The sequence below is a fragment of the Dipodomys ordii genome, unplaced genomic scaffold (genome assembly GCF_000151885.1).
Source record: "Dipodomys ordii isolate 6190 unplaced genomic scaffold, Dord_2.0 Scaffold45, whole genome shotgun sequence".
NCBI classification, from domain to species: Eukaryota; Metazoa; Chordata; class Mammalia; order Rodentia; family Heteromyidae; genus Dipodomys; species Dipodomys ordii.
The window spans coordinates 11,095,696-11,166,907 of NW_012267261.1; the positions used below are offsets into that span (position 1 = coordinate 11,095,696).

Consider the following 71,212-nt stretch of genomic DNA (forward strand, 5'->3'; position numbering starts at 1 on the left):
AAGGCTAAGGACTGGGAGAGGAGAAGGGATCTGGGTTGTATCCTTGATTCAGGCCCCTGGGGATCAGGATCTGGCCACACAAAGGGCAGAGCCGCCAGGCCTGAGTCCTTGAGGGTGGCAGTCCTACCTGGATGAGTTGGCAGGAAGGCTGGGGAGGGGCCACATTGGAAGGAAGGGCATTGTCATGCCCAGGGGCTGATGAAGAGAGCCTAGCAGGATGTTTGCATGTGTGTTCAGTCTCCCTAATTAGGTGTTCTTTCAGTCAAGAGTCCCCTTAGGAAACAGACGACACTCTCAAATTGGGAAATGTAAGGGCAACTTAATAAAGGAAGTGTATGCAGTGTTGTGGGAAGGGGTTGGGAGCCAGGTGAGGTCATGAGCAGCACGTTGGGGCTGGTACCACCCTGGGTTCAAAGGCAAGACTGGGGAGCAATTTTAGAAGCAGGAACAGGACATGTTCCCACTGATTTCTTCTTTCCTTCCATTGGCCAGACTCAGAGGAAGGAAGGGAAGCCCTGCACCCAGTCTAGTGGATCTACCTGGCAGAAACAGAGCCAGAGAGTGGAGGGAGGTACCCATGGAAGGCCTAGGGTCAAAGGGCAAAGGATACCACAGTGCCACCCCAGAAGGCACTGTTTTAAAGGAACTAACTTCTAACTGCCAATGATATTGATGTTAGGGAAATCAAGGCAGGGAGAAATTGTTTTTCCTACAGTGTCACAGCTAATAATTAGAGATCAGTTTGACCTCGTGTTGTCTGGCTCCAGAGGCTGGGCCAGCTCCTTAATGCCCCTCTCCCACCCCCCCATGACCTTGTTTGAGGAGGGTCACAGACATGTGCCAGGAAAGGGGTCTAGTGAGCACCAAGGATGGGACATTACAGCCAAGCCCGCCTGCAACAGAAACGCCAGACCTAGCATGGAGGGAAACTCCAGAGGCAGTGTGAGAAAAGTTTGGGTCCATCCGCCTCCTAGAGGGTCTCTGCCGAAGAGGTATGTCCAGGCTCTTCTAGAAGGGCTGAGTATGTACACACTTAACCTGTGCCAGAGGACAAGGGAATCAAAAATGGAAATCAACAAATTCCCTGTGGGGAGAGGGGGTGTAGGCTGGCTGTGTCTGCTGTTGTCTGTGTATCAGTTCCTTGAAGCCAGGCAGCAGTTTAGTGAAGGGATATCATCCCATTCACACCCGAGAGGAAACAGGCAGGAAGGAAATCATCACAATGGAGGAAAGAGGGAAGAAGACGACTCAGGAACAAAGGTCTCAGAGGGAGGAGAAGCCCCATGCTTACCCTCTGGCTCTCACTTGTCCAGAATCTTTGAAACCCCTTCACCTGCTCCAGGGAATGATGGAAGTCCCTGATTTAGCACTACCTTTCACTTCATAGAAGAAAATAGCATTATTTTCACAGCTGCATAGTATTCCATTACAGAGATAAACACCCTGACTTTTGTAAGCAGCCTCCTATTTCTGGATGTTTGGTTTGTTTTTCTCCTTCTGTTATTTCAAAGAATGTCATGGTGAAAACCTCATATGTGAGTCATTTTGTGCCATGCAGGTGCCTCCGCAGTCTATTTTTGCTTCTCAACTGTCTGTAGTGGAGGAACAGGTTTGATGTTTCAATTTACAGTCGGTTGCAGATGGATACTTACACAAAATTCAATAAAAGTAAATTACTAGAGAAATGAATCGAAAAACAACACGTAAAACACAAGTCTAAATATGTTGTGCTCTCTCTTTTTCTCTTCCTCCCTCCCTCTCTTTTCTCTTTGTGGCTAGAACCCTGCGGCTTGCACATATGAAGCAAAAGCTGTACTGCTGAGCTACCCACCCCAGAACCCCAAAACTTCATTATTAAATTCAATGTACATAACAATTACTCTGTTATAGACACTCAAATTGTGCATTATCTTATAACACAGTTGTATAGCTTATAAACTGATGCTGGTGTACAAGCATCAATCAGGCTACTGGGTCAAAGGGTAATAACTGCGTAGGTAGTTTTGCTAGGTACTCCCAGCTTCACACAGCGTGTGCCCATTTTGCAAATTTTAGTAGTATGTGACAGGACCCTTCTCCACACAGCCTCACCAAAAGTGTGTTGTTTTGTGTGGGTGCTAGTGGCTCATGCCAGTAAGCCTAGATCTTCAGGAGGCTGAGACCTGGAGGATCGCAGTTTGAAGTCAGCTTGAGCAGAAAAGTCTGGGAGAGTTCACCTCCAATTAACCAGCAAAATACTGGACTGGTGGTGGGGCACAAGTGGTAGAGCACCAGCTGTGAGCAAGGAGCTGAGGGAAAATATGAGGCTGTGGGTTCAAGCCCCAGTGTTCATGCTGTCTACCTTGAATTTTTGCTAACTTGATAGATGATAAGTAGGATCCCATTCTAAGTGTAAATATGCATTGCTCTTGGTGGGGGGTGAGAATATCAAAATATTTAAATCCCTGTTTTTTTCTCTGTTCTTTATCCATTTCTACTGGATTGCTGGTCTTCTGCTTTTCTTTCTCCCTTCCTCCCTCCCTTCCTTCCTTCCTTCCTTCCTTCCTTTCTTCCTTCCTTTTTTCTTTCTTTCTCCTTCCTTCCTTCCTTTTGGTGGTATTTTTTTGTGGAATTGAACTCATGTTTCATGCTTGCTGGGCAAGCCCATTACCACTTGAGCTGCAACCCCAAGTCCTTTTGTTTTGTTCAGATAGGGTTTAGTTTGTTTTTCAGATAGAGTTTTCAATTTTACCCTGTCGGTGTTCCTACCTCTACCTCCTGAGTGCCTAGGGTTATAGATATTTACTACTACATCTAGCTTGTTTGTGAAATAGGGTTTCACTATTATCTCAGCTGGCCTCAGACCAACTCCTAATAGTGCTTATGTGTTTATGAATAAAAGTCCCTTAATGTGATATGAATTGCAAATATTTGTTTCAAGTTTGTATTTGACTTTTGATTCTTTAAAAAATTAATATATATTTTTATTGTAAAAATACTGTACATAGGGGTTACAGTTACATGAGTAAGGAAATGAGAACATTTCCTATGGAGCATTGTTACCCCTTCCTTTGTTTTCCCCCTACAATCCCTTCCTTCCCCACCTCCCCAACTCCTCCCTCCCCACCCCCAAGTTGTAAAGTTTGTTTTCAACATAGTGTCTTGATCATCTCATTGGGTGAGGAGGGCATGTAGAAGTTTGTACTTTAAATATAGTCAAATTTATCAGTCTTTGATGACTTCTGGGTTTTGAGTCATAGTATTCCACTCCATGATATGAAGGATTCTGTCTAAATTTTCTTATTTTGTTTATTATTTTATCTTTAATATTTACATCTTTCATCCAATTGGAATTCTTCCTTGTAAGGTGTAAGTTAGACTTGGGTCCGAGTTTTTCTTTCTGCAAATGATTCCCCATTGCCCCAGCTCCAGTTATTAAATGGATATACCACCTTTATCATTAAAACGAATTTGAAAGCATTTGGGATCATAATAGAAAAGGCTCTGTAATTTGTCAGTTTTGTCCAGAACACCATTACAAGGGAAATTAGCTTTCAAGATATGATCTATAACTTTGCATTACCAGGGCAGAGTAAACTCTGAGTAACATAGATGCAATATAAATGTATCTTTTAAAACCCCAAGGGACCACTGACAGTCATGAGGAAACTGAGATATGAGCCATGATGGAGGGAATGCTTAGTGAGATTGAGTTTTGCATTGCAGGTCTTCTTCCCAGCTTGCCTCCAGGAGCTAGGACTGCAGAGGGGCCAATCATGGTGGGCCCAGGACCCCTGGCTATCTCACTGTTCCTGCCTAGCCTCACCCTGCTGGTGTCCCACCTCTGCAGCTCTCAGGATATCTCCAGTGAGCCCAACAGTGAGCTGCTGTGCACCCGGAGGGAGCACCCCATCGTGGCCTTCGAAGGTGAGAGCATCCCACTTGGTTGTCCTGAAAGACCTAGATCAGACCTGAGTAGGGTCTTCTTAGGTGTTAGAAGCCCTTGGATTGTTCACTCCTTGTAGGTTCTGAGACTTCTTCCTGTAAGGATAGATATTTTAAGAACAGGTAATAGTGGGCTGGATCTAATTTTTGTCTCTGAATCATTTATTCACGTCCGTCCTTCATACGTATGGGGAGAAATGGTCATCCATCTTGCCTGAGAGTGGTCAGGATTTGGTTGGTGGCCTCAGTTCTATCTGTTCTGTAAGGCTAGGCTCCATTTCTTAGCTTCTTTTAAGGAAGGAGCAAGGAGCCTCTTGCATTAGGAAGTCCCTGGCGATCTCTAGAAGGCTTCCTTCTTAGTCTAAATCTGCTGCAGGAATGCCCGTCTTTAGAGTCCTGGGAGCCCTCAGTTGAAAGGGGCCCTGGTTGACTCATTATTCCTCTTTGTGTCAACAGAGAGCCTGGGAGTGTTGTATTAAAGTGTTTCCCAAACTGGAATTTGTGAATCTCTGGACATATTCCAAAGGGTCCATAAATTCTCCACGATGTCTAAAATTAGTATATACATTTGACGATAATCCAAAAATATGAAATAAAATGCGAATTCTAGAGAGGCCCAAAAGTTCTCCCATGGCCTGTTAACCAGTTTGAGGGTCTTTGCGTGACTCACAATCACATTCACGTTTCACATGCCACCACAGATGCTGTGGTGTCATCTCCAGAATCCTTGGTCCTTGAGTCCAATTAACACTGGGCTACTCCTTCCTCAGAAACACCTGGTTGGGGAAGGCGGGCAGGGACATGAGATTGCCTCCTCCTTTTACAAATAGGAAAAACAAGCCTTGGATGTTGGGGAGACTTCAAAATCACACCTCAAGGTCAGTCTCCTAATACTGTTGCTTGTTCACTGCAGAGCAATCACATAGTCTCTGCCCCACTGGGCCCTAGATAGGAAAACACAAAGCCCTGTCCTCTGGGTGGCCACATGGCCAGCAGGGTCAGAAAAGATGGAAACCAGAGCAGAAAATCAATCATCAATTCCAAGGCTGGCATGGGGACTTAAGGAGCCACATGAATGAGAGGTGTGGGAGCTGCTGGAATGGGAGGCTAAGGGCATGCTGGGAGTGTGGGTTCCTATCTCCAGGAGGAAGATTCCCAGCTATCTTCTTGCTGTTGCCTTATTTGAGCTGGGATCCCCTAGCTTTGGTGGTTGTCTCTGTAGGGAAAGACCAAATGGGGAAACAGAGGAGCAGAATTCCTAGGGTGGGTTGAGATTGCAGGACTCTGTGACAGCTCCTCATAGACATTTCCTCTTGGAGGGTTTGGGGTATGATTGGCCCTACTGATTCAGAGGAATCCTTTTTTACCTTCCCCTTCTTGTAGTTGGTCTGTATGGAGGCACACTGGGGTGGGAAAAGGATAAGCAAGGAGAGAGATGGGAGGGTCCTTAGTGTCTGGGTCTCCTAAGACCATCTGTGATCTTCAGCATAAGTTAAATGAACATGATGTCCCACCCACCTGCTTACAAAATGAAGGAATGAAGGAACCTGCCACCCTCTCTTCATCCCTTACAGCTTTGAGTTTTCCTATTTACCAATGTGTGTGTGTGTTTGTGTGTGTGTATGTGTATGTGTATGTGTGAGGCATACTGAGATCAATAACTTCTTCTGCTTCTCTCTCTCTCTCTGTCCTTCTCTCTTTCTTGCTTTTTTTGGTGGCAGTACTAAGGCATGAAATCGGGGCCTGGATGCTGTCCCTTAAGTTTTTCACTCAAGGCTTGCACACTACCACTTGAGCCCATAGCTCCAGTATTGGCTTTTTGTTGTTGTTGGTTCATTGGAGATGAATTTCACAGGGTTTCCTGCCCAGGCTGGTTTTGATCCATGATCTTCAGATCTCGGCTTCTTGAGGAGCTAGGATTACAGGTATGAGGCACCATGTCGAGCAATCACCAACTTTCTATAAGCCCTGTTGGTGCCAGCACGGAGAAGGTGCAATTGTGCGCCGGAGGTAAACAAACATTTCTTATTTATTTATTGTCGGTCGTGAGGCCTGAACTCTGGGCTTGAGCCCTGTCCTTGCGCTCTTCAGCTCAAGGCAAGTGCTCTACCACTTGAGCCACAGCACCACTTCCGGTTTTCTGGTGGTTTACTGGAGATAAGAGTCTCACGGACTTTCCTGCCCCGGCTGGCTTTGAACTTCGATGTTCAGATCTCAGCCTCCTGAGTAGCTAGGATTACAGGTGTGAGCCACCGGGGCCTGGCAACAAACATTTCTTTTGGGTGCTCAGACATCTTATATTTATTTCTCAAAGGCCACTGCCTTTCATTCCTGGTCCAGCTAGTCACAACCTGAACTGTTTCCCTGGTCTCCCTACATTAATGGTACAGCTGAACACGCAGTAGCAACTTGGTTTCCCTTGGGCAAGGGACTATGCTCTGGCTGATGACATGTTTTAGAGAAACTGCCTTATTCTAGCACATCCAACTCCCTGGCTTCCAAGACCCCCTCAGACAGCATGCTGCATTTCTGGCTAATGTGCAGGCCTCCCACCTTGTAGCTGTAGCTCCCCTCTCTTCTGCCACCTGACAGATCTGTGAACAACCCCTAAATATCCTAGAGCAGCTGCCAGTTGCAAAAGCTGATGGGAGGTTTTATGTTTTGTAAGGTTCAATCTTCTCCTGGGGTTTCTTTGAAGGGGGCCACCTGGGTTTCTTCTCAGCCTTCACATTGTTGTTGGCCACAGCATGCCCTTTCTCGACAGTGGGGAGAAACCAGCCTGGAGTTAACACCAGCAGTGGTTAATCCACAAAGTGGGTAATTGAATTGGCTATAATTAAAATCACAGGCGCGTCATGGAGAATGTCATTTTTCTCTTAAAGTCCCTGTCCAAAGCCTTTGCTGCACACAGATCTCAGAACGTGCTTGGTGTTTTAAAGACAGCCTTCCCTCTGGTCCCCTTTGCCTGTTTAATAAGAGGAAGTTGGCTCCCTTCCCAAGGCTCCCCAGCACCAAGGCACCGTGCCCAGCCACCTCTCTCCTTGCCCTTCGCCACTTACCCATGTAGGCTCCTTTGGGGCTGGAAGAGAGGAGCAGAAGCTGCAAGGACCTCCCACCCTCAGCTGCCATTGTCATCCTTCCTGAGATAAAGGCCTTGAATGGAGATGGAATGAAGTCCCTGCATGGACCAGTCAGGCCACATGCATTGCTCTCCCGTTCAGCTGCCCACATGTGGAATGCCCCTGTCTGCAGGAAAGGAGGGACTGCAGTACAGCCTGTTTGCTGCTGTTAGAAAGCATCTGGTCTGAAGAGGACCACACACACAGGGAAAAGGCTGAGCACATTCTGAGTGCCAGTGACAGACAATGTGAACAGAACAGAAAGCTAAAGAGAATGTGCAGAGGTTAGCATCCAGGTCTTTCCTGGAGAGGAGAGCCCTTGGTTTAGTCTCTAAGGTTGTCCAACATCCTACCAAGATTTTCAAGAGTGGGGCTGAGGTCAGCAAAAAACCAAAACAAAACAAAACAAAAAACAGCTCACTGGGGTTTAGATCCATTGATTATACCTATATGTCCAAATACCATTAAGGTACTGTGACAATTTTTGCCAGCAACTTGTCACCTGCTGGGGGCAGGGGTGGGCCCAAGGAGTCTGTTCCATTTTGCTGCAGAATTTCTTTTTTTAATCATGCATATCACAATTTTCTGAAAAACATCCAACTTAAAAAAAAAAAAAAAACCTCCAGTTCTCCAGGGAGCGATTAAGTGTTTGCCTGTCGTGCAGAAATGAAGGGCTGCTTTTACTCTGTAGTGGAGGGATAATGAGCAATGATTTATTTCCCTTGCATTACACACACACACACATATATACACACACACACTTCTGGGACTTATGGGAGCCAGTCACTAATGTACTGAAGAGAGAGAGCACAGGGCCTCCCATTCACCTTCTTTATCCCATCAGTGTAAAAGTTCTTCTGTCTACAGCTCCATCCTTACTGGTGTTAGTTCCCTCCCTGCTGGGAGGCATGGATGGAGTGAGATCTGTTAAGGAGCTATGGGCCACGATAGGAACAGTGGGTCTCCCGTGGAAAAGAACAAGAGAAAGTCAGCCAGCACAGTCCCAGACCATTCCCCATTTATCCAGACGGCTGCATGGTACCCTTTCTGCCCACTCAGTCCTTCTGAATGGCTTTGTCTGGAAGAACCTTCTTAAAGATAGGGGTGGACTCTGACTTCCCAGACTCTGTCCCTTCCACCTCTATGGAATCTTATCTAAGACCTGATTCTCCTGGTTGAATTCATGCAATATTTATAGTTGCCCAGGATCCAAGAAAGATCTTTCTGCCAAGAACCAGTAGCACATGCCTACAATCCTAGCTACTCAGGAAGCTGAGATCTGAGGATTGTGATTCGAAGCCAGCCTGAGCAGAAAAGTCTATGAGACTCTTATCTCCAGTGAACCACCAGAAAACTGGAAGTGGAGCTGTGGACCAAAGTGGTAAAGTGCTAGCCTTGAGAGGTAAAAGCTCAGGGGCAGCACCCAGGTCTTGAGTTCAAGCCCTACAACTGACAAAACAGAGATGGGGGGTGGGAAGGAAGGAAGGAAGGAAGGAAGGAAGGAAGGAAGGAAGGAAGGAAGGAAGGAAGGAAGGAAGGAAAAAAGGAAAAGATTGATTGTTCTTGGTCTTCAAGATAAACCATTGGCCAGAAGCATATTGTGGTAGAACTCCGATGTCAGTAAAGCAGAAGGCTATGGGAGCTCTAAATCCTGTTTGTGGGGGTCAGGGAATTGGGGGTGACAGGGACTGTGCCATTGTGCAGAGGCACAGAGGTTTTCAGGCTCTATGAGTTTGAGAAGTACGTTTTAGTTTAGTGTGGCGGGGGCAGAGGGTTGGAGGGAATGTAAGGATGAAGCACCATTCTTTCATTTAGTCAAATGATTGCCAGGCAGATAGCTTGGGAGAACAGTGAGGCCAGAAACCCAGAGGTGATAGGACTTGAAACTTTCCCTGGGGAGCTGGGAAGAGTTCTAAAGCTTCAGAGTGACATAGCCACATTTGTATTCTAGAAAAATGGCTTTGGTGGCCTTGTGAAAATGGACTGGAGAGGGCAGGAGTGGATCAGGCAGGTTGGGAGGCTGTTGGCACCAATCCAGGACAAGAGATGAGGGTGCATGATAGGGGATGAGAATGGAGTGAAAGATGTGTGTGTGTGTGTGTGTGTGTGGATTGAGAAACCGTTTGGAGATAAAAACAGGATGTGTACTGATATAGCTGCTGGAGATCTGGAGGAAAGTCAGGGATGATTCAAAGTTCCCCTGTGTACAGGGTAAAATCTTCTTCCAATTGCAGAAACAGCACTCTCTGATCTTCCCCAAGGCCACACAGCTGGCTGCTCCAAGGTGGGCAAGCGCAGCTGGGAACTCTGGTTGAACAGTAACCACAGGGTTGCCTTTTCTCCTACCAGATCTGAAGCCATGGGTATCTAACTTCACCTACCCTGGAGCCCGAGATTTCTCCCAGCTCGCTCTGGATCCCTCCAGGAACCAGCTTATCGTGGGAGCCAGGTAATGAGATGCAGGAGAGACTTGGATGGAAGTTGAAGGGGGCTGGAATTGGACGGAGGGAATATTGTTTTGGATGAAGGCACTGTGGACAAACCCCTATCCTGAGTCCTGGTCTCTTCTGCCAGACTCTTGTATTTAACTGTCTATCCTCATGGAAGGTAGCAGATAGAGGCTGGAGGCAGGGAGATGGCCCCCTAACAGTTCCTGATCTCAGCCAGGGTGTTTTTCAGGGGTTGGCAGAGATGTCTGCTGGTTACCTTCTGCCCCAGTCCCTCCCTGATGCCAGGACCTGCCCAGTTGGCAAATTCTCTCAGAGCTCTCAAAGAAAAGGTGCCCAGGAGCCCCCTGCTGGCCAGCTGGCAGCCTGCACCTGGGGTGCTGGCACAGGCCACGTGCCTTCTTTTATGAAGGGCCTCCCTTCCCTGTGGCCTGTTCCCCTGAGCCCCATTGCTCACATCTGGTATTCAAGAGATAAAGCTCCCTAGGGAGGCTCATGAGACTTTCTGGGGTGGAGTAGGAGGAACTAATTTCTCACCAATTGTTCAACTGCTGGCCCTGGTAAGGAAGGAGCTTAGAGATGGCCTATCACATAGGTTTCAGGCTGTTCCTGGGCCAGCAACTCCTGCAGCACCTAGGAGCTGGTTGCAAGTGGAAATTCCCCAGGCTCAAAAGCAGCTTTCTGACTCTAGAGTCAGAAACTCTGGGGGTAGACCCCTCCAACTTGGAGAATGGCTAGTCTGATCCAAAGCCCTCATTTTAAACATGAGGAAGTAGAGGGCTTGAGAGGGAAAATAGACCTTCCCAAGATGGCAAAGGCATGGGGTTAAGTCTAGATCTCCTAACCGCAGGGCTATTTTTTGTTTGTTTGTTTGTTTCTGCTGGTAGGTCTGTGTTACATGCACTGAATTTTTCACTCTTGGTGCCAGATGTTCTGTGTGGTTTAGCAGGTCTAGAGGCAGGAGGGATGGACAGAGGTAGCCAGTGGGTTGGTCACTTCTGGGCTACTCTGGCTGGTCATACTTGACTCCTGGTCTTCTGTGTCTTTGCCTCATTTTCTGTATGAAAAGGAAGCAAGTCATGAGTAAACTCTGGACTAGGATCAAACAAGCTGCATTCTTATCCTAGGGAGAACTTGAACTTTGAGTCTCAATTTCTTCATCTATGAAGTCTGAGTTACAGTCTTAGTGGAGCCAACTATACAGGACTAGTGAAAAGTTGGGGTTGAATGTATTTTCTTTTCATTTAAACAAAGCTCTAAAATTATTTTGCACCAGCATTATGTGTTATGGTATTAACATGCAAGAGTTACAAAAGGATACAAAAGGCTGGGTGCTGGTGGGTCATGCTTGTAATCCTAGCTACTCAGGATGCTGAGATCCGAGGGTCTTATTTTGAAGCCAGCCTAAGCAGGAAAACCCAGGAGACTTTTATTTCCAATTAGCCACCAAAACGGGGCAAGGAGAGGGGAAGGCTCTGAGGAGCTGAAAGTGGAGCTATGGCTCGTGTTAGAGCAGTAGCCTAAAAAAAAAAAAAGCTCAAGGTCAACACCAGGCCCTGAGTTCAAGCTCCAGGACTAGCACAAAAAGAAAAAGAAAGAATGAGAAAAAGAATATTCAGTGAAAAGCAAGGTTCACACCCCTCCACACCAGTAAGATCCCTCCTGGGGGTGTAACCTAGCTCCACCTAGGTGGACCTTCTTAATAGCACACAGAAACACAGATTGGAGAGGCCTTCCCTCATAGTTTCTACAGATGTAGGCACACAAGGTACTGGACCTTAATTTCTGACAGAGAAATAATCATTTTTCTTTTGTACTTTAACATGAGTTTACATTCAGTTATAAGAAATAATAGAGAGATATCCCATGTACCCTTTGTCCAGGGTCCCCCAATGGTATCATCTTATATAACTGTAGTGCCACATTATAATTCAGAAGCTGACATTCATGTCATCCTTCTGCCCAGCTGGGATTTCACGTTTGCATATGCACTTTTCAAACCCAAAGAGTAGCATCTAGAGACTCCTCTCTGAACCTTGTGGAAGCATTTTGAAAGCTATCTTTCATTCTGCACCTGCCATGTGCCCAGCAATATTATTATTTTATGTACTTTTATGTGGTAAATCAGCTAATACACGTCGCAGAGCATACGTGCAGCAAGTAATCCAGTACGTGTCGTAAACCGTGCATGCAGAAAATCATCCAGTCTTTACCATTGTCTTAGAAAGTGAATTCTGTGAGGCCCCTATTTTAGGAACCAGCACTTATCAGAGGTTAAGAGTCCTGCCTGTAGTCACACTGCAGGCACACCCTGTAAATGGTGTTTTTTTTTTATGGGTAGATATGTTTGAAAGCTTCCCTTCCACAGCTGGAAAGCATACTTTGTCCTGGGTCTTTGAGCCTAGACAGAGAAAAAGTCCACTCTGGGCTGGTGTCTTATGATTTGTTATGGATCCTTGTAGATTTTTCCTCTTGTTTTCCTTCTTCTCTACCTGACTTTTTTTTCTCCTTCTTCCCAAACCTCATGAAACTCAAGAATTCAGGTTAGGGATTTCTTTTTTTTTAATTAAAAAAATCAGTTTATAATCCTGCTTTGTTCCCTACAGAACGGAGGATGAGATGGGCTGGAGAGATTTCTTTGCTCTCAGAAGCGCCGGCTGGGATGTTGTGATGAATGATTTTTGATGGGATAAAGATGAACCAAGTGATGGAATGTTTCCCCTAATTTGTTAAAGCTGTGAGCAGATGCCAGTGTTACCTGAGCGCACAGCTGGGGCAGAGCCATAAGCTGGAGCCCATCTGTCCCCAGTCCAGGAGTGTGGCACAGGGAAGCCCTGCCAAGGAGCTGGAGAGGGGATTCGGGGGGAGCAGCTGAGGCCTGCAGCCAAGGTCATCCGTGAGGCTGCCCAGCCCCAGGACAGCAGAGAAGCTGAATGGGACCTGGGCCAACAACCAGAACTAGGAGAGGATCTCCCTATCGGAGGTGTCCAATTGCAGCCCTGGCTTCCTTCAGCAGGGCCCCTCCTTCCCATTTTGGCCCACTTCACAACTTTCTCCTCATTTCTCAGCACAGCTAAGGTGAGCCAGAACTTTCTAAAGTAATTATTCCTAAAAAGTTCTGGAACCCAAAGAAGAATGGCTTAGAAGAGAAAAAAAAAAAAAAAGAAGAGGAACAAAGTCTTTGGAGGGGAACCAAGATTTTTAATTCTGTTTGTTATTAACACTTTTTTTTCTTTTTTCTTTTCCTTTATTTATTTATTTTTTTGTGCTGATACTGGGGCTTGAAACTCAGAACCTTGTGCTCTTATTTAGTTTTTTACTAAAGGTTAGCTCTCTACCACTTGAGCCATACTACCACTTCTAGCTTTTTGATGATTAATAGGAGATAAGAGTCTCTTATTTTTTCTGCCCAGATTGATTTTGAACTGTAATCCTCAAATCTCAACCACCTGAATAGTTAGGCTTACAGGTGTGAGCCATTGGTACCTGACAATAAAGACTTTTAATGAGTCTTCATCAGCCTCTGAAATAAGAAAGCCAGGCATTGACTGCTTCTCCATTTTTCAGATGTGGGCACTGAGATCCATAGACAGCCCTAGCAAGTGGGCTCAGCTGGAATTCTGCCTGTCTGTCATAGGGTCTGAACCTTGAGTTTAAAAATCACTTCTCTGTGGCACTTTGACCCAATGGGTATGTCACCCTTATGACTCCTTGAGTTCTGAGTCCCTACAGATAGCCCTCTGGCTCTTAAGTCCACACAAAGTGGTTTGAGCAATGCCTGATCCTTATGAATTCTCAGTGTCTGAATTTTTTTTTCCTGTTGGTCCTGGGATTTGAACTCAGGGCCTGGGTACTGTCCTTTTGCTTTTTCGCTCAAGGCTAGCACTCTACTACTTGATCCACAGCTCCACTTCTAGCTACTTATATTTTTTTGTAGTTAATTGGAGATAATCTCACGGACTTTCCTGAACCATGATCCTCAGATCTCAGCCTCTTGAGTGGCTAGGATTATAGGCATGAACCACTGGCTCCCACTATTAACACTATTAAATATTTAATATTTAAATAACTGTTGCTATTTAAAGCATGTGAGCAGCCAGCTGCTGGATAAAAAGTGTTTGAGGAAGATGTTGCTGGCAGTGCTGTAGAGGCTGGAGGTGTAAGGAGGAACACAGGTGAGGCAGAGGATGGGGTAACTGGATTTTAGGAGACAAGGTAGGTGGTCCAGGAAGAAGGCCATGGAGAAGTCAGATCTAGAGGAGTCACAGGCAATAAGAAAGCAAACGGGATTCTGGGGGCCTGTATAGTGAGGCATAGTGCTCAGGATGGTGGCCAGCAAGGAGGAAGCTGGTTTGAGTCCCTTCAAGAAAGAGCTCCTGGGGTTACATGTGAACAGAAACAGGCTCCAAGGTTGGAAAAGATGAAGTCAGAAGAAAGTTACAAGTTTAGTTTTTTGATATTAACTGGAATTATGCAACACTTTATTCTATAAAACAAAATAAGTGTTTGGGATTAGGTACCCATGGCTCATGCCTGTCATCCTAGATCTCAGGAGGCTGAGATCCGAGGATCAAAGTTCCAAGCCAGGAAAGTCTATGAGAACCTTACTTCCACTTGAACTACACCAGAAGTGGAGATGTAGCAGTAGAGTGTCAGCCTTGAGGGGAAAAGCTAAAGGACAGTGCCCAATTCTTGAGTTTAAGCCCCAGTACTCTCTCTGTCTGTCTCTCTGTCTCTTTGTCTCTCTTACTCTCTGTCACACACACACACACACACACACACACACACACACACACACAAAGGTTCTGATGGGGCTGAGCCAAAGACATTCATTTTATAGACAAAAAATGGCTCTTAAAGAAAGCAGAAACAAAGAACTAAAAACAGATTGGCCATTTCATAGTTCTTCTTCTTGTAGAGTGGAGACAGAACAATAGAAAAATAACTGTGGCTAACATCAGGTGACATCAGTACCTGCTTTGGTGTCAGATCAAGGCAGACAGAATGTAACTATTGTGCCAGTTGAAACTAGTCCATTTGGAAATTTTGGCTCTTCTCTCTCTTTCCTGATTTCTTTGAAGATCAGTTTTGGAAACTTTAGCATGACCAATTCTCTGTCTGGTCTTTGGGGACCTAGTACTTTTGGGACCTAGGAGCTTAATCTAAACAATGGTCTCCTTTAACTTATTTAACAGTAGAATGAGGAGTTTCCTCCCTATGCTTGCTGGGTTAGCTAGGACCAGATATAGCACAGGACTCGAGGGGGTAGACAAATCTGAGAGTTACTGTCTATGTGACCCAGACCATTGATGCAACTTGTTTCCTCATCTATAAAATGGGATGTTCTCTATCTATTGCTAGAGCTACAAGACATTTTAACACACTAACAAGAAGCGATGTTCTCCCTGGACAGTGGCCTACCATAGGTCCTCTGCAGTCAACATAGTCTTGGCACCCCATGAATCCTGAACCAGGAGACTTCTTCCTGGGGTGGGGTCCTGCCTACAAACCTAGCGTGCCTTATGTTTTCTGTTTCTCTTTTTACAGGAACTACCTCTTCAGACTCAGCCTTGCCAATGTCTCCCTCCTTCAGGTACATTTAGTTTTCTTCCTGAAATTTCCTGAATTTGGAAGTTAGGGCAAGGAGAGGGGCGGGTGGCAACCTGAGATGTGATATTCACAATTCAGCCCCTAATATTCACAGCAGGTGCCATCTGCCCTTTCCCATCTGGTCATGGCCTCAGAGCCTGTTATTAAAGTCACTGCTGGGGATATACTTGGGAGTGGGGTGCAGCCTACATACACATAGGGGTGCTGCATACAAGGCTCTTGCATAATTCAGAGAAGCTGCTGGTGAGAAAATGAGCACCAGGTCAGGATGAACAACTGTCTCTTTGACTGGACAGATGCACAAAATTCACCTGACCCTGTTTGCCTCTGAGATCCATCAATTTCTGAGTTAAAACTGGAGTTGTATTGAGAAAACTGGGACTATTGGGAATTCTAAGTCCACAGGAAGCTCTCTTGAGTTTGGGCCTCTAGGAAAAGGGTGTCCCTGGTTCCCTTCTTAGCTTGGCCTAAGTGATTCCGTTCTAATTCATTTTCACTGAGCTGTGATTGATTTATTATCTGTTGCCAAGAAAGACTCCCCAAGCATAATTCCCTAAGTGCTCTGAGAGACTTTTTAATGGGACTCCCTGATCCAGAACAGTTATCCCAGATTGAGAAACAGATGCCAAACCATCTCCGCAGAGGCTGAACATTCCAAAGGACAATCATCTCTTCCTCAGTGAGAGAAGAGCTTCACTTATCATGTTTAGAAGGCTTCATCTCCCAACTGTCGAGCACTCATTGAGCACTGACTGGACATCAAAACTGAACTGGGGGCTGGGGGTACAGGAAGGATAGTCTTTGACCTCCAGGAAAAGTGATAAGTGGTGCATGCAATCTAATTAGAATTCAAAAGGTTATCCAGCGCTGGACTATTTGGCATTGAGTTTCACCACAGTGGGCAGATAGGGAAGGATAAGCTAGTATGACATTTTGGTCTCCTTTTTTCCAACCTGAGTCCACACTCTATGGGATCACTGCAACTCTTGGATGGCTATCAGAGGATGGTATGAAGTTTTTTCCGTGGAAAGGGAGGGGTCAGGAGGAATAAGGAAAAGTTGCAAGAAAAATACATTTATCCTTCTATTTATCCCTTTACTGGGCAATCTGCCTATCTGCTTATCTGTCCATCCAACCATACCTCCAATAAACATTTAGTGAATGCTCACTAAAATCCAAGTCTGGTATTAGATTATGGTAGTAGGCATTTGAGTTTCAAAGGTAAAGTCTATCCCTTGGACTTAGGATCATATGTAAGGGGCTGGGAAGGTGGCTCAGTGGTAGAGCGCTAGCCTTGAGCTGAAGAGCTGAGGGACAGCACCCAGGCCCAGAGTTCAGGCCGCACAATCAGACACTCCCCACCCACCCCCCCCCAAAAAAAGGATCATATGTAAATTCCCTTTCTTAGAGGTGGACCGTGTGATATGTTCCTGAGGCCTGGGCTGGTTCCCAGAGACAATATTCTGTGGTTTGCCAGTTTGGTCATTCTGTGGCATTGCTAGTAGCCAGTAGCTAGTATAGAACCTAGTTTCTAAGTGGAATCTATAGAAACTTAACCCAGCAGGTCAGGGATCGAGGAAGTCAGGGCCGAGAAGGTTCAAAGTAGGGTGGGGGGAAGGGGAGGCCATAAGTCTAGGGGGGCTTCCCTAAGCACCAGGCATTTGACTTTATTGGATTCCTAAGGTCTGTCAATGAAGATCCTCTGTGTAGAGGGGCCAAGGATGGAAGAGATAGAAATAATGGCAGTGCTGTGGGAGCGGTGGCCTGGATGCACAAGGAACCCTCTGGGCCCAGCAGGGCCTGCAAAGGCTTCCCAGAGTTGCTGCCTTTGAACTGGAGCTCAAAGGATGTGTTTTCCAGGCGGGGAAGGGGATAAGAGAGGTGTAAAATAGCACACAGCATTGAGGGTCAGGATCAGAGGATGGCAGTGGGGTAAGGGTAGGAGATGAGGCCTGGAAGAGACAGAGCAGCCTCGCTGTGAGGTGCTTCATTGCTTAAATGAGGGGGGCCAAATTTTATTCTGAAGGGCAATGGGAATCCACTAGTGACTTAAGCAGAGAAGTGGCATGAACAGGCTTCACCATTTGATCACCTGGGCCAAGAAAGACTAAGGGTGGAGAAGCTAATTAGGAGACCATTGAAGTTGTCCTGGCAAGTCATGGGGAGACTTTACTGGAAGACATGGGTGTGAAAATAGGAAGGGATCTTCAGGTAGCAGATCACACAGGCCCAGAACATCACACAGCTCCAGGATCTTCAGACTTGCTAGCTCTGTGTAAGGTGACCCTCGGTGTGGGTCAAATGAACAAATTAACAGTGTTTAGACCACAGAGATGAAGCTGGGTTTCTGACATGCACAGCCGGATGTTGTGAATGAGGAGGGGAATGGTGCTTGCTTGGCCACTGATGGCCACTGAAAAACACTGTTGCCTCTTAGATTCTGGCTTGCTTTCTCCTGGATTCTAGAGGCACAGACTCAGTTTCAGGGGTATTCTCAGAAAAATAGCCTCAAGAGGATCAGGAACTGGGTTTACCACCTTTCCCGGGATGTCACTTAGGGACCTATCCTCAAAGTACAGCCTGGATTCTCCTAAGAAATGCAAGGAGAAAAATAAATATACTTTGTGTCCACATTGTGGCCACAGAGGAGAAAAAATAAACAAGAGGTTGGGACAGGCCATCCAATGCCCTCTCAACAAGACTGGAGACCTTGGCTTCTGATCCTCAGAGTGGCTCCTTTGTGTCTGCTGTCTGGCCTGGGGAGAAAACCCTAGCTTTTGAGTTTTGACTGTAAAAGTGTCGCACCAGTAAGGATCCTGCCATTGCCTTCACTGGAGGTGTCTAGCCCCTGCTCTAAGCTTTCAGTCTAATTATAAACAACTGACCAAGGACTGCCCTGTCAAGGGCAAGGATGCACATGGGTTTTAAGGTTTCATTAGAGAGCCAATTGAGCCTCCCACTTGGTTCCAGGGTATGACTTAAGCAAACGTAAAACCCGATGTTTTATTGATAGCTTAAATAATTAACATTCCTTAAAGTAAAATCTAAATGCAAACAGTTTATGCAAACCGGTATCCATTAAAGGGATTCTAAGTACCTGACCTCTATTAAACAATTAATGTAAACTGCTATTCCTTAAGGAAAATCGAAATCACAGGCAGGAGGGGCAGCCTGAAACCGAGCAGTTGTGTGTGTTAAGGTGGAGGAGGGATTGGAGAAGTAGGGGATGAGTAGGGGAATTAAGTCAGCTTAAATCAGCTCACTTGCACTGTTGTTACCAGCTTAACCCAATCAATTAGTTTTGGAAAATTTTGAAAAGGAGGCCAGTGATCAGTGACATTGTGTCAGGGGGCTGAGAAGCCAGCATGATGAGCTATCTTGGTTCAGCAATTAGGAGCTCAGGAGCAATCTTTGCCAGAGTAGGTCTAGGGGATGATGTGTATGGAGGGCAGTTGTAACAGATTCATGATCTCAGGATGCCATGAAAGTTTTGTTAGGACCTGGGTTGTCATTGGGGGTGATTCCTGAGTTCTCTGCCTTCTCTAAGCTTGGATGATGGCCACAACATAGATTTGTTGGAAGGTTAAACTCTACTGAATGGTGCTCAGATGTGCTGATGCTCAGCCATTATCTCTGTCTGGCTTCTATGTGTCCAGGAAAGTTGCTGAATTCACAAGGAAACTCTCTGATTCATGTCTCTGGGTATCTCATCTATTCTTAAAAGACTTGAACCACACAGCTACTAGAGATCATCACCCTGGAGTTTCTGCATGGAAAGTTGATAGTATATGTCAAATTACACTCCTTGATTGATAGCCATCAAAAGTGAGAAATTTCAATAGGCATATATTCATATGTAGTATGAAATATGAGACATCATCGGAGAAGAGATTTGGTGCCTTCTGGAAGTGGAAAGTGGATGGAGTGATCATCCTGACTTAGTAGAGCAGAATGCCTTACAGAGGCAAGCTGAAGCCTTAGATAGGCTCAGAAATTGGAGTGTGGGATATTGTGGAATTGAGCATTTGCTGGCCCAGCCATTTGCTGAAATCAGCCATTTCTTCCAGAAGCATTGGTTCCTTTCAGTGGGAAAGGGTTAGTGATTTATTTTTAAATATGTATGAATAGTCAATAATCATCAGACATTTGAGGAAATAAATGAAAGTGAAGACCAAAATAAGCAAATAAAGAAATGAAGGAAGCTGTAACAAACAGAGATAATGTAAGCAATATAAGAAAATGTTTTAAAATTTAATTACAAAAAATTAGTATCTTCTGAAATATGAAAGCATTTTGTCTATAACCAATAAATTTCAAATTAGAAATGCAATTGGGAAAGAAGAATTGAATTATAGGATTAAAAGATTAAGTTGAAGAAAAATATACGAGAAATTTAAAAAACAAACAATAAATCAAAAATAAAGAACTAACAGAAAACTAGGAGATCATTGCACAAGAGCCAACAGTGGATTGGATTTGTAATAGTTGTACACACACACTCACAAACACACAAAAACAGAAACACAAAAAGAAAAAGGCAGAAAGGTGAAGTAGAAATTAAGGCTGAAATAACATTAAAAAAAACTTTGTTAAAATGAATCTTCAAATAGAAAAGGCTGACTTAGTTCTCAAAAGACAATAAACACCCAGTGTGAAATTCAGGCCACTGTTCATAAATAGAAGATCCTAAAAGACTTCCAGAAACCAAAAAAGCTACTACAAAAGACGGAGAGTCAGCATCATATCAGAATTCTTTAGAGCAATGTCGGAACCTAGAAAACCATAGAAGAATAAATACTCTGAAAATTCTAAATAAAAGCCAGATGCCAGTGACTCATGCCTGTAATCATAGCTACTCAGAAGGCTGAGATCTGAGGATGAAGGCCCAAAGCCAGTCCCAGCAGGAAAGTCCAAGACTCAACTCCATGAGGCACCAAAAGAACTGAAAGTGGTTCAAGTGGTAGAGTGCTAGCCTTTGGCAAAAATGCTCAGCAGCACCCAGGCCCTGATTTCAAGCCCCAGGTCTGGCATAAAAAAATCCTAGAGCTTTCACTGCTATGCATCACTATTACTGCCACCACTGCTACTTTCCTATCAATGATGAAAAACACAGACAAGCGGGTAGTCTGTGGCCTGAGCAGCAGGGACTGCAGCCACCAGGTTGAACACAAGGAGACAGGTAAAAGTCTGCTGTGAAGGAAGACCAGAAGCAGCCCACTGAAGCCTAGCTCCTATCCATGCCCCAGCATGTGGATCAACTCTGGCTGAGGAACCTAAATGTCATAATGAGACCAGAGACTGACAAGTCTCAGCATTGCAACCTGGTACTATATCTTTTCTTGCTGCTCTCCATCCTCCCAGATTTTATGGAAGGCAGAGCTATGACTTAGACACACTACAGTTGTTAAAGACATTAGCAGATCTGGACAGTGATTCCGTTTTTGGACTGACCTTCTGACATGCAATTTCTAGCTTCAGGAACTAGTAGGAAGTATTGGGAAGATAGCAAGGCCGTCCTACATGAAAGTAATTTTATCTTTGGTAGAGAAAGGAAGGAGTTACCGACTACAGAATCACATTCCTCTGTCCAGATGGATCTGGGATCAGTTTGTGATTGACTTTCTAAAAAATCTTGATCATAGTCAGAAGAAGTTGACCACTGCTGCGGGAGGCTGAAAGCTCTTGGAAGAATGGCAGGAAGTAGTTAAGATTACAGGTGTGACTCACCATATCAATCTTCTGTTAAAATGGAGTCTTTCTGCCCTGGGTGACTCAGGCATAAAGAAGAAGTGAAATCCTCATCTCAACTTCCAGCAGCCAGGCTAAGCGCAAATATTGAATGATAAGACCTGGCTTTGAACTAAGATCCTCCTGATCTCAGCCTCCCAAGTAGTTAGAAATACAGGTAGTAGCCTTAGAGGCTGGTGCATCATTTAGAAATCTTAGTGAGAGAAAGCAAAATAGAATTTTAAAGATAAATTAGTGTCTGGATGCCTTCTGTGAGACCTCTCTACCTGTTTTCCAGGTGGCCATGTTGAGAGCCATATTGAGAACCACAAGAAGGTGCTTTCCCATATGCAGCAAAAGATTAGAGCAAGGATGGGCTGAACTCCAAAGAGCCACTTATCAGGTGATACAGGACAGGAACTCACAGGGAAAGATGAACTAGTCCAATTCAATTACCTCCGATGGAGGGATTTCTAAGACACAAATATTTGGGGCCAGGTTGTGAAATGAGGAAAGGGACTGTACCATGATGCACTGTCCCTGTTGTCCCTTTTTTATTCACCCACCTGAATTCTGGGATCTTATATCCCCAACCCTGGTCATGAAAGTTTGTAGCAGAATTGCTCTGTGACATAACTGTGTGATGGAGGTCATGGTCATGGTCTTCAGTAGAGTTGTGCAGGCACCCAGGTAGAGTTTGGTCCCTAACTGTCCCTCATGTGGGTGGTGTGGATAGGGAAGGGGCTGCAGGTACAGCTGTCATTGAACCTGGATCACAAGATCCTGGCCACACTTCCTATTTTTTCATGTTTCATTCTAGCCGATAGGATACAAGAATTGAGGCCATGCCCACATCCCATGCTTCCTAGTAGCACTGGCATTCTCCTCTATTGGTTTATATGGCTACCAGCAGTTGAGAGAAGTAAAAGTGATACACGGTAATAAAGAGAATCAAGGTGATTTAAGAGATATAGTAAGAAGTAGTCATAGTAGGTGGTGATTGTGAGACAGAGATAGTTTCAGAGCCTGGGAATGTGCCCCGCTTCCCCATCCCAGTGCAAACAAGACAAAAAAACATTAGCTGCTGGAAAGAAACTACTGCAAGAATTCCCACAACAAAATTGTCCTGGAATACCAATGCAGACTCCAAGAAAAAGAATATTCGAAGGCAGGTAATCCCAAGACAAACACCCCTAGGGACTGTAATTGAACTGAGGGTGTGACCAAAGACCATGCAGACCCTGATTCTCTCCCTCCACTGGGCACTGCCAGAGCTGCCAGGGTCAAGAGTATCAAGGGGCCCATTAACACTGAGTGCCTGGAAAGGCACACCAACACCTGGTGCTTGCCCTGGACTCTAGCAGAATAAGAAGCCAACAGCTGTGGAATGAGGTCGAACAACTAAAGAGGAAAATAAAGACCTGCAGGAACAACAGGTGAAAGAAAATGAAAAGATGGCCTGTGTGCAGGAAGCTCTGAAAACAGAGTTGGAGCTCCACAAGCTATCAATACAGATGTTGGTTTTAGAAAAATTTGACTTACACTCTGCCCTGGCCCACATGCAGCAGGTGGCCAATGAAAGAGAACTGGAGCACCAAGATCTTGAAAGCTGCCTGCAGGCTTCAGAGCAGTGGGTCACACAGCTAGAGATGACACTGACTGCAGTCTCCACCACGCAGAATGAGACCAACAAGAACAATCTAGAGGGGAGTGCCAGTGGCTCACGCCTGTAATCCTAGCTACTCAGGAGGCTGAGATCTGAGGATTGCGGTTCAAAGCCAGCCCAAGCAGCACACTCCATGAGACTTTTATCGCCAATAAACCACTAGAAAACTGGAAGCGGTGCTGTGGCTCAAGCAGTAGGGTGCTCACCTTGAGCTGAAGAGGGCAGGAACAGTACCCAAGCCCAGAGTTCAAGCCCCACGACCGACAAAAAAAGAAAAGAAAAAAAGAACAACCTAGAACTCATGAAAGCCCTGAATAACGCGAAGCTGCAGCTCTAGGAAAAGGCCAGAAGCTGTGATGACCTGGAGGAAGAGATCACTGAGCTGCAGGAGAGGCTGGAAGTGCATCTGACACAGAAGGCAGACATGAAGATCAAAGTTCACGGGTTTCAACAAGTACTAGTGGAGCAGGCAGAGTTGGAAAGACAAATGGACAACATGAAAGAGTTGTTGACAACATTAAAGTTGGAGGGAGAGAACTTTGTGCAGGACCTGAGGGTGGAGAGCTCCAGGTGGCAGGAGAAGGTCCAGCAGCTCTTGGAGCAGATGAGCAACTGAGAGAGGAGAAAGAGCAAGGGGTGAGGCAGCTGTTGGACCTAGAGCTGTTGGAACTGAGAAAGCAGCTGGCAGAGCTGCCGCCTCTGCAGCCCCCTGCATTGCAGGGCCATCTCAGGCTGAGCAGCAGCTGCAGGCCCAGGCCTTCCAGTTGCAGAAAGAGTTCAAGAACCCGGAGGAACAACTTCACATCCAGACACAGGAAAACCGGAGCCTCAATCTCCAGAACCTGGGGCAGCAACAGTGGCTGTGGATACTGAAGAAAGCTGAGGATTGGGATCAGCATGCTGAGGATCGGCACAAGATCCTCAAGACAATGGAATAAGAACATGTGACTATGAAATGCACACTCATGCATAACCGAGAGCTGAAAGATCAGCTGACCCAGCTGCAGGATGCCTTCAATAGGCTGAGATGGAGGAGGAGCTTGCTAGTGTCCTGCACTCTAAGCAGCAGGTGAAGACAGATACGCAAGAGAAGCGGGATGGAGCTAGAGAAGAAATGAGGAGAAAAGAGATGGCTGAGTTAAAGAGCCAAACAGCTCAGAATCTGCAGGAGCATAATGATCAGTACCTGGCCCAGCTGCAAGAGCTCAGAGCCACCTGTGAACAGCACATGACCTCCTGTCAGCAGCTGACCTCAGAGAAGGAGGCCCTGCAGCAGCACCTGCTGAGGCAGACCCAGCTGCTGGAGCAGTTGAAGCAGGAGCAGGTGCAGAGCAAATTGGAGGCCCAGATGGAAAGTGAAAAGTTACCAGACACTATGAAGTACCTGGAGGCAACAAGACATGAGAATAAGCAGCTGTGGGCCCAGCTGAGCTTCCTAGTCTTCCCTAGGGAAGGTAAAGAGGCAACTCCCCCTGATATGACTGTCCCAGAGGACACAAACAACTTACAAACCACGTGGAAATTTTATCTAGAAGCTCTATCCATTGCTGAATCAAAGAAGGTAAAGTGCAGCCGGCAACTGCAGGAACAGTAGGCCCGCTATGAATGCTTGAGGAACCTGGCAGTCCAGTGCCAGAGAAAGCTGGAGCACCAGACCCTCTTCTCTAACAGTTGGGCCTATAGCCTGTTTGGGAAGAGGAAGCAGGGCACACCGGCACCCAAGAAGAAGCTGAAAATCTGCTTCACCGATGACCTGCCTGACAAGGTGGACTACCAGAGTCAAGTGGATGACCTCCAACTTTGGTGCAGCCAGCTGTCAGAACACATGACTGCCACTGAAAAGAACATTGTTTTCTATAAAGAACAGATGGAAGTCCTGGATAAACTGTATTGGGAGAAAGATGAGTGTGTCAGCCGGCTGTCCCTGGAGGAGAAGGAGAAGAAGAAGGAGGAGCTGAAGGAGTTGCTGCTGTGCCTTGCAGGTGAAGGCACAGGATGCCAGAACAAGATGCTGGCAGCCACCCAGATCCCTGCTGCTCGGGATACCTCACACCTTTCTGGACCCATGAAAATGGAAGTCATGGAGGAACAGCAATGTTTTGAAGACCCGCGACTTGAAGAAAACTTGAAACTTGTCCCTGGAGAGGCTGGGGTGCCTGGATCCCTGGACAACCCCACTGCAGAGCCTATTGTGCTGCTGCTGCCTGGAATCCAGCCCCATGAAGAGCCTGAAGGCTTTGAGCAAGTCCTGCCTCCCTTCCTTCTACGAGACTGATACAAAAGATGCATTTGGGATAATAATATCTAAAACCCTAGCTACTATCCTCTAAAACAGATTTTGAGGCATGACAATTGGGTGCTATTCTCCTAGGCAGGCCCAATTACTGTAGAATAGAAAGTAGGAATGGGTAACTGTCGGCCAGATAAAGCAGAGGCTGCTGGGAGGTGCTTCAAACGCTAGGGACATCCAACAACCCGCTGGTTTCAGGGAAGGAGCCACGTGAGGGTTAATACAGAATCAATTAGAGATGTGCTGCAATAACAAAATTGGGTGCAGAATTGTAATGCCAAAAGAATATAGAACTCTACATCTATAGAATAACACATTTTCAATGCTTTTTCAGTGAAATGAACTGCAATAATATAGGTTGGATATTACTTCTTGCATAAAATATTAAAATTTTAAGGAAATCTAAGTAAAAGTTATTTTCAACCTATAATTCTGTACCAGAACAATCAGATGTAAAGAGAGAATTAGCCATGTAATCAAAAATTGATCCATCTGGGAGCCAGTGGCTTATACCTGTAATCCTAGCTACTCAGGAAGCTGAGATCTGAGAATTGTGGTTCAAAGCCATCCAAGATAGTAAAGTCTATCAGACTCTTTATCTCTAGTTAACCACCAAGAGGTCAGAAATGGAGCTTTAGTGCAAGTAGTGTAGTGCAGTCTTGAGAAAAAAAACTAAGGGCCAATGCCCAGGTCCTGAATTTATGGCATATTCCCACCCCCCTCTCTCTCATTCTCTCTCTCTCTCTCTCTCTGTTTTTTTTTCTCTCTCTCTGTCACACAAACACACACACAAATTGATTTACCATTTTCACTTAGATACCAGAAAGGTATTCTACTAAAATTAGTCAGTAAATCAAGAAAGATGGAAAAGAGAAGGTAAATCCCAGTTAACAGCCAACAGAAGGCCCCGAGAGCATCTGGTCCACTGACACAGAAAAATGGAGGTTGGGGAATGAGAGCACAAATGAAAACAAGTAATTTGAATCATTCATGCATATAATTAGACATTGAATAGATTTGTAAGATCTTTATGACATTCAGAAAGAATCAATGATGGGTACACACAAAACACACAAATGAAAAAAAGCAAGACAATTGTTAGTAACAAGAAAAAAAAGTTTTCCAAGAAAGGAAATCTCACAAGATTATATGAATTTTGTTGATTCTCGGATGACCATTTACACATTTTTTTTTTTTTTTGCTGGTCCTGGGGTTTGAACTCAGGGCCTGAACACTGTTCCTGAGCCTCTTTGTGCTCATGGCTAGCTCTCTACCACTGGAGCCACAGCACTACTTCCAGCTTTTTCTGAGTAATTTATTGAAGGTAAGAGTCTCACAGACTTTCCTGCCCCAGTGGCTTTGAACTGTGATCCTCATATCTCAGCCTCTTAAGTAGCTAGGATTACAGGCATGAGTCACCACCACCCAGCTTTATTTGCACATGTTAATGAATCTGAAATCAGATAATGTACTATTGAAAACATCTTCCAGCCACTATTGATCCAACTATGGTCCTGTTGAAGTTGTCATGGTTGGGTCAGGTGTGATGTTAGTGGTTAATCCTATTGTTCTGAGTGGACCACAGCAACCCCTTGACCTTATAGTCATTGTAGCATCATATAAAGAAGGAACAAGAATTCTAGTTTGTCAGAACACCTTCTGTGGGAATATTCAGGTGAGATCAAAGTTCCTGTATCCAAAGTTGAAGAGTGGGGTTAGTAGCTTGGAAGAAAGTCCTAGAGACTAGAGTGGATCACTCTAAGAATCCTGCCTGCCAGGTTCTAGTAACTCAGACTTGTAATCCTACCTACTCAGTAGGCTGAGATCTCAGGATTACTGCTTGAAGCCAGCCTGGGCAGGAAAGTCTGTAAAACTCTTATCTTCAGTAAACTACTTTAAAAAAAAAGGAAATGGAACTGTGGATCAAGTCTAGAGCACTAGCTTTGAGCAAAAGAAACTCAAGGAAAAAAAAAAAAGAAGCTCAAGGATAGTGCCCAGGACCTGAGTTCAAACACCCCTCACCTGGCACAAAAATATGAAAAAAAGAAGAAAAATCCTGCCTGTCTGACACTTGGGAGATTAAAAAAGAGATATTCTAAATAAACCAGCAAACAAACATAAAGACAATAACAAAAGCTGGCACTGATGGCTCTGAATAGGAAAATGTTCCTGAGAAGATGAACACTTAATTTAAGGAAGGTTAATGATACTTAATTTTGTTTACCTTGTTAATTTACAAGAACTACCTGTGTGTCATAAAAATATGTCCAAATAAGAGCACTTTCAATAACTTTACATCAAAAACTTAGATAAAAAATTGACAGCATCTTTTCCTTCTTTGTGGCTCACATTACAACTTGATGGTAATTTACATTCAGTGAAATCTGGGGTATTAGCTTGTCGCAGTGAACAATTTTTGCATATTTACAATCATGTAGATACTGATGTTGACTTTAGTTAAAAATATGAGATTATTATAATGGGAGGATAGGAAAAAGGGAGACGCGAGTGTTCTTTAGACTGGTTGAATGAAGAGGCACATGGGGAAAATCTTCATCTCTCTGACAAGGAATCAGATGAGGTCTGAGATGGGCGCCTAGTTTTGGGACATTGGATTAAAGGAAACTGAAAAACAGCTAAAAGAGGTGGAAGTCGTTGTCCAAAGGAAAGGGGTTAGGTTATAAAAAGAATAGGTTTCTAGCTTTTTTGGTTTTGTTTTTTCATATATTTTGAAAAAACTGTGCATCATTACCATGACAAAAATAAGTTTTCAAATAAAATGACTCCCCAAAGCCCATTCTGTGCTGTTATCATTACAAACACCCATACTCTTTGGGGGGCCATATGGTGTTAATTGTTGTTCAGAGAATCTGTTCACTGTGACAAGCTGCAAGATGCTGCAGAAAGAGCTGTTCAGCGCTCATGTTAGTGGTCTGGGTTTGCCTCTAGGGTTGTTGCTTACTAGGTGAGTAACCCTGGGCAAATTGCTTAGTCTCTCTGGGTTTAGAATTCTTAACTTTATGTATTCATTCATGTGTGTATGCATGCATGCATGTGTGTGTGTGTGTGTGTGTGTGTGTGTGTAAGTGTGTATAGTACCAGTCCTGGGGCTTGAACTCAGGTTTAGGGCCCGGCCTGAGCTTTTTTTTTGCTCATGGCTGGCACTTTACCACTTGAGCTACATCTCTACTTCTGGCTTTTTAGTGGTTAATTGGAGATAACCAATTAACTAGGCTAGCCAATTAAAATAACCTGCTTGAGCTAGCTTAGAACCGAGATCCTCATATCTCAGCTACCTGAGTAGATGGGATTGGAGGCACGAGACACTGGTGCCCAGCAATAAACTTTATCTTCTATTATTAGTGTGTGTGTGTGTGTGGGCATGTGTGTGTGAGCCAGTGGTGTTCTGCTGATTCCTCATCTTTAAACAGAGAAAAAGGCTGTATGTTTTACTGGCTGTTTCAAGAATTAAAGAAAGAACTTGTCTCTGGTCCCTGGCACTATGCCAGTCTTATTGTTGCACTCAGTGCGACTTTTTTAGTGTGCAACATGCTGCTCCCATGGGATTCCTGTCCCTTCAGGAACAGCTGCCCTTCAACGTGTCCCTGTGCTCAGGGATCCCAAGGAGGCCAAGGGGTGAGAAAGGACAGAGTCATTGCTCTTTGTTGCCCCCAGAGGTTAGGAGGATTCTTAATAGATTCCCTCTCATGGGTATGACAGTATTCGGTCATTTCTGAGCAGTTCTTTTCTTTTCTTTTTTCTTTTTCTTTTTTTGTCACTCATGGGGCCTGAACTCTGGGCCTGGGCGCTGTCCCTCAGCTCTTCAGCTCAAGGCTAGCGCTCTACCACTTGAGCTACAGCACTACTTCTAGCTTTTCCTGCTTATGTGGTGCTAAGGAATCGAGCTCAGGGCCTCCTGCATGCAAGGCAAGCACTCTACCACTGAGATACCTTCCCAGTCCCATTTCTGAGCAGTTCTGAGTCATTTCCAATCAGATGAAACCTGATCTTCCTTTCTCTAAGGCTGAGAAGCAGGGCCTTGAGCGCCAAGCTAGCAGGGCAGGACGAACCTAGTCCACTCAAGGGAGGTCTGACCAAAGCTATCCTGCAGCTCCTGAACCCAGAGATAGCAGGGGCCAGCTTCCCTCTACCCTGTGCTGGCAGCATCTGCACAGCTGGGAGCAGCTTTGTTAGAAATTCAAAACAGGTGTGGCTGGGAGAACTGCTTGCTCCAGGCTTTGTCTCCAGAACAGGTTAAAGACTCATAGTTATGTATGTGACCCAGACATATAGAATGAGCCACAGCAGGGCTGTTGACATTGCTTAGATAAGACATTGCTTCTCTTCAGAGCTACTCAGAAGGTAAAGAGAGAATAGACTGAAGGGACAGGGAACCTGGATGGCAAACAGTCATCTCCTAATGTCCTGGGCACGGACAAGTTGCATCCCAAAAACTATACTGACAGCCTCAGATGCTACAGGGGAAGCAGAGATGCCATGGGAAGGGAAGTTATTGAGGAAAGGGAAGTCCTCACCCCCCCCCGGGGGCAGCAGAGTGAAGAATAAAATCATGTAGCCATTGCCCTGGCTCTCCCATGAACCATCTGCATGATGGCCACTCAAGCCTAGTTTCTTCAGAGATTAAGAGGAGGGGAGAAACAATACTTGGCAAGGTTGTAGTGGGAAAATTAAATTTCCCAAATTCGTTTCATTTTTCCTTTTGTGGCAGTATTTAGGTTTGAACTCAGGGCCTCACACTAGCTAGGCTGGTGAGATACCACTGAGCCATGCCCCTAGATGTGTTTTTACTGATTATTTTAGGATAAGGTCTCACTTCCTGAACAGGTATACACCTGAGCATCTGCCTACTTGAGGCTACCCATTGTCATGGGGTTCACAGGCCGGCACCATTGCATCCAGCTTCTCTATGGAGATGGAATGTCGAGGATTTTTCTGCTTAGGCTGGCCTAGAACCCTGATCCTCCCAATCTCATCCTCCTACCTACCTTGGAATGACAGACACATACCACTGTGGGGTCTTGAGATGGGGTCTTGTGCAGTTTTCTGACCATGCTGGTCTCCAACCACAATCATCTTGGTCTCAGACTCCCACATAACTATGATCACAGTCATGAACCACTGGCACCTGGCCTAAATCTCCTATTTCTAAGGTTTTAAAAAATATAGCCTTTAGAGACACCCTGCCCCACTGGGTACTCATATGAGGGACATCTGACTTTAATGTCAACACATTTCCTGGCCCCCACCAAAGGATCTGGGGTAGTATAAAAGGACTTTCTTGGCCACCTGCAGCTCTCTAGGGTAGCTGTGTGGCATGATGGAGCTTATAAGAGTGGGCACTCTGGGCCTCTGGCCCCAAGCAGAGATGCCAAAGCACTGGACTGAAAGAGCATGTTCTTGTTAAAAGTCTCTGGAGTGAGGGCATCCGGCAGGCCTTCCTGGTCCTCTGATGTAGTAAGCAGAAACCACACGCCGTAGTCTTCTGCTGCTACCTCTCAGCATCCCATCCACTCCAGAAGCCAACCACGTCCTGTCTTAGAGGGGAGTGTCAGGAAAAAGCCATGTGATGTCTGTGTTTCTCCCACAGGCCACAGAGTGGGCCTCCAATGAGGACACGCGTCGCTCGTGCCAGAGCAAAGGGAAGACTGAGGTATGTGTCCTTGCTGTCCTGGGGGTCCTGTTGCAGCTCGCACTAGGTTTGTGGGATAGAGGAGTGTGAAGTCACCTACCCCAGGGGCATGGCCTAGATGAGGGAGGAACAGAGACACCCCCACCACAGATCCGCAAAGGGGTGTTGTAGGACATTAGCATGGAGTTGTAGGGGACAGACTCCAGCACTTTACCTGCAGAGTCTCCCTCTTTCTTTCTTTCTCTGTTCTCTCCCACCCCTCTCTCTTTTCTTCCTCCTCAGGAAGAGTGTCAGAACTATGTGCGAGTGTTGATTGTCGCCGGCCGGAAGGTGTTTATGTGTGGCACCAATGCCTTTTCCCCAGTGTGCTCCAGCAGACAGGTGAGTGGGCAAAAGGGCAGGTAAGCTAGAGAGGACACAAGAGGAGTTCTCTTGCCTGTTGGAGTGGGACCGAAAAAAACAAAAACAAACAAAAACAAAAAGTATGACCAGTTAGGTCTGAATTCCAGGTGAACAATTAATGGTATCGTGTGTGTGTGTGTGTGTGTGTGTGTGTGTGTGTGTGTGTGTGTGTGTGTTGGTACTGGGGCTTCAACTAGGGGTCTCATGCTCCTGGTTGACTTTTTTGGTCAAGGTTGGCACTCTACTCTAAGCTATACTACCACTTCTGGTTTTTTGCTGGTTAATTAGGGATAAGAGTCACAGATTTTCCTTCCTGGGCTGGCTTCAAACCCTGATCCTCAGATCTGAGCCTTCTGAGTAGGAGTAGAAGCATGAGCCACCAGTGTCCAGCCAGTAAATGGTATCTTAATATAAGTGTGTCCATGAAATATTTGAGGCATACTTATTTTTTTAAAAAACAACAACACTATTTTCCATCTGGAATTGAGTTTGGGGGCCCTCTATATTTTATTAGTCTACTTTGAGGGTCCATCTGTTGGTACAGGACTTCTTCCTCCATGATGGCAATTCCCTTTGTGTGTGGGCAGTGGGGAGGATTCTGGGGGTGGGGGAAGGAGACTAGAGGAAACAACTCTGGGGTGAAAAAGGCATGGAAAAGCATTCCCTTCTCCCATCATGCACAGGTGGGGAACCTCAGCCGGACCATCGAGAAGATCAATGGTGTGGCTCGCTGTCCCTACGACCCGAGACACAACTCCACAGCTGTCATCTCCTCCCAAGGGGAGCTTTATGCAGCCACGGTCATTGACTTCTCAGGTCGGGACCCTGCCATCTATCGTAGCCTGGGCAGTGGGCCACCACTCCGCACTGCCCAGTATAATTCCAAGTGGCTCAATGGTAAGTTGGCACAGCCCGAGATGGTTCTCCCCTCCTTCTGACCCCCGCCAGTGTTCGTTCCTGCTCCATGTATGTATGGGGCTCAGGCTTGTTTAGTCATGAAAGAGGCCAAGGTAGGGCAGATGTCTGTTGAAAGACCGGAGCATGTTGGGTGGGCCCCAGATGAAATGACAGATGTCCAGGACATATGAAGGGCAGGATATTTGGGGAAAATGAGATAGAGATTGGTTAGAAAAAGTGGTTAGGGGAAAGAAATTAGGAGAGTGATATGAATGCTCTGCCTCTCCCTCCCTCCCCCTTTGGAGAATCCCCTACTCATCACTAACTAGCTCTGTGGCCTTGAGTAAGCACTTAAATCTCTCTGGGCTGTGATGTTCTCATCTGTAATGTGGTGTCAGGCCTAGTGCATACCTCATACATTGTAGTGAGAATTGAGTGGGGGTTCAAGTACTTATGATCATATCTGGTACACAGTGAGTAATGGGTATGAATTATTATTGCTGCACTTAGTAGTGGAGGCGGGAACAGGATTAAAGCCCCTGGGCTGCCAAGTTGGGGGCGGTAGGATGTACATTTGAGAACTGAATGAGTCAAATCCTCCTGACTGTCCTCTATTCTTCCCTGCTGGCCTGACACACACCTTGCTCCCCTTCTGCATCTCCATCTCAAGAGCCAAACTTTGTGGCAGCCTATGACATCGGGCTGTTTGCATACTTCTTCCTGCGGGAGAACGCGGTGGAGCATGACTGTGGGCGCACTGTGTACTCTCGGGTGGCCCGCGTGTGCAAGAATGATGTGGGAGGCCGCTTCCTGCTGGAGGACACATGGACCACTTTCATGAAGGCTCGACTCAACTGCTCCCGCCCTGGCGAGGTCCCTTTCTACTACAATGAGCTGCAGAGTGCCTTCCACCTGCCTGAGCAGGACCTCATCTATGGTGTCTTCACCACCAACGTGTGAGTCCAGGCCCTCTGTCATTCCTTTCCCTTTCCTGCCATGGCAGAGCTTATGCTAGCTTGACTTTGCAGCCTGGTGAGCCCTTGTTTCTTCATATCTGCATTGCTATGCCTCCTGTACTGGGGGCTTACCATTCTGGAATGGGTTATGGTTCTATTAATGGGAAGCAGCGTGCCTTGCATGAAGGGGTAGTGGCCCTGGAAGAGGCCCACAGCAGCACCTCTGAGAGGCTCGGGGATTCTCTGTAGTCCTGTCCCAACTCAGTACTTCATGGCTCCTGAATGAAGCCAGCAGGCTGTTCTGGCAAACCTGCCACCCCATCCCACTTGACTGCCCTGGAAAACACAGGCTGGGGATCTCCTTCCTGGAGATCTTACATTGAAGGGTAGGCCTGTTAGCGGGTGTCAGAGGAGGGAGTCGAACCCCAGGGAGAGCAGACACCCACCACCTTTTACCTTTCAGAAATAGCATTGCCGCTTCAGCTGTCTGCGCCTTCAACCTCAGTGCCATCTCCCAGGCTTTCAACGGCCCATTTCGTTACCAGGAGAATCCCAGGGCCACCTGGCTCCCCATCGCCAACCCCATCCCCAATTTCCAGGTATAGCTTCTCTTCCTCTGTCCCCAGCCACAAACGGATCCCCCACTGCTCAACACAGATGAATATCAGGCCTGGCCTGCTGCTCTCAGGCCTAATTTCTGGATCCTTGAGAGTGTGATAATCTCTCAGAGTATGAGTGAGAGGGGATAGTGGGCGAGAGAGCTAGTCCACCAGCTCTGAGCTATCTCTAGAAGGGCGGAGAGTTTGAACCTCAGTTCTATGAAGTTTAGGGAACCAGGGGAGCATTACATAAGCAAGTTCTGGCCAGAATTTAGGAGTTTTAGCCAAGGTTTTCTCACAGTGTGTCCAGCATGGGCATGAATGCCTAGAAGGTCTCTGGGTGCACTAGTAGTCTGGAGCTGTGAAAGGCTTTGCAGTCCAGCAATCCTGATCTACATCTAGCCTGACTTTGTGCGAATGTGGCAGGTCACCCAATCCCCTTGAATCTCTTTTTCCTTATCTGGAACTAAGGATAATACCATACAGATAATATTGCATACATACATATGAAGATTTATATGCTTAGAATGTCCTAGGTGCCCAATAAAAAAGTGATTGATTGCCTTACAGTTTTGGATTAGGAGACATAAAAACTTTGAGGTGGTAGAGATACAGGAGAGAGAAAACAGATTAGCCCAAGGTGATTATAGGCTCATGCCTATAATCCTAGCTACTCAGGAGGCTGAGATCTGAGGGTTGAGCTTCAAAGCCAGCCTGGGCAGGAATGTCCACGAGACTTTTATCTCCAGTTAACCAGGTGAAATTGGAGGTATGGCTCAAGTGATGAGTGCCAACATTGAGTGAAAAAGTCAAGTGGAAGCTGGAGACCCCAAATTCAAGCCCCAGTATCAGCACAAGACAAAGAAAGGAAGATGGAAAGAAAGAAAGAAAGAAAGAAAGAAAGAAAGAAAGAAAGAAAGAAAGAAAGAAAGAAAGAAAGAAAGAAAGAAAGAGGAAAAGAAGGAAGGAAGGAAGAAAAGGCAGAGGGAGAGGCAGGGAAGAAAAGAGGGAGGGAGAGAAGGATTGACTGATTACAGGGCACTGTTCACCCTCAACTGGAGATAGTCCAGACCTCTTCTCTTCTGCTTCTTCTTTCCCAGCCTTGGCAGGTCTCTGTTCCCCTGTCCCTCCTGTATATCCCACTTCCAAAGAAGGACCATCCTTTCCCAGGGAAAGGCTTCAGGGGTCCAGGCAGGGATGTTGGGGTAGGGGGGAAAGGGTGTTGTAGAGTTGGCATCCCCCCACCCCGTCCAGGCCAGCGGGTGGGAGGGGAGGGCAGCAGGTGCAGCGTGGTGGAAGTGGGCACATGGGAGGCGCTGGGTGACCCCGCTCCCCCGCCCGAGGCAGTGCGGCACCCTGCCCGAGACCGGCCCCAACGAGAACCTGACGGAGCGCAGCCTGCAGGATGCGCAGCGCCTGTTCCTGATGAGCGAGGCCGTGCAGCCGGTGACCCCCGAGCCGTGCGTCACGCAGGACAGCGTGCGCTTCTCACACCTGGTGGTGGACCTGGTGCAGGCCAAGGACACGCTCTACCACGTGCTCTACATCGGCACGGGTGAGCCCGCCCCGGCCCGCCCTGGGCTGCAGGTGGGGAGGCGATTGCCGGGTGGGGCAGAGCGGGGCTTCGAGATTCCACGGGTTCAAGACCACCTTCTGTGTGCCCCCCCTCCCCCGCCACTCCACCACCCCACCCCTAGAATCCGGCACTATCCTAAAGGCGCTGTCCACCGCCAGCCGCCACCTCCGCGGCTGCTACCTGGAGGAGCTGCACGTGCTGCCGCCCGCGCGCCGCGAGCCCCTGCGCAGCCTGCGCATCCTGCACAGCGCGCGTGCGCTCTTCGTGGGGCTCAGCGACGGCGTCCTGCGCGTCCCGCTGGAGAGGTGCGCCGCCTACCGCAGCCAGGGGTAAGCCACCCGGGCCGGCACCGAGGGCGTGGCCCGCCCGTGATTGGCAGCTGCGTCCTGCCAGTCACACCTGGAGGCGTGACGCAGCTTTGGAGTCAGGGCCATCGAGGTGGTATCCCTGCACAGCCTGCAGTTGCATGCCTTGGGACAAGTCATTTAACCTCTCGGAACCATGGGTTCCTCCTCGTCGAATGTCTTAACCTGCAGCACTTTACACGGCCCCGGTTGGGGGCATCGTGGTGGTGGCAATCCCGTGGTTCACGCCTGTCAGCCGTTTCTAGCTTATTTGATTGACTCTGCTCCCTGCGTTTAGGGAGAAGTCCTTGTCTTTGACACAGCAAGCCCTTGTTGCCCAGGTGTGCTTTGAGTCAGCTCTAAACTTTTGTCTCTTTTTAGAGGCAAAGAAATCTGGGTGGCAAAGCCACGTGGAGGAGGTGCACTGGCTTCACATTGCTTCTGAGATAAAGAATCCATACCACACGGTCAAATGGAGTCATCAGTTTGGCACCAGTGACACCAGTATTTAGGGGGCAGGGGAAGCAAAGCTGTCTTCCAGATTCCTAGCCCTTGAGGTTGCCCAGGCTGCATCCTGTCCTCATGATCATCAAAAGCTGGCACAGTCACAGCCACGCAGACTTCTGCAGTCTTTGCCACAGAGACTCCTGGCTGTGCCATCTGTCTGAGAGATCTGAGAGGCAAATGTTACCCACTCTGCCAAGGGTTGTTCTTTAGCCAGTGTGCTGGGAGCTGGGCAGGGAGGAGGGCTGGATGGAGGCTGCATGGAGGTAGTATGGCAGCTGAGGCAGGGCAGGGCAGAGGGCAAACACTTAAACATCCATCAGCCTGGACTCATGGTTCTGCCAATGAAACAATATTTACAAAGCCCTACTATGTTCAGGGCACTTTTGCAGGGTTGTTGATGTAAAAGGAGGCAAGATGAACAAGCCATAGAGCTTGGATGTCTGGTAACCTGTAGCTACCATGTGGAGAGAGACCAATATGTATAGTGGGAAGGATTCATGTACTGGAAGTAAGCATACCTTGGGATCCATCTCCATTCCATCATCCCCCCAGCTGTATTATCTTGAGCATATTACTTAACCTTTTTGAGCTTCAGTTCTCTTAACAGAAAAATAAGGGGAAATTGGTGGAACAAATGATGTTGAATTTAGGCAGAGTTTGTAAGGATTGAGGATGGTATTTGTGACATGCCTAGTCTAGCAAATCATAAGCAGTAGCTAGTGTCTTTATTCCTTTTTTTTTTTTAATCTACAATCACATTTAGGAGCAGCCCAGCCTCCTGGGTTCTGTGGAGTCTCAGGATCTGTGATGTTGAATGCAGATAGCCCTGCCTGGCAATGAATCATGGGGCTAGTAGCTGCTGACAGCTTTTCCCTCATCTCTTGTGTTCTTCTTTAACATTTGTGTTGTTATTAAACATTTCACATATGCCTTGTTCTCAAAGATGTCATAAATCCTTAAAGGCAAACCCAGTGGCCCAAGATTATTTATACCCCACCAGGGAGTCTTACCCAGCTCAAAGTACAAAGTGGTCTGCCGCACAGGACCGATCCTTCAGTTGACTAATTATTTGGCTCGAAAGGAGGTTAGTAAAGAAGAAGTCTGGGGAATGGCTGGATATTTCTATTTTTATTTTTCATGACAAGGTCTTGCTATGTAGCCCAGACTGGTCCCAATCTTGCAATCCTCTTACCTCAGTCTCCTCACTGCTGGAATTACAGGTGTGCACCATCATACTTGGCATGGCATAGGGAATGGGCTTGGAAAATAGATGGAAGGCCAGCTAAGAAAGCTAAGAGAAGATTTTGACTTTAATTCTGTGGCTGTGGGTACAAAAGTGCTTGTGAAGCAGTGAGATGAAGTCTCAGGCTGCATGGAATGGTGTTTTACTATGACCGGTTGGACAGTGGCTAGCAGTCTTGATGTGGGCAGCTGACTCCCAACACAGTTCTGCAGAGGGGACAAGGAGGTTGGTATTGTGTCCAGTGCACACCTACCATGGAGTAAGGTGTCAGGAAGTTGGTTGTATTCTGACACTTTTGCCCTTTCTTGTTTCATGAGTTTGGGATAGGAGCTTGGAATGGATAATGAAATCCTTGCCAGGTGGATCTAAAATTTATAAAAATGCAAAGTCACATTATTACAAGGTTAATAAAATGACACAAGCAGGTATGTGCAGCCAGCATTCATTCCAGGTGTCTGAAAGCTAACTGCCAATCATAATATATAAGAATTTATACTATCGTGAGATGTGTGCCACAGGGTATTATTGTGTCCTGAGAGAGACACTTCATGCATATGTCTTCATCCTCGCCAAAGCTGGCATGAAGAGGAGGAGGGTTGAGCAGAGAGCAGCCATTAGGCTTCCTCTTCTGATCAAGGAGTTACTTCCAGCTGTCTTCTTCCACTCAGGCAAATCTCAGCACTACAGGGCACAGCCAAGACTCTGGTCTGGCCAAAGACAAGCAGGGCACACATGAGGAACAGCCAAGAGAACGAACCATTGTTGGGTTCCATGAAGCAGTTGCTCAGTGCACGAATCATCTCATTTTTCTGTCCAGCAGGCCTTTTGCCCTGTTGTTCAGAGGGTGTCCTGAACATCAGCTCATTCACAGGTCCTCTTGCTTGTCCGGAAAGAGCAGAAAGGTCCATGCTCATTTAGCATCTCCTCTCAGTCAAGCCCTTGATACTTCCTCAGGGTTAAGTAATCACCCTTTGCTCTCAAGCACCAGGATGGCCTTTCCGTACTGGATAGCTCCTATGGTGAGGTGGTCACTGCAGGGAGCTGGAATCTGTCTGCTCACATCTCTACCATCCATCTCCATTCTACCTGCAAGCCCATGGGATAAACCTGTTCACTTTTGTAATGGCTGCTTGAGACAATACAGTAAAAAAAAAAAAAAAAGTCATTTGTTCTTGTCAGGATGGCTCCTTTTATAAAAAGAACTCCAGCTTCTATAGTCAAAAGCAAACTGTAACCCTGTTCAGCCTGGAGCTTTCATTTTCTTAAGCGTGTTCCCCTGTTCTGTTATCTTTGAAGCACCTTTTGGCAGATGAGGGGGTGATCCACTTGAACCAGGATAACAGTGATCCCCTTTAGTTGGAAACAGCAAGAAAGCATAGGCACTATAGTGAGTCTCAAAGGCACCTCAGGCTGACAGGGGCAGAGACAGGGGCAGGAGCAGCAGGGCAGGAGAATCCGATCTCCTCTTCCTTCTTTGGGGCTTAAATGACACAGGAGAGAATGAGAGGGCCTTAAAGGGGAGGCTGGGGCCAGCCTCCACTCTTCCTTGTTTCTTTTCCTATTCTCTCACTGATTGGAAAAACAAGGCATTTTGTCAGTTGGCTCGGGTTCCTGACAAAAGTGGCCCTGGCACAGCAGTTCCCAACTGTGGCTCATCACTGGAGTCACGGAGCATGAGGGTGGGGCACTGTTTACAAATTCTAGTGTCTGGGCCTCTTCTAGTCCCCAAAGGCCGAGAGGTAGGTAAGCTGTTTGTTCTGTTAGCTTAGGAGTTTTGAAAGGTGTCCAGATTTGCAGTGAAGATTGGGAACAACTTCTCTAGAACTAGTTAGGCCCTGAGGAGTAAGTAGCACAAAGCACCCTGGCGTCCTCCAGAATCTTCTTTTTTCTGCTTTAGTCTTATAGAAGCAGAGGCAAGGGGCTGGGAAGGTGGCTCAGTGGTAAAGCACTTGCCTTGCATGTCTGAGGCCCTGGGTTCAATTCCTCAGCACCACTATAAGCAAAAAGAAAAAAGCCGGAAGTGGCGCTGTGGCTCAAGTGGTAGAGCGCTAGCCTTGAGCTGAAGAGCTGAGGGACAGCACCCAGGCCCAGAGATCAGGCCCCATGACCAGACCAAAAAAAAAAAAAAGAAGAAGCAGAGGCAAATTTTCTTCCTTAACTATTTACTGGCCAGCACTTGTTTTTGGTGGGTAGAGTCATATCTCTTATTATTATCCATTAGAAGTCATGGTTAATTCTTTCTTGCCTAGTGAATTTACTGCGTTTATCAATACCCTATCAGTTGCCTCTTGAGTTTGATGTCCCTTTTTGGAGGGTAGGGAGAAATAAACTCAGGTATGGGCTTTGATTTCTGCTCAGTTGAATATGATAGCAGTCTTCTTGGTCTAAACATCTGCCGTTCAGCAGAATCTCAAAGCCATGCTGGCTGGAACTGTGCACATGGATTATATTGAGCCCCATGATGTCTGCTTTGATAGCTTCTGCTATTGAAACACCATTGGATCAAACTGTTAACCCCCGGAGGAAAATGGAAGCACACTTTCTTTGTATAGCTCACGCAAATTGTCCTTTGAGTGAGTGATGTAGAAACAGCAACAGGTGTTTTGGATTCCTTGGTAGACCAGAGTGTTGTTATTGAGGTTCACTAAGGGTGCCAAGCATCACTTCACTTATATGAGATCATTGGTCTAAGCTACTCAGTGGCACATGCCTTCAATCCCAGCCACTCAAAAGGCAGGAATAGGAGGATCACTATTCCAGGCTAGCATCAGGGGAGGGGAAATTTTAGCTAGATTCTACCTCAAAAAGAAGCCTTCAATGGTGGTTCCATGCCTCACATGTGGTGCCCAGCAGGAGGCAGAGGCAGGAGGATTATGGTTTGAGGCCAGCCTTGGCAAAGTTAGTTCAATGAGACACCCTATCTGAAACACAAACTAAAAGCAACAAGGAATGGGTGATGGAGCAAGAGGTAGAGGAAAAAAGATCATGAGTTAGCCTAGTACAGAGGACAATATTGTTTTCTTCAGCCCCTTCAAGACATCATAAGGCTTCTCACTGAAATTCTTTTATCGCTAGGGCCCATAACCTGTTGAGCATACTGAAAATAAAGAACTCATCTGACAGGAGACTATCTTGAAGTCTCAAGAGAAAAGACAGCATCCATCCTGGAGCCATGCAAAGCTAAACCTGGGGCTCTTGTCTCTATCCCCATATCTGCCAGCATCTTAGGCCCCTTTGGCCAGGGGAAAAATCCCTCAGCATGGTTACATAATGACATGGACTCTCCTAATGGTCACCCCTACCTTCTTTTCAGTCCAGACTACCTTCTCAGGTGTATTTTCACAACTGCCCCCTTGCTTTCTATATCCTCTCCAGAAGATCAGGTCACGAAGGGGAAAGCTGAAGGAAGGAATAAAGAGATCAGGCATCCTGTGGGATGGGCAGGGGGTTCTCTAAGGGTTGGAATGTCCCTTGTTCCATCTCCAGGTTGGATATCCTTCTTTATTTAACAAGGGACAGCCAATCTTAACTCCATAATTCCCACAATAGTCTGCCTTAAAGTCCTGCTAGGGGAAATTAATATTTCTTATTTCAAAATGTAAAGGACACATTATATGATTAAATCAAAAGAAGTGAAGGAAGAAAGGAATCCTGGAACATGAGAAGTGAGGGCATCTGGGGCATGCATTGATGTGTGGACCATTATCTTTTGTTGGCCACTATAGAGAAACCAACTGTGAGATCAGGAAACAGGGGACCTGGGATGTGACCTTCTTCTGGCAGCTGAGCTTATTCATATGCTACTAAGGCACTGGACTCTGCTTTTTTTCCCCTACTGAACAGCTTGCACTGTGTACCTTACACTGTACCCAAGCCTAGCATCTGACCTGGGTTTTGCAGGATGGGCCCACATTCACTTACGGTGTGAAGTTATATATGACGCCAGCTGTAAGGTAGGATGGTGAGAGAAGCTTAGGTCTGGCCCCAGTTCTACCTAGTACAGTTTGTGTGATCTCAGAGGAAAACTAGTCTCTCCTCTCCTTTATACAATAAAAAGCCTGCGTTACAAATACCCGTGACTCTCACCTTGGCTCCCTTTTGAATCACCCAGAGTTTTAAAAATCACCCTACCATTCTTGTCCAGGTGAGGATTTTTAAAGGCTTTTCTGGTGATTCTCATGTGAGCCAGAGTCAAGAATTCTCCCCCCTGCCCCATTTTTTGGTGTCAGTCACGGGTCTTGAACTCGATGTCTGGGCACTGTCCCTAAACTTTTGTGCTCAAGGCTAGTGCTCTACCACTTGAGCTATAGGTCCACTTCTGTGTGTGTGTGGGTGTGTGTGCATGTGTGTGTGTGTGTGTGTTTGTGTGTAACTGGAGGTAAGAGTCTCATAGACTTTTCAGCCTGGGCTGGCTTCAGACCATGATTGTCAGATCTCAGCCTCCTGAGTACTAGGATTACAGGCATGAGCCACCAGCACCAAGCTGAGAACCACTTTTAAGGTGTTCTCCATCTGTAATCAGAGAATCTGACAAGCAGGAGCTCTTTGAATTTTTCTGTGGCCCATATTTCCTGTGGCCCTGTATAAGGACTATGAAGTGCTCATTCTCGGGGAAAGCAGGTCAGTCTCTTGGTTAAGTTACAGTTTCTGGAGGGTTTGTAGACTTTGGTGGCTCTTTGGTTTCCTCTATAAATCTGGAGATGATGATGCACACACTTCACTGGATGCTACATTCATTAATTCATGCTTGTAAAGTGCTTAAAATGATACTGGACACACAGCAAGTTATGGGGGGGGGCAACTGGATGGGAAGGGGTACTTGGAGGGGTATGTTCAGGTATGTTGTTGAGATGAAGCTGAGACTGGTAAGCTAATGGGCTTGGTTAAGTCTCAGGACCTCCATCTTGGCAGGACATGCCTAGGGGCACGAGATCCATACTGCGGCTGGGATGGGAAGCAGCAGCGTTGCAGCACACTTGAGGACAGTACCAACATGAGCCTCTGGACCCAGAACATCACAGCCTGTCCTGTGAGAAACCCTTCATGTCCCTTTCCTCTTCAGCCCTTCCCTTCAATCCTAGCATAATTCCCCAAGTCCCCCTCTAGGTCTCTTTCTACCCCTGTCCCTGCCCCATATGACAGAGGCCTTTCCCTGTATGTGGGCCTGCAGGTTCGGAATGTGACCCAGGATGGAGGCTTTGGCCCATGGTCCTCATGGCAACCATGTGAGCACTTAGATGGAGACAATTCAGGCTCTTGTCTATGCCGAGCCCGATCCTGTGACTCTCCCCGGCCCCGCTGTGGGGGCCTGGAGTGCCTGGGGCCAGCCATCCACATCGCCAACTGCTCCAGGTAGGTGAGGACAGGGCTTGGATGGGTGTGTTTCTGGGGTGTAGAGGGAGAATTGGAGAAATAGGGCAGCCCCACCCAGGTGTTTAAATTGAGGAATAGAAAACTGCCCCTGGGAAGTGCTGGGGACTAGACAAGTGACTGATGTCTAAGGCAGGAAACATGTACCCTAGGAGACTTTTCACACAAGGGGGAGAGAACTTTCTGCCTCACAGGCCATTGATGCAATGCACTGATGCAAAGAAGAAAGGTTAAGCAGGCATGGTAATCACTTCCAATGACCAGCTACAATCAGCCTGGTTGTCCAGACTTGAGATTCCGCATGGGATGGTGGCAGTCCTCTATTACACAGCCTATAAGCATGACCTTGGCCAGCACCTACCCATTCTGCATTTCTCTAAGTGTGGATTATAATACCCACCAGAGAGTGATTGAAATGAAAGGAGATAGGTGTGCAGAGTGCTTGCATACTGCTCAATGGTCAGAGCAACCAACCCATACTTTTAAAGCATCTTTGATGTCATATATGTTCCCTAATGTAACCCTCACAACCACCTCAAGGGGTAGGAATGCAGTCATTTGTCTTAAAGATAAGTATTCTAGTAAGTTATAGAGCCCAATTCTGATCCCTTGAGACAAAGTGGACAAGAGAGAGTAGCATTTGCTCGTGCCAGTTCAATGTTGCATGTTAAGTACTGGCTAACAAAAAAGAGGGAAAAGACAGGTGGCAAGTTGGCAAGGTGCCCAGACCCTCCTCTTCTAAAGAGTGTATTCTTTGCCCTGGACACAGCCTGATGTATGGAAGAGGCTCTCAGTACAGATTCGAGGCATGAATGAACAAACGGATGAATCCCAAGTATGGTTGAGATGATGACCTGGTTAGGAGCTGCTCTTTTCTGTCACAATCTGCTCCTTCCTGAAAACAATCCAAAAAGCCATCTGCCCAGATGCAGACCAGATCTAAGGAGCTAGGGCTCAGAGGGACATCTGTGTCTCCGTCCCCTCCCACCCCACCAGGAATGGGGCGTGGACCTCGTGGTCATCGTGGGCACAGTGCAGTACATCCTGTGGGATTGGCTTCCAGGTCCGCCAGCGAAGCTGCAGTAACCCTGTGCCCCGCCACGGGGGCCGCATCTGCGTGGGCAAGAGCAGGGAGGAGCGGTGAGCTAGCGGGTGGCTGTGCGTGCGTGCGTGTGTGTGTGTGTGTGTGTGTGTGTGTGTGGTATGGTGGGGGAGGGGTCCCAGACTTCCAGAACCTCCTCGAAGTGAATTCTCAGGGTGACCCAGGGGACTTGTCCTTGCTGGACCAGCTGACCCTGTGACCCCCCCTTCCCCCCCAGACAGGGATCTACCCCTCCCTAGAGTGACGCTCCTGCCCTCCCCCCCCCAGGTTCTGCAATGAGAACACGCCTTGCCCGGTGCCCATCTTCTGGGCCACGTGGGGTTCCTGGAGCAAGTGCAGCAGCAACTGTGGGGGTGGCGTGCAATCGCGGCGTCGGGCGTGTGAGAATGGCAACTCGTGCCCGGGCTGCGGCGTGGTGAGGGTCCCGGGAGGGGGGAGTGCGGCCGTGGGGGTGGGGGAGTGTGGAGACCCCCCACCGCGGGCAGGGGCCTGCCTGCAGGCCCTGGGGCTCTGACACCCCCCCCACACACCCCCCCAAGGAGTTCAAGACGTGCAACCCCGAGGGCTGCCCCGAGGTGCGGCGCAACACGCCCTGGACCCCGTGGCTGCCGGTGAACGTGACGCGGGGCGGCGCGCGGCAGGAGCAGCGCTTCCGCTTCACCTGCCGCGCGCCCCTGCCCGACCCCCACGGCCTGCAGTTTGGAAAGAGGAGGACTGAGACCCGAACCTGCCCGCCCGATGGCTCCGGAGCCTGCGACACCGATGGTAGCGCGCAGGACCCTCCCTCCCTGACTGCCTGCGCTGCGGGCCTGGGGGCGCGGGTGGGAAGCGAGGGAGGGGGTGAGGGGTGGCGCGGGATCCCCAGGGCGGGCTGGGCCTCCTGGGACCCCCCCCCATCGCTGAGCTCCACGGTCCCCGCCGACCTCCCCAGGCCTGGTGGAGGATCTCCTGCGCAGCGGGAACACCTCCCCGCACACGCTGAGCGGAGGCTGGGCCGCCTGGGGTCCCTGGTCGGCCTGCTCCCGGGACTGCGAACTGGGCTTCCGCGTCCGCAAGAGAACGTGCACCAACCCCGAGCCCCGAAACGGGGGTTTGCCCTGCGTGGGCGACGCTGCTGACTACCAGGACTGCAACCCCCAGGCCTGCCCAGGTAACCCTGTGCCCCGGGGGCGCACAGGCCTGGCCCCAGGACCTCCCCTCCCTGCCTGCACTGCCTTGAGAGCCTCCATCCTCAAATCTCAGCCTCCCCAGTAGTCAGGATTACAGGCGTGAGCCACCAGAGCCTGGCTGGCCAGAGCAAGTTCCTTACCCTGACCGTGGAGGACGTGGCTACTCTGGTGGCCATTTCTTAAGCCTGCCTCACTGTTTTCTCTCCCCTAGTGGGTTAAAGAAAGAACTTGGTTTCTCAGTTCCTCTCCCTCCTGGTCTCAGCTGCTGCCTGTATTTCCCTGGCTTCCCCTGGGGACCCTCCCTTCGTGTGGTCTGTTGAGTGGAGATGGGGTCCCTCCTCATGGCATCCACTTGCAGTGCGGGGTGCTTGGTCCTGCTGGACCGCGTGGTCCCAGTGCTCAGCCTCCTGCGGTGGGGGCCACTATCAACGCACACGTTCCTGCACCAGCCCGGCGCCCTCCCCAGGTGAGGACATCTGTCTGGGGCTGCACACGGAGGAAGCATTATGTGCCACACAGGCCTGCCCAGGTACTGAGTGCATCCATTAGGGCCGGGAAGCATCGTGGAGCCTCTGGTCCCCAGGAGAGAGCCTGAGGCACTCCACCTCATTCCACCTCCCACCCACAGAAGGCTGGTCACCGTGGTCTGAGTGGGGTGTCTGCACTGAGGATGGAACCCAAAGCCGGAGCCGGCACTGTGAAGAGCTGGTCCCAGGACCCGGGGCCTGTGCTGGCAACAGCAGCCAGAGCCGCCCCTGCCCATACAGTGAGATCCCTGGTAGGCTCTTATGTTAGTAGCTGCTCACCAGCGTGCTCTGCCTTTAGTATCCTTCCCTTCTGGAAACTTGTGTCCCTGGGGCTAGGGTCCTAGTGCAGAATGACGGACAAACGCCACACCTTTACCCCTGGCACACACTTAAGGGCTTTGGGGCCCTACCTCATGAAAGGGCTGTTCTTCATGGAGGAAGGGCCCCTCATAAAAGAGGGTCTGCCAGTAGACATAGGAGAGGAAAGGCCCCAGACCACATGCAACTCCCTGCTTGACCCACAGCAGCCCAGGAGAGAGCTGTCCCCTCTCCATGCTATCCTAACACGCAATCCACTTGTCTTCCTGCAGTCATCCTGCCTGCCTCCAGCATGGAAGAGGCCACCAGCTGTGCAGGTAAAAAGAGCCACTCCTGAGACTGTCCTTCTACCGTTTCTCCACCCCACTCCCATGTCCGGATTCTTCTCACTTCCGCTTCAGGCAGCCAAACCTTGGTGGGTGGGAGGTAGGGGTCTTCACCTGCTTTGGGCTGTGTGCAGGGAGATCTGGCAATTCTATCCGGGTCCTCCAGCTGAGCCATCAGCAGTCTGTACCTAAGATTGCTACCTCTGACTCAAGCCACAGGCTGTCCTGTGAGAGTGGCCTTAGTGACAGACTGCCTGCCTTCCCTGTTTCTTTTGGCTGGCCCAAAGCCCTGTCTTTTCTTCATGTCCCAGACTCTCCTCTTGCTGTCTGTGTTCCCAAGGAGGTAGTCGGGAACCTACCTTCTTCACAGTGGCTCTTTGTTACCAGACATCTGTTGTCTTGCAGGGTTCAATCTTATCCACCTGGTGGCCACAGGCGTCTCCTGCTTCCTCGGCTCCGGACTCCTGACCTTGGCAGTGTACCTGTCTTGCCATCACTGCCAGCGCCAGTCCCAGGAGTCCACCGTTGTCCATCCTGCCACCCCCAACCACCTGCACTATAAGGGCGGAGGCACCCCCAAGAATGAGAAGTACACACCCATGGAGTTCAAGGTGGGAATCCTCTTACGTTAGCACAGAGCAGGGTGAAGAGTCGTGGCATAATGGAACGGCATCTGGAATGTTCCTTCACAAGCTGGCTAGGCTTAACCCCTTTCCTATCTCTCCCTTCATTCTTTTCTCTCTGGTTTCTTCTTCCTCATACAGACCCTGAATAAGAATAACCTGATTCCTGATGACAGAGCCAACTTCTACCCACTGCAGCAGACCAATGTATACACGACTACCTACTACCCCAGCCCGCTGAACAAGCCCAGCTTTCGGTCCGAGGCCTCACCTGGACAGCGGTGCTTTCCCAACAGCTGATCCCGCCGTCCTGGGACTTGGGCTCCTTGCCTTTCCAGGGCACAGAGCAGTGGAGATCGGACAGTGGAGTCACTTTGGTTTTCTCCCTCTGTACTGGGCCAAAAGCTTGTTGCCTGGCCTGTGGAGATCCCATCAGCGTCAGAGAGCTCTGGCTGTTGGTGACCATGGGGGAGAGGACTGACTTCAGGCTGGCCTATGGCTGTGGACCCAGCTCAGCCCAGGTCTCTCATGGCCTCGTTGTGACCCACCATCAGGCTCACCCTCCCCTGCCACATCTGAGCTGTGGACTTTCTGGGCCTGTGAAGAATTGGAGAATAGAGTTGACAGGAGGGCAGCCTCTTCGATTGAGGTTGGAAATGACTTCCAGGGGCATCATCAGCCAAATCCCCCCCCTTCTCTGGCTGACCCCAAGAAAGGCCTGAGATGGATCCAGCTGGTCTCTGATGGAACTAACTAAACGGCTCAGTAACTCTGGACCTCTGCCCAGGGATGGACCATTGTGGTGCTGAGCCATGTGGCGTAGGGGACCAATGCGGGTCCAGACTGTCCACCTCTTCCTAGTAATCTGTATGTCACCCAAGGATTTTCCTCTGGTCAGAGGAAGTGAGTATTGGGAACTGGAGATAAGACTCATCTTTGCCAAGAAGCCCTTTAATCTGACCTGGAACAAACATTAGCCTCATGCTGCAAATGCTTGAAAGGTAACCCAGGAAGGCTAAGACCATAGGAGGCAGAGTCTGGCCTCCATTTCTCAATGGAGACTCTATTCCAGTTGCTGCTCACCAGAGTTGTTGGCTGAGACCTGCCTGGGAGTTTTTGCTGGCCCCTCATCTATTCAGGAAGACACAAACACACACACACACACACACACACATACACACACACACACACACACACACACACACACACACACCATCTGCTGCAGCAACAGAAAGGATGTTAAGCTGTGGCATTATTAATTAAAGATGATATCGAGTCTCCGAATGTAACTGTCTTGGTGCATATGTGTGTGGGCCCCTCTTGGCACAATGTAGTCCATCTGAGCAATACCCTAGGGTAACAGATGGTTTCTCAAGGTGGAGGAAATGATCCAAGTTGAGTCTGACTTTAATAGAGGATTTCATCCCATGTGTGGGTTTATATGCATGTATACACATTTTGCCCTAGTCCCTTTTCAGAAAAGTTGGGGATAAACAGATTTGTAAGTGGAGACCCAAGGTATACCAACAGCAACACAACAGGAGAGATCTGTACCTGTTTGCAGAGCAGTGGGTCTTGGCAACAACTTTAGGGTGAAGACGGAAGAATGTAGCAGAAGAGTATTGATGAGAGTAATTTATGAGATATTTTGGATGCTGTTTAATAAAACCCAGATTGAAAAATGAGTGAACGTGTGAGGTGGGGGAGGCCTAATGTGGTTTCTGCTGAATTAAATAAAAATAACCTCAAAGCTTCAGCCCATGAAATCAATGCTGCCGTTTTAGACAAGATTGATGGACATGTTAAACTGAGATAGCAATTTCCTAATATAATTGGGCGGATCAATTTTTGTAAGATTCCCAGCAGAGTTTAATTGTAGTTAGGCTATAAGGCCTGTATGATCTGAGTGGTGGAGGAAGAAGAGGATCTTGCGGAGTGGAAGAAGTACTTGAAATCTGAAGATGCCTGGAAGGGAGGAGGAGAAGGAGGAACAGAACCGGCCTGGAATCTTGGCGCTTGAGACAACTAAAACGTCAGTGTTGCTAGGCCAAGGTAGAGTCCAATCAGAGCTCAAATGTGAATATTTGTAGTCTGGGATTCTTGATTGGTTCCCATCAGCTCCACAAGTCTAGAGCTCATGGAGGCCAGTGAGGCGTTTTAAATCCTGGAGTCTCAGATTCCCTTGAGCCTCATGGAGCCAATGAAGTTCAAGATTGTTCCAGGACTCACAGGGTGTCTGCCTCAACCTCTTGAAGGTCATTGGTTATGTCTAAGTGGAAGGAGTGGACAGGTCTAAGGCAAGTGGTCGTGGGGAATCCCAGGTAATGGTATCACCAGAAATGAAATCCTTGGTTTCTCAACACCTCCCCCCGACACTTCTCTTTTTATAAAAAAAAAGAGGTACAACATTCAGAATGCACAGAAGGTGCCACACTGCACACACAGGAGCAGGCGTGGGAAGGACTGTTTGTTGACTAGCTCTAGCCCAGAGCTGAGGACCCTAAAACTGCTCCATTGACAAGGAGGGTATGGTGCGTCAGTGAGTATGCTTGGAAAGGGAGGAGGCTTCCTCCGTGCAGATGGCTTAGTGAGGGTAGACAACATGTGGGCATGGAAGCTCCAGGTCTTCTTGGACTCTTTTGTACTTAAATAATGTGTGTAGGGATGTGTGGGAGTGTGTGTGCCTGTGTGTACCAGTACTGAGGCTTGAACTCAAGGCCTACGCATTGTTCTTCAGTTTTTTTCACTTAGAGCTGGTGCTCTACCACTTGAACCACAGCTCTACTTCCAGTTTTTTTTGCTGGTTGATTTGACTTTAGAGTCTCGTGAATTTTTCCTGCCAGGGTTGGCTTTAAACTACAGTCCTCAGCCCTCAGCCTCCTGAGTAGCTAAGATTAAAGGCATAAGCCACTGGCTCCTGGCTGTGCTTTCTTATTTTTTTAAAATTATACATATTCATTGCAAAGAATTTAGAAGATAGAGGAAGTCAAATATCTTACAGTCTTACTCTGCATTATAATATTACCATGATTATAAGGCAGAGACCAGGATGCAGGGTGAAGATATTTCTTCTGCTTTATCTCAAAATCACCCCCAAAGCAAAGGGAATAGAAAACAAAAGCTCTGTCACTGTTTTCAATAAAACCAGGATGTAGCTATAATCCCAAGTCATAGCGCCACTGTGCCTCAGTATTCTTGAGGAATTGGTTCTAGGACCCATTTCCCACCCCACCTTGTGAATTCCACAGGCTGGATTTTAAAGTCCCTTATATAAAATGAAGGGGGTTTTTTTTTTTTTGCATGTAAGTTAGGCATATCCTCTTGTTTGCTTTAAACAATCTCTAGATAACGTAAAATACTTCATGCATTGTGGATGCTTTGGGAATAGTGTTGTTGTTCTACATTGTTAAGGGAATAATGACAAGGGAAAAAGTCTCTACATGTCAGGAGAGATATAATTTTCCCTAAAATATTCTCCATCCTTGGTTGGTTGGGTCTGTAGATGTGCAGCCTACAGACAGAACCACTTGTTCTTGAAGACATAAAGAGATGAAATAACAACAGTCCTGTGGTGGATGGATATGGGTTAAACCTCCTGTACAAAAAGATTTCACAAAGAATCAGAAATTGGAGAAACCAGATGTGCAAAAGTTGGGGACTAGAAAACCTAGGTGTAAGTTTCAGCTAACCCTTTTGGGGTTTGTTGCATGATTTATCTAGATGTTTTCTTTTTTATGTGAAATAAAGCACAGACACAGAGATCTAGGCACCTAGGAGAGCACCTGGACTACTACCTGCCAATTTTAGGTTTCTTGTAGTTGCTGGATTCACAGGTGGACAGCCAGGTTTTTTTTTGTAGTTGTTGTTTTGTTTTTTGTGGAGATGGAGTCTCGAGTACTCTTCAGCCCTGGTTGGTCTGGAACTGTGATTTTCCCAATTTCAGCCTCTATGTAGTTTGGGATGACAGAGGCACACCAGTATACCTAGCTGTGAGTTGAGAAAGGGGTCCTGTGAACTTTTCTGCCCAGGCTTGGCCTTGAACCGCGATTGACCCAAACTCAGCCTCCAAAGCAGCTAGGTTTACCTACAAGTATGAACTTCTGGTACCTGGCTTGAGTCTCTTATGTTTAAAATTTATTTTATTGATATGTACAAAGTGTGTATATTATGGAGTGCCATGTGGTTTTTTATACATGTGCACATATAATGTTCAAGTCCTGGTAAACATTACAATCTTTTCAAATGTTTATCATTTCTTTATGGTGACTGTAAATCCTTTCTGTTGGTATATATATATGACATTGTCATTATATGAATCTCCCATTTTTGATTCCTAACCTCAAGTCTCCATTCCTTGGGGCAGCTGGGGGTAGATAAGGGAATATATGCCTACAGCTCTGTATGTCAAGTTGCTTCTCCATGTATGATGTATCTTACTGACTATCATAGCTTAGCCTACTTACCTTAAGCATGCAGGCAACACTATTAGCACAAAGCTTTGTTTCTAATGAAGCACTGAGAATCTCATGTGAATGGATGTCTGGAGCTGTGGCTTGGTATCACTGCCTGTATTTTGAGAGTCTCATACTGCTTATCATTAGCCAGGGAAAAGAATCAAAATCCAAAGTATGTTTTCTACTGAATCTATATTGCTTAATACTACTGTAATATTAAAACACTGTCAGTTAAACCATGATATATCATGGGACCATCTGTGTCGAGGTACACATATACATCGGATTCCATAGAGTTTCACTTTGGCCTTGATATTCAGCTCCAAATCTGCAAATTGATCTTCACTCTCAGCTTTTGGAAGTCCAGATAGCTGAATGCCTACCCTCAGCTTGTGCCCAATCTACAGTCACAGTTATAAAGGTTATCCTTGTATCTAATTAGCACATCAGCATTAGTTATATGAGCAAGTCATGCTACCTAGCTATAGTAATAAATGATACTCACTATAAATGTCTTGGCAAATCTTGAAATGAAAATCTTTTATGCTTCATATGTTAACATTCTACCAGTCAGTCAAACTACAGATGTATGTTTAGTACTGTAGAGAAAATGCCACAATATGATGATTATGAAGCTATCTATTTTTAATGCCAAAATCTAATTAAGGAGCTAGGTATCTGTGGCTCACAACACATAATTCTAGCCACTCAGGAGGCTGAGATCTGTGGATCAAAGTTTGAAGCCAGCCTAGGCAGGAAAGTCTGGGAGACTTTCATCTCCAATTAACTACCCCAAAGCAGGAAGTGTAGCTGTGGCTCAACTGGTAGAGTGCTAGCCTTGTGCACAAAATCTCAGAGACAGAGCCAAAGCCCTGAGTTCAAGCCATAACACTGGCACCAAGAAAAAATAAAACAACTAATTAAGCACTTTCAAATAGCAAATGAATTGGGGAAAATAATATTAAAAGAATGTTACCTAGATAACTTCAGAAAGAACACTGTAATCTTTGTGAGTCAATATGTTAAATAATTTTCAATTATCCAAGGCAGAACAATAGTGATTTGATTAAATCATAATTCTAATATTTGCCAACTGAGCTGTTGTCTATCTTACATTCATTATGTCAAGTAAGATAACTTTCAAGAATTACATTTAATTTGGGATGGTTAATTCCATTTGTGTTATGAGCCTTTCATATTTGAGAATTCATATCTTATGAAAATGAATTAAAGACAGAATATCAGCATTTCTACTTCAATATTTCATAAGTAGAAAAAAATTACAAAATCATGTACAATATCCATGATTAAATTGCTTTTGATCCATCCATCATAAAGAATGTACAAAGAATACAGAACAGAAAAATGTATAGGACAGTGTAATATGCAAAGAACATGTGGCTTCCTCTCTGCAGTGGAAGGGATCTGCTTCTTATGTAGTTGGTGACCACAAGAGCTATCTTGCAGCAGACCACCAACAATTATGTTGCTGTATAATAATGTCCAACTAAAACTTAGACCCTTAGCAATCTTAATAATAAAATTATAAGACTCATTCCATTACATTGGGATCAATTTCAGATTCATTCTTACATTCCAGAACTTTTATTCTGATATGGTGCTACTTGGCCTCAGCTTTAACCCCACATTGATTTGTGTGTGTTAGGGCTGGGGGTGGGGCAGGAGGGAGGGTGTGCTCATGCGTGCTGAGGCTGGAGCTTGAACTCCAAGCCTGGCTCTGTCTGTGAGGTGATAGTTGTTCGTTTTCTCAAGGCTAGCACTCTATCACTTGAGCCACAGCTTCACTTCCAGCTTTTCAGTGGTTAATTAGAGATTAGAATCTCACAGGCTTTCCTGCCAGGGCTGGCTATGAACCATGGTCCTCAGATCTCAGCCTCCTGTGTAGCTAAAATTAAAGGCATGAGCCACAGGTACCCAGCCACACTGAGTTTTAACTTTGCCCAAGTGTGTATTCTGAGCATGTTCACTATGCCGCTGTTCCACATCTGCTTTTCCTCTTCCCAATTTGTCCTTAGAGTGTTCTATAACTAACTTTTCCCAGAACATTACCCCACCATTTACTTAACCAAACCCCTAATAATAAACCTGTAGGTTGTTTTCAATCTCACATTATAAATGATGTTGGAAAGACTGTTCTATATACATCCATAATGGCCAAATAAATTCTGAAAAGTAAAATTATTCAAAGTATACATACTTTAATTGTGTGTGTGTGTGTGTGTGTGTGTGTGTGTGTGTGTGCCAGAGCTGGGGTTTGAATTCAGAGCTTGGGCTATCCCTTAGTTTTTTCATTCAAGGTTGGTGCTCTAGCACTTGAGTCACAGTTCCATTTCTATCTTTTTGCTGGTTAATTAGAGATAAGGGTCTCACAGATTTTCCTGCCCAGGCTGACTTTGAACCTTGATCCTCAGCCTCTCGTGCAGCCAGGATTATAGGCGTGAGCCACCGGTGCCTGGCCATATTTCAAAATTTGCTAGCTTTGCCCAACTTATTGTCATATCACATTGCATCTTGTAGCTTTATCTTCTTTTTTAGAGTTTGATCTTTTCCTAATGGCAGAGCCACTCATTCTAGGAAAACAAGAGCAAGTATCATCAGAGGTGACTTTGGTTCCTTCCTCTCCAGGAACTCCTTTTTTCCCCAATCTCTCTGATCCCTAGGTACATGGTTAAATGTCCCTTGAGGCTCTCACTACTCCTCTACTTCTTACCAAAAAATCGTGTCTAGTTTGATGTCTTAGGTTTAGTTTTTGTTTTTGGTCTCTGTTCTTTAAAATACCAATTGGATAGCCTGGATTTCAGCTAAAGTGGGACTGCTTGGCTGCATAAGAGTACAGACTTAAAGGGTTTGATTTTAAGAAGTCAGGGATACTAGGACCTTTGAGATTTGAACCTGGAGAGTGATACAGGCAATTAGGACATGATTCCCAATTGGAATCCTGGGATACACACAAACCCTCCTTTCTTCCATCCTTTCCCTAGCTCAGGTGTTAGAGAAAGGCCCAGGGTTTGAGGAATTCCTCTATGACCCTCTCTGGGTCCAGATGCTACCAGCATCGGTAGTCCAAGCAAAGGCAATCCGTCCCTTCTCCTGTTGAAGGCATCTTTTTGGAAGAAGATGTCTCTTGTGCTCTCTTGATCTTGACTTTAATGTCTATATGGGAACACGGTCCCTATATATGGTATAGAAGCTGCTATTTGTACTCGATTAATGGGAGGAGTTTGAGACAAGCAAGCAAGGGGAAGACCAGACTTCTACTGGGCCCAGAAGACACTTGGGGGAGGGGGAGGGGAACCTTTCAGTCACAGTCAAGTCTTACATTTCCACATTTCTGAAACAGTCTTCCCACTACCACTGCAGGCTCAGCCCTCCTCCACCAGCAAAAATTACAATGAACAAATCTGCCTGGTATGAATAACAGACTCTACTCAAAAGCCAGTACAAAATTAGCTTAGCCAATCAGATTGGTTCTCTGTGAGATTTGGACTGAAAAATGCACAAAGAGGAGAGGGAGAGGGAGAGAGAGAGAGAGAGAGAGAGAGAGAGAGAGAGAGAGAGTGAGACAGACAGACAGGCAGACAGACAGACAGAGGTAGACAGACAGACACAGAAAGAGAGACAGAGAGAGAAAGAAAGAGAGAAAGAGAGAGAGAAAGAGAGAGAGAAAGAGAGAGAGAAAGAGAGAGAGAAAGAGAGGGAGGGAGAAGGAAAGCAACCTAAGCAACCTATGTTTTCTCTTCCAACTTCTTCCTCCACATCAATACCCTGTTCAAGCAGAGTGTGCAAGGTTGGTTCAAGCTAAGATCTTTACCTTTCCACTTCCTCTTAGGGAGGAGTCTGACACATTTGTCGGCCTACCTGAACCCCATGCAGAAAAAAGCAGTCTATGGTGCTAAGATAAAGCCAGTCCCCTGAAATCCTGCCTCCTACAGAAGAGGCCCTCAGCTCTCAGCCAGTGCCATACATATTTCTGCTCATTCTTTTACAGGAAGACTGTGCAGCAGAGAAGTGGCTTTTATTATTGTTATTGTTACATGCTTTTTACCACACATTTTCTGAAAAGATTAAAAAATCCTTTCAGATTTTGAAGTTGTACCCTATTTTTACGTTGACATCTGCATATTTTCATCATAGTTGAAAGAGCTGCAAAAGATGTAATTTCTGGCATATTGTAAATACCAACATTAAAAAAAAACCAAAATTGTTCTTTTAAATGAGGCCAATAGAATAGAAAAGGCACAGCACTGAAAAAATACAGAATGAATTCTTCAAACAATTGTAAAAATGCATACTGTTTCATTCACTCTGAACTCGTGGATCATTCTACTTCGCCCTCCTGACACAATATGTCTTTAAGTTTGAAATTCTTTTGTTCTTCACTCCACCATGTTTCTCTGCAACTAAAATATATGAAGACGTTGTAATTTTAATTTTTAAGATTTCCTGTGACTAGAATATTTTAGTTAGGAAATTTGACATAGATATCATCATTATTACTGACATCAAACATTGTAGAGACATTTGAACGTTGACAATTATTAAATAGCAAACCAAATTTGAAAGAGTACAGATTTAGGATAAATGTCAGCTATTACTAGAATGAGAAGAATTAGCCAAGGATAGAGTGAAGCTAAAAAGAGAGAGGGTGAAAGAGAGCAGCAGCATTTAAGTGACTTAGAGCACCAATAAAGTTTAGGACTTACAAACCACATATTAATGATTGTTGCCAAATGAAATATTTATGGAAGAATTTCCATTGTTCTACCAGGATGTTGATACTTTAATCTAATAGCAGAGGTTTGGGGAGGAGAAATACAGAAGCTGGCCATGATAATAATTTGGCTGGAAGTATGGCTCAGTATAGAAGGCTTACCTAAGGGGATTATCTATTTATCTACCTACCTACTTACCTACTTACCCATCCATCCACAGAGACAGAGAGTCTAAATACAAAATATATTTTGAGAGTCTAAATATATATTTATTTAGACTCTCAAAATATATTTTGAGAGTCCAAAATATATATTTGAGAGTCTAAATACAAAATATATTTTCATGTATAGTATTCAACAATCTTTGGGTAAACAATAAAAGTTATAAAAATTTCTAAAAGAGAAAAATAGTTGAAAAAAAATCTTCAACAGCTTAGGACTTGGTATGATTCCAAAGGTACAATTTATATAAAAGATAATATTAAGAACTTAGACTTTATCAAAATTGAAAGCTTTTATTCTTAAAAGAAAGATACTAGCCAGGCACTGGTGGTTTATGCCTGTAATCCTAGCTACTCAGGAGGCTGAGATCTGAGGTTCAAGGCCAGCCTGGGCAGGAAAGTCCATGAAATTCTTATCTCCAATAACCACTAGTAAAACCGGAAGTGATGCTGTGGCTCAAGCGGCAGAGCACTAGCCTTGAGCTGAAGAGCTGTGGGACACCACCCAGGCCCAGAGTTCATGCCCCACTACTGACAAAAAGAAAGAAAAAAAGAAAGAAAGAAAGAAAGGAAGGAAGGAAGGAAGAAAGGAAGTCACTGATAAAAGAGCAAAAAGTCAAGTCATAGACTAGGAGAAAATACTTGCAAACCCAGTATATGTAAAGAACTATCAAAATTTCAAAGGAAAACAAGCCAATAAAAAAATGAGGGAAAGGTTTGAAGAATCCTTTACAGAGAAGATTTATGATGGCAAATAAACATGTGGAAAGATGATGATCCATTAGTCATTAGGAAAACACTAATTACAACCAGAAGACACTACAGTGCACTGTTAAAATGTCTAGAATTCAAAAGGCAGAGGTTGAGGATATAGCTCAGCAGTACCATAAAATGCACAATTTGCATGCACAAGGCACTGGGTTCAATCCCCAGCAAAGCAAAACTAGACCAACAAACAATCACAACAATAAAAACCTGATCATACCAAAGGTAATGAGGTTATAGAATCAATCAAACTCTCCTACCTTGTATGTGAAAATGTAAAATTTTTATAGATGTTTTAGGTCACTGGCCTCAACTTCAATGTTTCATATGGCAGGTCTGGTTATTCCCCCCAAAAGGCAAATAAAAAGACAAATAATGGTGAAAGTGAGACAAAGACTTACTTGATGCAGCACCAGGGGAAGAGGAAAGGAAGGCATATATTTCAACTAATCTTCCTCATGTAGGCATTTGCTTTAGATCTAAATATTAGGAGGTATTAGGAGCAAAGGAGGAAAATTATTAAACAGTCTCAATCGCAGGTGTATGTCTGATGGTCATAGGTGGTGGTCACAGTTGGTCTAATTTCTCATTGTTGCAGGATTGTGGGGTCTTGGTTGTTATAGTCCTTACTGCTTTGTAGGGTATAGCTTTGTCTCCTACCTCAGCAAGCTTACCCATCAGTCTCACTCTTCCTGGATTCCAAGATGGCTGCCAGAGAAAATGGTTCAGAGCAAAGGACACACATACAAAATGGAGGATGGCAGGAGGGACAGAAGGAGGAAATATTACTCATTACCCGAGTTATGAACTGGTAACCCTTCTGTCCAACATCATAAAAACAAGTTAAAAAATTAAAAAGAGGTTGGGATACCAAGTTTTTAATCTGCTTTTAGCTAATTCATAGACTCAAGTAAGGAATCTGTTTTTCAGCAAATGCAAAATCGTTACTAGAGTTTTTAGGACAAAGGTCCAAACTTTGGGGGTCCCAACAGATTAGGTTCTGTCCATCCCAAGTCGCCAATGAAAAAGACAGCGGAAAAAAAAAAAACAGGAAAGAAACCCTTTTCGGTGTAGTGAATCCCAGGAAGACGAAGAGAACCAATGTATTCAGTACTGTACTTGAGGCTTCATGCTTACCTAGAGGAAGAATTAGGGCAGGGACAAGAGATGTGCGTAATTAAGTCATTTTAGTTGAATTGTGGACTAGCTGATTATTATCTCAAGCCGGCAAGGAGATGGCACCAGAGAAGCTGTCATCACTAAGAGGGTCTGATCTGGTTGCTGCCTCTTTGAGGGAAGCCTCAGCTCCAGTCTTGGGGTAATAGTTCTCATTGTGGGGAGTGAGTTCATCGTGGAGTGATTCCTGCAAGCTGGCTGTCCTGGCAGGTTTAAAGCAATGACCCGAGATTTCAAGGTGCTGCTCTAGAGGCCTACAACAAGAGACTGCAAAAGCTGGCAGAGGGTAGTCTGTTGTTTTATGATGCTTATGCACCTCTTCAAAATACTTTAGTTATCTTCCCTTGGCCCTCAGTTTTGGAAAAGGATCAAAAAAGTTAGGCAAATCTAGGGCTAATCAACCTTGTATTACCAGTTTTTAATATACTTTTTAAGTGATTAACATGCCTACATATAAAACTGAGCAGGAATTAATTCCAAAGTTTAAGGTAACCAAGGAGAAATGAAGAAATGAAGGCAGAATGCTGAGTTCTTATCTAGCTCTCAGTTATCCATTGGGTATCTGCACGCCATGAGAACAGTTAGTATGGCCTTTGAGTTCCTATTACAAAATGAAACAACCATTTTGGGAAAAGTATGGCAATTTCTTGACTAGGTAAGCCTACACTCAATATGATGGTCAGCATGGGAAGTTTTAAGTTTACCCTTTTCACTCACAAGCTTCAACGTTCAGTATATGAAATATAAAATAATTGGTCAACAGTGTAACAGAGGAAGAATAACAGATTTATTAGTGTGCAGAAATCCAAGAGCCAGGCACAAAGTAAGACTCAAAGGAAGCTGGGCATGGTGGCACATGCTTGTAATTCTAGCACTCAGGAGACCGAGGCAGGAAGATCTTGAGTTGGAGGGCAACCTGGTCTACATAGCAAGGCCCTGTCCACAAAAAATAAAAAGAAAGAAAAGAAAAATACTCCAAGGAGGAGGGCTATACAGTTGAAGCTTATATAAAACAAAGCAAAGGGATAGGTGCTTGGGCTTCTCAAGGGAAGGAAAGGGGAACAGGTATGAGGAGAACAAGAACTGTCATGTTATGTGGATGAAGCCTCCAGGTAACAGCTTCTTGTGGTAACTTCTGTCTGGGCCAGCTGTCAGATCCCACAACAGCCTTTTTCTGTGAAAAGAGCTTTCTTTTGCAGAAAGGAGGCTAGCAGAGTGAAAAGCCTTTGGACATATCCTCTGGCTGTGTACTTCACCAATAGTAGATTTCCTTATAGAGGTAAATTTCCTTTATTTTTCATGGAGGGACAGTACTGGAGTTTGAATTTAGTGCCTCATGCTCCTGCCTGGCTCTTTTGCTCAAGACTGACACTCTATCACTTGAGTCACACCTCCAGTTCTAGCTTTTTGTTGGTTAACTGGAGATAAGAATCTCATGAACTTAGTCTGCTCAGGCTGGCTTTGAACCTTGATCCTTAGATCTCAGCCTCCTAAGTAGCTAGGATTAAGTCACTAGCACCTGGCAAGAGATGTGAATTTCTTGCACACAAAGGCAGTTTTGTTTTGTTGTTGTTGTTTTTTGTCAGTTGTGGGGCCTGAACTCTGAACCTGGATGTTGTCCCTCAGCTCTTCAGCTTAAGGCTAGTACTCTACCAGTTGAGCTATATAGCACCACTTCCGGCTCTTTTCTGCTTATGCAGTGCTGAGGAATCAAACCCGGGGCCTCATGCATGCAAGGCAAGCACTCTACCACTGAGCCACCTTCCCAGCCCCACAAAGGCAGGTTTTCAGAGTTGGTATGGTCTTCAGTTTCTCAGAATAGCTATCTAGAAAAACGCTGAAGAAATATTTTCTTTGGTTGGATCCCACAGTAACTAAGATTAAAGTCTATATATACACAAAGATTTTTACACAAGGTTCACAGCAGTTTTATTTGTAAGAGTAAAAACTTCACATGATGTAAATATCCATCAACAGGTGAGTGGATAGATAAATTGTCTTACATTCATAAATGAAATAAACTAAGCAATAAAAAGGAACAAACTACTGATATATGCAGCATCATGAATGGATATAAAAACATTTATGTTGAATGAAAGAAGCCAGACAAAAATAAATAGTCTATACTGTAGGATTCCATTTATATCCAATTTCAGAAAATGGGAAGCAATCTGTAGTGACAGAGAGCAAATTATGTTTGCCTGGGGATGGAGGACAGAGGCAAAAGAGGAGAAGAGAGAAAGAGGCTTTAATAAGGGTGATGGATGTGTTCAGTATTTTGGTAGTGGTGATGGGTGGTGTGTATGTGTTTTCAAAAATTATTTCATCCTAGCTACTCAGGAGGCTGAGATTTGAGAATCATGGTTCAAAGCCAGCCCCGGCAGTAAAGTCTGTGAGCCTCTTATCTCCAATAAACCACTAGAAAACCGGAAGTGGTGCTGTGGCTCAAGTGGTAGAGCGCTTGCCTTGAGCTGAAGAGTGCAGGGAAAATGCCCAAGCCTAGAGTTCAAGCTCCACGACCGACAAAAAAAAAAAAAAGAATTCACACTTTTAAGCATGGGAGGTTATCTGTATGTCATCTATATTTCACCTCTATAAAGCTGCTACCTACCGTACCTTTTACAATGTTTCTTTTATTGGAAAGGGTAGCTTAGTATTCACTAATCAGTGGTAAATGGGAAGCAGGACATCTATGTCTTACACTTGTAATCCCAGTTACTTTGGAGGCCCATAAGCGAGGATCGAGGTTTAAAGCCAGCCTGAGCAGGAAAGTCCATGAGACTCTGACCTACAATTAAAAACCAAAAAGCTGGAAGTGGATCTGTGACTCAAGTGGTATAGCTCCAGCCTTAAATGAAAATGCTAATGGATGGCACAGCCAAGCCTGGAGTTCAAGTCCCAGTACCTGTGCATGTGTGCACACACACACACCTGGAGTTCAAGTTCCAGTACCTGCACACACACACACACACACACACACACACACACACACACACACACACACACACACACACACACACACACAGAGTAAACAGGGAACTTCCTGCTCTCCTCCCAGCAATACCCTTATGTGTCTGAATGACATAGTCCAAGGTGAAGGTGGAGAAGAAAACTTTTGAAGTTCTTTTCCCTGAATGTGGTAAAAAAAAGCACAGAGGATAAGATCAAAATCAGCATGCTTGATTACAGATAAGGGATGCAGCCTGGACATGGAAAAAATAAGCAACCTCTATTGCTTCTCCCAGATGTTTTTGCTTAGTTCTTTTGCAACCTTCTCTAAAGGTGGCCATCTTTCATAGAAGTTGGGGAATGGAAGAGGGGAGGTTATTCAACAGTTATTGCCACGCTTCCTGCTCTTCCATTCCACCATATGCTTGAATTCTGAACATTTTGACTGGAGTCAAAGAATCCATCACAGTTTCACATTCCTCATCACAGAAATACGTGTAAGAAAGGAATAGGTACAAAGCCCTATTTTGGGCCCATGGGCAGTAGGGATGGTTTGTGTCAGAACTGGGACTTGAACTTACTGCCTGGGCACTCTCCCTTAGCTTTTCCACTCAAAGCTGGTATTGAATCACTTAACCCACACCTTCAACTCCAGATTTTTTTTTTTTGGGTGCTTAACTAGAGAAAAAAGTCTCATGGGACTTGCCTGCTGGTGATGGCTCCAAGCTGAGATCCTCAGATCTCGGCCTCCTGAGTAGCTAGGATTATAGGTGTGAACCTCTGGCACCACTTAAGGGTGCATATTTTTATTGCCATTTCCTACTTACTGTTTTAGATGGTGTGAAGGTTTTAACTAACATCCCGGGACCTCTACAGTAGTGTGGCTAAGGGTGAGTGATGTGTCTGGTTTGTAAAGTGGGGAAGAGAATGAATGAAAAGGAGAAGTGAGAAGTAGAACCTATATATCTGTGAACTCCAGTCAAGGGGACCTCTCTCAATTTTAGGAAAGGCAATTCTCCATGTCCTCAGATCTCTGAGTCTGTGAACTTTGTGCTTTCCCATGCCCCAACCCAGGAGCCCCAGCATACAGGGATGACCCTGGGCTTTTGAATTCTACCCCTACCACTTATTTACCAGCTGTGCCATGTGATGTGTGGGGTATGAGTAGTTACATGTCCTTCACAGGGCTTTTGTGAAAAGTAGATTTTTTTACAGAAAGGATGTGGCACAAAGTCCAGCCAATACACATAGCCTTTAAGAAAATTTCTACTAAGCTGGGTGCTGATGGCTCACACCTGTAATTCCAACTACCTAGGAGGCTGAGATGTGAGGATTGGGTTTGAAGCCAGGCCAGACAGAAAAGTTTGTGATTCTTGTCAATTAACCACCAAAAAGCTGCAAGTGGAGCTATGTCTTAAGTAGTAGAGTGCCACTAACTTTGAGAGAGAGAGAAAAAAAGCCAAGGAGAGCACATAGCCCTGATTTTAAACACCAGTATCTGATGCACAATAAATAGAAGACAAAAAGAACAAAAAACAAGAGAAGAGGAGAGAAAGTAAGAAAAGGTAAATAAAATGCCTGCTACCCTTGTTTGACCTACTGTTTTACAGGCTCCGTGGCCACACAGCCTGGGCTCTAACTCAGCTCCAGGCCACGGCTATTTGACCTTAGGCAGTTTGCTTCTTATGCATAATGAAGCTAATAATAGAAAGTACCTTGGGTTTGCTGTGAGGACTGAAGCACAGAAAGTGCTTAGAACAGTATCAAGCACAGAGCAAGAACCCCAAATGTTCATCAGTGTTTCTGAGCCAAGCATTGGACACTAAAGCTCATCTCAGCAATCTGACCCCCTGCTATGTCAAATACGGAAAATAGGAGCTGGAGCTTCATAAAAACTGCTTCATTGACAAAATTCCAAAGATGCCCTTTCTTGGGGGTGGGAGGAGGGAGTGGAGACAAAATGATAGTCATCTAGTAAATTATGCATGCAACATATAGTTCAGTGAATTTCATGAGTCTCCCTCCCTATAAGACCTTTCCATCTCTGTGTATCCAAAAGGAAAATTGTCCTCTTTCCCTACCCTTGCTACCTTTCATTTGGTAGAATTCAGAACTGACAAGATATTAAAGAGAATCAGTCTTACTGCTTTAAGGTCAAAAGACCTAAAGGTTGAGTCAGGACCTATCCATGCTAAGGGCATGAGGTTCATGAGAAGCACAGAAAAGAACAAAGCAGGGAGTGGATCCCTGGGTGACTGATTTTCCCTCTGGTTTCCCTTCCCCATTGGAGCAAATCTCTGACTCAGGGTTAACTCATTTGCTGGTAAAGTCTAAGTGGGCTGGACACACACACACGAATCTGAGGCTAGAAGTCAGGAGCTAAGAGCCTCATATGTGAACTAAATAATTCCCATTCTAGGTATTCTTTTATAAGAAAACCTTTAGGAAGTAGGATATGGGCAAATATACAATGATAAGTTCTCCAGAATATATTTCCTTAGGGACAATGGAATACCCAGCAATGGAATGTAATGTCATGGGAAAATGTTTAGAATACAATGCTAAAGATATTAAAGAAAAACACAGTATGGTCTATACTATAAAAACAATTTACAGCAAGAAGTAGTAGCATACTTTTCTGTAATTAAAGTCTTCACAGATTGTGCATTGTTTTAGAATGGAAAAATTGTTCAGAAAAAGTGGGGCAAAATTTTGCATTGTATATAACCTAGGAAAAATTTACCATGTGTTTGCCCAATCAACATCCATCGAATAGATGCTGAAGACTAGGGGACCATGGGAAGTATAGGAAGAAAGAAGGCCAATACAATAATCTTCCAGAAAGCCAGAATTTTCTAGCTGCTTTCTGTTCATCACTTTATACTGTCATCACAGAACAACATGCCACACACCTAGGAGTTAACACCACGGTGGAGAAATGCATGTCATGGTCAAAATGATGAAGAATACTTGAGAAAGCTGAGGCAAGGAGACATGTATAAAGGCAAAAGGAAGAGAGGATTTAAGTTGTTTGGAAACAATCATCCTTCTATGAGACTCAATTACAAAGATTGAACAGTCCAAAGGTGACCAGTCCAAAGCTGTACAGACATTCTTGCACCAGTGTTTTTTGTGTAAAGGATTGGAAGCTTTTGGGAAAGGTGGTGCTTTTTTTTTTTCTTTTGTGGTGCTGGGGATGGAACCCAGGGCTTCACATATGCTAGGTGTTCTACCACCAAGCTAAAGTCTCAATCCCTTAGCAGAGACTTTTGTGTTAATTAATGCTTATTATAAGGCAATATATGGGAAAACATTCCTTTTTTGGGGGGGGGAGGGTCTGGTCGTGGGGCCTGAACTCTGGGCCTGGGTGCTGTCCCTCAGCTCTTCAGCTCAAGGCTAGCATCTACCACTTGAGCCACAGCGCCACTTCTGGCTTTTTTCTTATGTGGTGCTGAGGAATCAAACCCAGGGCCTCGAGCATGCAAGGCAAGTGCTCTACCACTGAGCCACCTTCCCAGCCCGGGAAAACATTCCTCTTATGACCTTGTCTATTCAATCTGTCAGAGTTGGACACAAGTGATGCCATTTTGATTCTGACAACTGGTGCACACATGTGAGGTAAATACAATTATTCCCTTGCTTGATTTCCATTATATATATTTATACATATGTAAATATGTATATAAATGTAAGTATATATGTATATATTCTACATATGTAGATGAGGCCAAAGAACCTCCAAAGAGACCCAAGGATTCTGAAGTCTCAAGGTTTGCCAGTGGAGGAGCCAGGTTTGGCCCAGCCTTCTCTGCCTCCAGGCGCATGTTTTCCCCACCACATCTTGCTGCTTGAATGCTCAGGGAATGTTGGCTCCACTTCTCCTGCCATTTGGAGTTTGATTAAAAACAAAATGCAGACCACGTTATCACAAGTACTTTCAGTACACATTTATTGCAAAACCACAAGCATGACAACCGTAATATCAACATAACCATATTTCTTAACCAAACAGGAGATGGCCGTTCCGAAGTGCATCGCCCAAAGAGACAGAGACTTGTTTGGAAACTCCGCTCTGTGAATGATGACTAGAACCCTTATTTTGCACTAGGAGTTCTAAACCATTAAACATTTAATTACCACTTTGGCAAAGCAATGCACATTACCATTTCCACAATGTAACAGCACAGAGATTTTAAATGCATTTTTATTTTTCAGAATCTTCAGTATTCACGATGTGTAAAATGAAGCAGCATTTTAAATAAAACCCTCTGCCAAAACACAGTTTCTTAAAAAGTTGCGATCAAAAGGAAGATTGCACATGAACAATATTTATCAGTGTTTACAGCTGACGTTAACTAGAGTTTTCTAAAAGGATAAAAATACTCAAGACTTCAACATTTCCTTACAAAAGTATACTTGGCCATAAAATAAAAATCTATAAAAACCTCAAATATTACAAAAGTAAAATCCAAAAAAAACAATTTTATTTTTTTATTAAAATGTAATACAATCTTTACAAGGTTAAAAATATTAAAAACCATAGAGAATACTTGCTAAGTTGTAATGTGATACAAGGGGAGTTCATCACACACCTATGCTCTGATGCCACATAGACCTGCTGTACCGAGCTGGCATTCCCAGGTGCACACTGGTCTCCTGGCATCGAGCCTCTGAGGGGGCAGGGTTTGAGCTCCCGCCTTGCACCGTTATATTGCACCATGTCTCATGCTGGGAGAACTCTGTTCAGACACATGATTGTCACAGCCCCTGCCTTCCAGGGTCCTGCACAGAACCTGGATCTTGGTGATGCCATTATGAATCAGGTCCCAGAGCTGGGAGGAATCTGGAGAGATGATCCCTGACTCTTGAGACAGTCTTGACCCTCTCTTCCTTACATCATGGAGATAGGGAATCTATTTGCAGCCTGCTGATGCACTATTTCACAATGGCAGCAGAATCTGCCAAAAAACCAGTCTTAGGCTGCATCCAGAGCCCCAGCAGGGAAAGGATTCCTTCAAATGGAGGAGGAGTCAGGGGCTTCAGGGCAGCCTAGAACCAGCAGGAGGTAACAGGGGAGGGCTGAACCAGCTTGAGAGACTGAAGGTTCAAGGCAGGCCTCAGACTGGGGCACAGGATTGGGAAGCCTTAGGCCTTCTAGTGCAGAGAATGGCAGCTGCAGGACTGTCACGGGCTCCTTGCCAGCTGGAGCCTCTGTTCTGTCTGCAGTCATCCTTGTCCTTGCCTGCCTTCCTGCCCTGTGTACCGCAGTGCCATGAAATCCAGAAAAATTATGGCATAAGATTAGGTCAAATACTCTGTAAAGAGCAGGGGAGAAGAATCAACTCTGAGCTTTGGAGACTAGTTTCCATGGGATGGAGCTTTTTTTTTGGTGGGGGGGGGGAGCTTGTTTCTTGTGATTGAAAGGATGAAGATGGAAAAGTATGATGAAGTAAGAGATGAAACTTTACTTGGATCTAATCTAACCCTTTTCTGCACCCAAGAATTGCCATGGAAAGTGTGTATGGAAGACATGGCTTCAATTACAGAGCATTCCTTTGGACGGGGCGTTATGAGAGTTACAGACATTTGAATAAAACACAGCTCTTCTTTCTCAAAGCAATGTGCACTGCCATCCAGGAGTGGATGATTGGATCCAAACTGTCTTCTCAGAACAGGAGACTTTCCAGTGTTAGTCAGGGCATGTGGAAGGACAGGGACCCAGATGGCTCATTCCATCTCTAGAGTCCCTATGAGACTTGGGGCCAGCTGTTCACATTTAAGTGAAGAAAGTATACAATGTGGAGGCTGTTCCCCACCTCCAACATTTCCTATTACTTCTAGGCTCCTTTACCTCTTATCTGTTCTATTTGCCTTGTCTTTCTCTGCCACTGTTTCTTGACCCCTTTCACCTACTCCCGTTCTTGGGAAGCAAACATTTCCAAGTGCAAAGAGAAGAGGCTCTGGAATCGATGACATAGGGAGGTTGCAGAATCTCCCTCGAGAGTAAGCACTTGGCCAGACACACTTGGAGGCAGGAGGCTGGGCCAGATGACTCAGTGAGAAAGAGCCAATTTCTGGCTCTGTTTCCACTACAACTCCATGTCTCCTCCTTCACTCTGGCTCAGCAGCTATATGAATTAACCGTCCTGTCTACAGGACTGGCTTGTGGTTTATTTGATTAGTTTTTGGTGGCGTTGGGGATTGAACTCAGGGTTTTGTGTATGCCAAGCATATGCTCTACCAATGAGCTCTATGTCCTGCCTTGGGGCCTGGATAATAGTTCAGTAATTCTTCCACTGGGATCTCAACTCGCAGACTTCCTCAAACCATCCCCGCCTTGCCCTTGCTAGAAGGCTTTTCTCCTGGCCTTAATTCCATGCCTGAATGAACACTGGCAGATCTGAAATCTTTGGAAGCTTGTTAACATCCCCTAAAAACCTTCCCACTTATTTTCAAGCCGTCAAAACGATTTCTTTGACTTTCCATTCAAAAGTTGTCAAAGGGTATTTAAAAAAATTGTTATGAAGGGTACAGAGAACTATACATTGGGTAGGGACAAGCTTAAGTTTTTAGTGGCTCGAGAAAACACAATTTAGAATACCTTTTCCCAAGAGAGTATAATTCCATACTGAATCCAAGAATGCTATGAGATGAGCTGCAAAGCTTCCAACAGTCCTTTGGGGGTGGCCACTGGCTTTGAATTACATGAGCAGGCTCACTGGAATGCAAATCTCTATGAGGACCAGGATACTTGCTTATTGCTTTCTGCATCCTCAGTGTCTATACCCCTGGCCAGCATATAGCAAGACCCACACACTCTGGCCAAATAACTGGATACAGATTTTTCTATCTAGTTTCTTTTATTGCTCCTTAAAAAATCTTCATATGAGCTGTTTTCCCCTAGCATTTAATATTGCTGTGATGAAATCCATGTCTGGCTTTTTTAGACTGTTCTTTTCTGTTCCAATTGTGTTACTGAAGTAAAGGAGAAATAATGACAGTCTGCTTTAAGAGGAGCTGCTTACACAAGAAAAACCGTTTTTTTAAAAACATAAATTTCAAGACTTATTCAACAAAAATTTACTAGTACAGGATCACAGTGAGTAGGTAAGAACACCTTCATCTAGTTCATTAGTGAGTAACCTTTCCCCCCAATTAGATGAAAGGACAATTTCAGATACAGGATGCAGCCGTTTCCTGTGCCTCATGTACATATCAAGCTTGATTCAAAAGGACAAATGTAGAGGATCTTCACTATTATTAGACAGACAATGATGAAACAGAAGGGCTAAGGTATCAATTGTTTTTCTTGGAAAGGATAAGTACTATTACAAAAAAGGAGGGGAAGGCTTAGGGTAGGGCGTTTTTGGGGGGGGACAGGGAACAAGGGTTCTGGGGTCTGAACTCTAAAGGATAGTGGAGATATGGAGGAGAGGACCAGCTCCACTGGAGACATGGGCATTATTTATAATTTTCCAAGCAGCAGTTTACTGGCCAGGAGGGGCAGTGCAATGTAGATTCAGGGAAGGCCTCACTCAGCCTAGAGCAGGTGAGGTGTTTGCTCCTCTCAGGAAGTCTCTTGCGGGTACTTTCTCTGAGTCACGGATGGAAACTGAACTAGGTAGTTCCATGTGTACCCCAAGGAAGTGAGTTGGCTTGGGACTTGTGGATACAGTTTAGGAGGATGGTGGCAGAATTTTTATTTTCACAAGCCTCCAAAAGGTTGTATTTCTGATGGGTGGGAGATAAACTTACAATTGGGGGCATCATAGTAAATACAGTCCTCCATGACAAGTAAAACATGCCCTTTTAAAAAGTGTTCTTTGGCAAAAGCTCAGGAGGCTCGCTAGTGACATATCAGATGTGGCTGAGGCTCACTCAGGTAGAGATCTGAGGGGCTCCTACAGTCTCTGGTCTCCCAAGCAGTCCTTCTCTGTCGGCTGATATTCATTGTTAGAAATTCTTCTTTTTATTGCCGTCTTTGTTCTTTGTTAACATCCATATTCCCATTAGAAAAAAAGATTCACAAAGCCTTAGCAGTGTGTATCTTATTGTGCATGCATTTGTTAAATTCTGTCTCAAAAGAAATGGGAAACAACTCAATTCCCCAGTCATTGATTGATGGAAGGGCTTGGCAATCCTCATGCCCAAATTAAATCTATGCCCCAACACAGAACCAAAGTCTCATTCCTGAGAAAAATTTCAATGGAATAGAATATCTTTTTCTTGAAATTAGTTATGGATAATTATAATACAAGAGAATATTTGGGCTCTTGCTGTCCATTATTAAATATCCAGGAAACGATCACTGTTTTTTTTTGTAATTATTTCAGTGAAGTATTTTTTAAAAGTCTCTCAAAAAGGTAGACACCTCTTTTGTTTCCCTGATTCTCTTCATAGGTGTACAGAAAAAATTACTCTGTACAAAGAATGAGTATACACATAAATAATCAGGAATAAATGGAGTGGTAAGAATCTGAGTAAGTTTCCACAACTGCCTTACACCTCCAACGTGCAAGAAACAGGGCCTTACAAAAGTTCCTGGTTTGTTTGGAAAGACAATGTGTAAGTGGAGTACTGGTGGACAGCTAGCTACTGCATACAGAGGCTTCTGTCGGAGAACTAGAAAACATCAGCTGAAAGAAACATCTACTGCAACTGTGCCTTCCATCTTAGGGGCAAGAAAGCAGAAGTTCAGAAGAAAATTGCCACTTGCCCCAAACACCCAGGGTGCCAGGCAGCTGTGCCAAGGATAGAAGTCAAGGGTTCCAACCTCTGGGACTGGTCTTTATTTCTCTTGGACAACTTGGATGTCCATATCAGAGTCACAATGGAGCTGTGTTTACTAACACAGATACAGATGGTGCTTTGACAGGCTGCACCTTGGTAAGACATCTGCATAGCTCTCCTGGACGGCTTGGCTATGTAGAGATGACATTGTTGCCAAGCAACTCACAGTGCTTTGGTGCCATAACCGTAGATAAAAGTTCAAGGATGAGGGGCTGGGAAGGTGGCTCAGTGGTAGAGCGCTTGCCTTGCATGCATGAGGCCCTGGGTTCGATTCCTCAGCACCACATAAACAGAAAAAAAAGCCGGAAGTGGTTCTGTGGCTCAAGTGGTAGAACGCTAGCCTTGAGGTGAAGAGTTGAGGGACAGCACCCAGGCCCAGAGTTTAGGCCCACGACCAGAGCCCCCCCCCAAAAAAAAAAGTTCAAGGATGAGTCTTACTATCTGACCTGATGGTTTGCTTTCAGTATCTCCTGGCCCAGACTGTCTCAGTATGAATCAAACCAAACCAAAAGGTAGGTATTGGATTTGGTCTGACTGTAGTAAACAAATGCAGTTAACTCCCACCAGGCTTCCAGAATGCTATCTCAACATCAGATGACAGATTTTTTTTCTTATTGCATTTGATAAATTTAATAAATCTTGCATTTCATATATAAAGTCCTTCGGGGATGTAAATAGTACCTGCAGGTTATCTCCTACCAGACACTGAGGAAGTGATTTCTCCTTGCTGGAAGAGTTATGTAGTGTATTTCATGTGTTCACTAACAGGCATCATTGTGGGGAGGGGGGGTTGGGGGAGTGCTACTGACAAACAAACATGAAAGTGCTAGGAACTTCCCAGGCTATAGACCTGCAGGTGCTCTGTTCATTTTCTAACATGGAAATAAGCACAGACTGGAAGTTCTGACCAGAAAGAAACCTAAGGGAACCTCATTGCAGGAGTGAGAAATGAAGGGACTCGCTCAAATGCTGAAGTCACTAGCCTGGAAGGGACCAGATCCCTAGGCTTCCTGCCCAGCACTTGCTCCCTGTGCCCTCTCTCATCTAAGCCATGAGGCAGCCAAGTGTCCTGCTCTCTTTCTGCTGCTAGAGGCTCTGACCATCCTGGTTTCACAGAGCTTGCTTCTTAGCATGGTCAGAAAGAAGCTGGATTGGCAAGAGGGTAGGAAAGAAAATGAATAAACGAAGTTGAATTCTTGTTTTGCTATGGTTCATCAGAACTGCTGGTTAGGTGGAAGGTAGGGAAGCTAAATAGGACAAGGGAAATATTAAGAATTACTAGAATCTAGATGGGCTATTATTTTTAAAATGTGAAATGGAATGGGTTTCTTCTGTCAGCCTTATATGTTTCTGCAGAGATATGGGAGCTAAGAAAGCCTGGTTAAGAAAGCTGACTTGGAGGGCTGGGAAGGTGGCTCAGTGGTAGAGTGCTTGCCTCGCATACATAATGCCCTGCGTTTGATTCCTCAGCACCACATAAGGAGAAAAAGCCAGAAGTGGTGCTGTGGCTCAAGTGGCTAGCCTTGAGCTGAAGAGCTGAGGGACAGCGACCAGGCCCAGAGTTCAGGCCCCACGACTGACAAAAAAAAAAAAAAAAAGGTGGACTTGGATTTAGGGGGTTGGCCTTTCACTTTTTTCTCTCATAGCTCAGGGACCTTAGTTAATGATGTAACTATTTCTAAACACAAAACAGAGTAGTGAACCTTGGCACTCTTAAACCTCAGAATAGGAT

General features: G+C 45.6%; 1 protein-coding gene across 2 annotated transcripts; it reads left to right on the forward strand.

Moving 5' to 3' along the window:
* The first annotated feature begins 3,710 nt into the window (after window positions 1–3,710).
* Sema5b (sema domain, seven thrombospondin repeats (type 1 and type 1-like), transmembrane domain (TM) and short cytoplasmic domain, (semaphorin) 5B) lies at window positions 3,711–47,131 on the forward strand. 2 transcript variants are annotated; one of them, XM_013019378.1, is made up of 21 exons: window positions 3,711–3,906; window positions 9,393–9,492; window positions 15,038–15,083; window positions 30,392–30,454; window positions 30,716–30,814; window positions 31,519–31,732; window positions 32,403–32,688; window positions 33,152–33,287; window positions 34,635–34,842; window positions 34,985–35,192; window positions 41,869–41,986; window positions 42,128–42,309; window positions 43,324–43,467; window positions 43,697–43,844; window positions 43,969–44,194; window positions 44,361–44,579; window positions 44,957–45,127; window positions 45,227–45,376; window positions 45,716–45,760; window positions 46,175–46,380; window positions 46,534–47,131. In XM_013019378.1, the coding sequence occupies exons 1-21, from the start codon at window positions 3,756–3,758 to the stop codon at window positions 46,690–46,692; spliced, it is 3,279 nt and encodes a 1,092-aa protein (XP_012874832.1). In that variant the 5' UTR covers window positions 3,711–3,755; the 3' UTR covers window positions 46,693–47,131. The 2 variants fall into 2 exon arrangements, with proteins under 2 accessions (XP_012874832.1, XP_012874833.1); XM_013019379.1 differs by having other exon boundaries at window positions 3,756–3,906; window positions 45,065–45,127; window positions 46,534–46,692.
* The last annotated feature ends 24,081 nt before the right edge of the window (window positions 47,132–71,212 follow it).

What these genes read in the sequence shown, in the direction of transcription:
- Sema5b (XM_013019378.1), top strand. Translation starts at nt 3,756, where the DNA reads ATGGTGGGCCCAGGACCCCTGGCTATCTCACTGTTCCTGCCTAGCCTC. An exon ending in TAATTCCAAGTGGCTCAATG is followed by an intron (nt 31,733 to 32,402) that starts GTAAGTTGGCAC and finishes CTCCATCTCAAG; the next exon opens with AGCCAAACTTTGTGGCAGCC. An exon ending in ACCCCATCCCCAATTTCCAG is followed by an intron (nt 33,288 to 34,634) that starts GTATAGCTTCTC and finishes CGCCCGAGGCAG; the next exon opens with TGCGGCACCCTGCCCGAGAC.